General features: G+C 48.1%; 2 protein-coding genes and 1 pseudogene across 4 annotated transcripts in view; all 3 read right to left on the minus strand.

Moving 5' to 3' along the window:
* Window positions 1-5,679: 5,679 nt before the first annotated feature.
* Window positions 5,680-34,206, minus strand: LOC144099079 (metabotropic glutamate receptor 5-like). Of its 2 annotated transcripts, none has more exons than XM_077632164.1 (10): window positions 33,831-34,206; window positions 31,595-31,821; window positions 30,052-30,517; window positions 23,143-23,389; window positions 20,374-20,609; window positions 18,980-19,226; window positions 16,619-16,793; window positions 14,830-14,956; window positions 11,372-11,838; window positions 5,680-8,796 (listed from the first exon to the last, which is right to left on the minus strand). In XM_077632164.1, exons 1-10 carry the CDS (start codon window positions 33,835-33,837, stop codon window positions 8,323-8,325), a joined length of 2,673 nt encoding a protein of 890 aa, XP_077488290.1. In that variant the 5' UTR covers window positions 33,838-34,206; the 3' UTR covers window positions 5,680-8,322. The 2 variants fall into 2 exon arrangements, with proteins under 2 accessions (XP_077488290.1, XP_077488289.1); XM_077632163.1 differs by having other exon boundaries at window positions 31,595-31,824.
* A 15,239-nt stretch (window positions 34,207-49,445) lies between these two features.
* On the minus strand, window positions 49,446-55,323 carry LOC144097691 (MBT domain-containing protein 1 pseudogene; annotated as a pseudogene).
* A 2,366-nt stretch (window positions 55,324-57,689) lies between these two features.
* Window positions 57,690-71,918, minus strand: part of LOC144099083 (1-acyl-sn-glycerol-3-phosphate acyltransferase delta-like) — a 34,827-nt gene continuing 20,598 nt past the window's right edge. For both annotated transcript variants that reach the window (XM_077632169.1, XM_077632168.1), the window contains exons 4-8: window positions 71,678-71,839; window positions 67,711-67,864; window positions 65,747-65,934; window positions 64,754-64,952; window positions 57,690-60,754 (exon numbers count right to left, since the gene is read on the minus strand). In XM_077632169.1, the coding sequence (XP_077488295.1) occupies window positions 60,594-60,754; window positions 64,754-64,952; window positions 65,747-65,934; window positions 67,711-67,864; window positions 71,678-71,839 (864 nt within the window). In that variant the 3' untranslated portion in view covers window positions 57,690-60,593. The remainder of the gene's footprint in view (window positions 60,755-64,753; window positions 64,953-65,746; window positions 65,935-67,710; window positions 67,865-71,677; window positions 71,840-71,918) is intronic.

Raw genomic sequence — 71,918 nt, forward strand, 5'->3', positions numbered from 1 at the left:
AAGCGCGAACTTATTTCCAATATTGTCTTGTCATCTAGCAGCAATCTACTGATACTAACCGAAACCTGGTTGAACAGTGCCATCGCAAATAGCGAAGTACTAACTGACTTGCCAGACTTCCAAGTCTTTCGGAAAGACCGCCAGGACTCACAAGGAGGGGGAGTACTGATAGCGGTGAGCCAGCAGTTATCAATGTCGATAATTGACGACTCGTCCGACCTGGAAATCTTATGGCTCCACTGCCACGCTGTACCACACACGATTTTACTCGGTGTCTGTTATAGGGCTCCACATAACTCTCGTGATTTTTCCTGTCAGCTTAATAATTCCGTAAGTAAACTTATCACGAAGCACCCTAACGCACACATCTTCCTCTTTGGCGACTTTAATTTTCCTAATATTGATTGGCAGCACCAGCCCGCACCGACAACTAATAATGGCGAAGCAAGGGAATTTCTAGATTTCTGCTACAATTTTAACCTTACTCAAGTAATATCCAAACCTACGCGCGTAACACAAAACTGTGCGAACATTTTAGACCTATTACTGACTAATTGCCCAGATAGCGTTCAGCCCATTACGTACCTCCTTGAGATTAGTGATCACAAAACTATGCATGTCAACATCGACCTTAAAGCAATTAGGCGCCCAAAATACAATAAAACAATCCGCCTTTAAAACAAAGGTAATTATGATATAATGAATGCCGAACTGACAACGTTTTTCGTAAGTTTTTCCTCAAGTTTTCATTCACGAAGTATTCATGAGAACTCGCTAGCATTTAAGAATAAACTTGATGCCCTAGTCAATGAATTCATTCCCCAAATAACTTTCCACGCTAATCCACACAAACCATGGTTTACTAAAAGTCTTAAAAGGTTGGAAAATAAAAAGAAACGCCTGTTCCGCTCAGCAAGAGCCCATGGAGCGCAAAGCGCATGGGCGAAGTACCGCGCTGCGGAAAAATCGTATCAATCTGCTATCCATAACGCCAAGCACAACTTTTTTCATCAAGACCTTCCTAATATGCTCAGCGATAACCCCAGGAAGTTCTGGCAAGCCGTTAACCCTCATCATGAACACACGATTACCCTCAAAGACGAATCAGGCATGGCTATGACCGACTCTGAGTGCGCTACTTTATTCAACGCAGCGTTCTCATCCGTCTTTACTAATGAAACCGATACGCAACTTCATACATCTAATTTACTCTTTGAGCATGCTATGCCGGTAGTCGCATTTTCCTCACTGGGTATTGCGTCCTTAATTAGAAACATGGAAATCTCATCTTCATCTGGTGTAGACAATATTAACTCGAAACTTCTAAAGAACACTAATGATATTTGTGCCGAGTTCTTATGCTTACTTTTTACCCAGTCACTCTCAACAGGACAACTACCGGACGATTGGAAAACTGGAAAGGTCGTTCCAGTCTACAAATCAGGTAACAAAGATTCGCCGTTAAATTACCGACCCATTTCCCTTACTAGTGTGCCCTGCAAACTAATGGAACACGTCATCTATACTCATATTATAAACTTCCTCGACTCGAACAATTTTTTCCATTCGTCTCAACACGGTTTTCGGAAAGGTTTTTCTTGTGAAACGCAGCTAGCCCTATTCATTCATGATTTACATGCTAATCTCGATTCTAACCTACAGACCGACGCCATTTTCCAGGATTTTGCAAAAGCATTTGACAAGGCACCTCATAAACGCTTAATCCTAAAACTTTCCCGTTTGAACTTGCCCCCCGACATAGTAAAATGGATAGAAGAATTCCTGACTAATCGCTCACAGTTTGTCGTTGTTAACAATCAAAATTCCAATCCGCTACCAGTAACATCAGGCGTCCCTCAAGGTTCTGTACTAGGCCCGCTTCTATTCCTAATTCATATTAATGACTTACCGACCAATGTGTGCTCTAATATTCGCATGTTTGCGGACGACTGCGTCGTTTATCGCAATGTTACTAACGCCTCCGACCCAACATACCTTCAAGATGACCTAAACCGCATACAGGAATGGTGCGACCGTTGGCTAATGGAACTGAACCCTCATAAATGTAAACGTTTGTCCTTCCACCGCCGCCGTAACCCGCTTGATTTCCCATATGTAGTCGCTAACGTTCACCTGCAGTCCGTTTCATCATACAAATACCTAGGCGTCACACTGTGTAACAACTTATCATGGGCTACACACGTTACTAACGTCATTTCCTCGGCTAATAAAACTCTCGGATTCTTACGACGTCATCTTCGCCACGCCCCACAACAGGTAAAATTACTAGCATATAAAACTCTTGTCAGGTCAAAGTTAGATTACGCATCGCCAGATTGGAACCCTCATCAAGTTTACCTTATCAATGCGCTCGAGTCACTTCAAAACAGAGCAGCCAGATTCATTCATTCCTCCTATTCGTACGATATCAGTGTAACATCTTTAAAAGCGGAATCCAGTTTAGCGCCCCTTTCACTTCGTCGTCGTATTTCTAGCCTCTGCCTATACCATAAATTTTTCCATAGTTCGCTGCGCTGCGCTCCCTACATTGCCCCGCCAGCCGGCATATCCCACCACATTCGTCATCCTTTCCAGGTGTTTCGCCCCCGTGCCCGTACTGTTACCTGTGCCGCTTCTTTTTTTCACCGTGTTTCTGTAGACTGGAACGACCTCTCCAATGACATCGCTACCATCTCATGCCCATCCACATTCGCCGAAGCTGTTACCAACCATTTTTCAACATAACGCTTGTTCATTTGACTGTATGTACCCACCCCTTATGTAATACCCCCAGTGGGTCTTTAAGGTATTAAAATGAAATGAAATGAAATGAACCTGACGTCTGTGATTCTACAGCGCTTGGGCTAGTAACTAGAAATGCCAAGTTCCAGTCGTGCTGGTGTGCTGCAGTGAAACTGCAGAGGCATTTCCACGAAGGTGGGAGAGCTCAAGACCCGACTACAAATTCACAAGCTCCAGGTATGTGTCATGCTGCTACAGGAAACAAACGCCCTGCCATCGATTCCAGGCTTCAGTGCCTACATGTCTCCTTCAATGATAAACCGTCGTGTACAAACTGCTGCTCCCCCGGGTAAGGCGGCGGTGTATGTGGACTCACGTTTTCCGCATGTACGCCTTGCTATCGAAAACTGGTGCACGTCGTATCAAGAGGTAGTGGCAGTGGCTGCGAAATTTAAGAAGGGAACTGTTGTGGTCGTTTCATTTTGCGTTAGACCAGCCGGTCCTCCCGTATTAATCTTGGCTGGTTAACAAGTGTCCGTCGGCAGCATCCCGGGCGTCCGAATTTAGTCGGAGGCGATTTTAACGCCCCTCACCAGGATTGGGGGTGCCCCACTTCGAGCCCTCGTGGCAGGCGTGTGCGGGACGCCTTCACGGATGCGGAATTTGTGCTGCTCAACTATCCTGGGAAAGCAACACGGCCAGTGCGTCAAACTCGCAGTGCTTCCTATGCTCCAGACTTGACGTGGTGGTCGGGTCCGGGTACTCCCTCCTGGCACATGGAGCCAGACTGCTGGCTCCTATCATCATCACCCTATCATCATCGGCCTTCACACCTCACATTTACGACCTTTACGCTGCAGATGTTCTGTAATCAACTGGGACAGTTTTCGCTCCTGTATGGACAATCTCTCCTCATACTCTTCGCCGATCCTTGTTGAGCGCATACAAACAGCGCTCAACAGTGCTATAACTACCACCTGGACTGATGTTGGTCGACTGGCACCAGACCTCGGCCTTCTTAACTTGTGGGCGGCACGCCGTCAAGCCGAGCTGGCTGCTACGCGAGACCCTTCTTCGTCGCAGGCACGTACGCGATTGCACTATCTTACAGCTAAGGCACGCAAATATGAGCGCGACCTCTCTCGACGGCAGTGGCATGCGTGGTGCGAACAATTTTCTGCAAAATCCTCGAATGCCTCTCTCTGGCGAACATTCCGTACACTGGAACGCGGTCGCAGTTCGACTGACGCAGCAGCAACCGCATGCTTCGCGGCTAACTTGTCGCCAGATGATTTCGCCAAAGAAGCAGCGCGAAGGTTTTTCCCAAAATACGATGATGTGCCTTCTTCAGCCGCTAGTTTAAATATGGCAGGCATCCCAGCACATGTATATCAAATGCCGTCTGATGTCGACGTAGATGGAATTGCGTGTCCATTCTATGTATGCCTGAGTTGCTGTCTGCAATAGACGATGCGAAACGGAAAGCAGCGCCCGGCCCGGACAATATTCAGTACGAGGTGTACAAGAACCTGAGTAGCGCTACACTCCCTGAACTACTCGACACCATAAACAAAGTATGGTTGGATAGCGTAGTGCCCGAGAGCTGGAAATCTGTTTTCGTGATTCCTATCCCGAAACCAGGAAAGCCTCCGACGGACCATGCCAACTTGCGACCTATCTCCTTAACTCATACGCTGTGCAAGCTGGCGGAGAAAATGCTAGCCACACGATTGTCATGGTGGCTAGAGCAGCACGGTTTTTATCACGCAGCACAAATCGGCTTTCGTCCACATATTGGTACAGAGGACGGGTTGGCTGTCTTGGCATCTGCAGTTTTGTCATCTACCCGCAGCCGCAATGTGCGTACTGTTTTAGCAGTGGACGTTGAAAAGTCATATGACAACATCAGTCATGCAGCCATTCTGAACTCTATTGGCATGCTTCACCTCCCTCTGAGTGCGTAGTTTTGTCGCATCATTTTTGGAAGGCAGAAAATTTGCAATACGCCTCAGCGGTGAAGCGGCCGGATCATTTGTTCCTCTCTGCGGCGTGCCCCAGGGATCAGTATTGTCGCCGACGTTATTTAATATTGCTTTCATCCCGCTGGATTGGCGCTTACATGACATCCGTGACATAAAATTTCTTCAGTACGCTGACGACATCACGGTGTGGAGTACTCACCAAGATCTCCGTACTCAGGAGGCTGCTCTTCAATCTGCCTTGGACGTTACTTGTAATTACGCATCATACATCGGACTTAAGCTATCCGTGCATAAAACAACATACACGTCAGTCGCCAACCGCTGGGGACGCCGTAAACTTGCTGCAAGTCCAATCCGTCTTTGTCTATCAGGCACCCCACTACAGGAAAGTCCGTGTGTAAAAATACTTGGCTTAATGATTCACCAATCAGGATCAGCGACTGCATGGCTTTCTCAGGCAAAACGGCAAGCTATTCAGACTTTGGGTTTGATTAGAAGAATTGCCCCTAAAACTGGTGGCACTGGCTCGTTCGCTGCACGGCAATTGGTGGGGGCAGTTCTGCAGCCACGTATTGTTTATCAAGCCCAGTTTCATCATCTTACAATAGCCCAATGGGATCGCCTTGAAGCCGTGAACCGAGAGGCTATGAGGACCATTATGTGCCTTCCACCCATCACACCGGTCATAGCTTTACAAGAGAATGCGCAGCTCAATATCATTGATGAGCTGGTGCAGCAGCGCCGTGAAGCGCGCAGCCTAATCGCATTTCCACGCATGCACTGAGGACTAATGCAACGTCACACTCCATTCTTCAGCCGCCAACGTTAGTTCTTCCCCCATGGAAGTTTGTACAGCTCAGCGACAACAAGCCAACAGATAATCGCCGGCCAACATCTGCTAATTCGGCATCATTGCTTCGCCTGAAATTTGAGGAACAAGATGCTTGCCTGCCTGGTGGATCCATTGTTGTCTACGTAGACGCAAGCATACAAGACTGCAAAGCAACAACAGCTATCTACTGTCCGTGCAGACCTGCCCTGAATCAAACCTCTTGATTTCAACTTACGGAACCCCATTCGTCCTTTTGTGCTGAGCTCGTTGCAGTTCAAGAAGCACTCTGCTCCGTGGCCGACATAACTATGCTCCCTGCGGCCCACGTTGTCATACGCACTGACGCCCTTCAAGTTGTCCTGTTGCTACGACGTGTTAGCCGCTGTCCAACGATATGTCAGGACATCCACCGGCTCGCGGCACGCAACCCGCAGCCAGTACGTATTGAGTGGGTCCCACGGGATCTGCTGACCTATCAAAGCCAGGCAGATTTAGCGACCCGCATTGCGAATACAAACTCATTACCGCCTCGGCTTCTTCATTTGGACAATTTTACCCTCCTTTCATCAAGAAAGGAACTCCTCCGGCGCCGCACATGTGCTCTCATCCCTCCGTGTGCGGTAACCCTCCCCCGCGGTCTTACCCGTGCAGAGGAGGTTGCGCTTAGGAGGATCCGGGTCGGGGTTGCCCTCACACCAGCCGTCACTCGGAAGTGGCCTCAGTACCGATATTTTTTTCCTCGGCCAGGGTGTCCGATATGTAAACACGAGGACATTGAAGCCGACATACATCACTTACTGTGGGACTGCCCAGCTCTCGAGCCTACAAGAATCCGGCACCTGATGGTAGGAGGTCTTTCACCAAGAAACCCTGCTTCATACATTGCCTGGACGCAGGGACCGTACCATCGTTTCTACTGGACTTCATCAAATCCGCTAACCTTTTTCCATTCATTTAATCTCTGCTACATCATTCATCACACCACCCATCATTAATGCCCTGGGGCAATAAATTTCGCTTAAAAACAACGAAGAGTTCAAGACTGCAATTTTTCATATATTGTAAGCTTTCACTATAACAATCAATATACCGGAAAATCTGCCGTCAGCAGTATTGCATTTTTTTTTGCTGTTAACATTCTCGCTATCGCCAAAAAACGTTCCCTGTTGGTTTTCTATGGCAGCCTTAACTGCTCGATGCGGGCGATGGAAAATCTTTAAAATAAAGATTTTGCTGCATATCGAAACAATGGACCATTACCTTCAATATTTTCATAACAGTGCCTTATAATTTTCTAATATTCAAAATTTTTGGCCACGAATGTTTGACATGTTGTATGAAAGTACACATGAAAGAAGCCTACAGTCACTGAAAGCAAGGATAGAATAGCGGAATGTACGTTACAATGTGCTGTTGATCACAGTGGGAAATCAGTAGCGCAATAATTTTAGAAATTAACTATAATTTAAAAGAAAGTAGAAGAAAAGATAACCGCATTCCGCTAGTCGGATGCGAGCCCACAACTCCCGCATATCGCGTACTGTGCTCAACTAACTCAACTGCGGCGGCGGCTGTCCAACCTTACACTTGCGTACTTGTGCTCCATGTAGCCTAACCTTGAGAGTGTTCGCCAGAGCCACCGTCAGTCACGGTAGCGGACATTGGCTTCATTCATCTGTACATCACAACAAGCCCTTCATTTGCCTACCCTTGTGCATTGTATGAAAGTGTCATGCATTCCTTATCAACATGTTGTTTGTTTTTTCGTTGTTGCTTAGTCTCGTTTCATATTCGCAAAGCAGAATGTCGGAGGTATAGGCAAGGCTATGATTTTGCCGTACAAATATTCTTTACTTCATTAAATGACACACTTCATTTTTAACTCATCCCTCTTTTCTCATTTTTCCTAATATCCGTCAATTCCTTTCCGCTAACGCACGGTAGAAATCCGGTGCCTTCTTTTGTCTCACCTGAGCGCCTTTCCATCTCCACCTTATCTCCCTCTCTCTCGCTCTGCACCGGGCGTGGTTCAGCAGCGAACCTTTCTGCCTCCCTCCGTATAAACTTTGAGCCGTATTTATATATTTACTTTCAATTGCATTCACTGCATTCCATCACAACATACAAATGTATGCCGCTGCTAATTCTTATTCTTCCGCCCTCATTTTCCCCCATCACTTTCCTTTAAATGCGATAGCATTAGAAAGCTTATCGTGAAAAAAAATTGTCTCGTCGGTCGCATAATTCCCAGGACCGGAAATGACGTCACCAGGCTGGAAGTGACTATACGTTTCGATGTATCTTCGGGGAAACATCTATCCACCCGCTAGAGGACCCGAATAGACGTCCGGTTGTGCGCAGACAGGCGTGTTACGGTCCGCAAACACAACCATGAAAGAATGAAGAATTCGGTATAAAGGCACACTCGAAACACCAATACTCCTATACCGGACTAAAAAGAGAATAATCTGTCATTTAGCGCACAGATTACTCCATTTTTCCTCCTTTCTGTTTAGAATGCATGAACAGTTTCTAATGCTATCGCATTGCCAACGCATAAGGTAATTAGGTGCCCCTGTGATTTTTTTTTCTTTCTTCTTTCTCTCCCCTTCAAGTTTCCTCCGCTGGCCTTCTCAACTCAACAAGAACCAGCAAGTCCTGGCGTTTGTAGACATGACCTCGTTCAGTCTTCACCAAAATATGGTGTTCTCCTGGCCTTCACCCATTTTTTCATTCGTTTCCTCGCATCTGTGCAAGCGAGGCTCATCACTTGGCCTTGTCATGCGCGACGCTCTCAAGCGAACCGCGGGCGCTCTGCGATCCCCGACGCCCGCACTCCTGCACAATGGACACGGTACTGGCGGCCACGGCCTTGGCCCGGAAGCCGAACAGGGCGCAGCAGGCGTTCTTCATGGGTTCGGAGAGGACGGCGTAGATTCTGGGCAGGAAGAGGAGCGCGACCAGCACCTGCGAGGAGGCGCTGATGGCGAGGCACAGCGAGAGCTTGCGGTTGTTCTCGTTGCCCACGTAGACGGCCACGTAGGCGATCCAGATGACCACGCTCGAGTACATGGCGAAGCCGATCATCTTGGCCTCGTTGAAGCGCGCCGAAAGCTTCCTGGCGCTGAAGGCGAACAGCGTGCACAGGATGATCAGGAGGAAGTTGTAGGACCACGGCAGGAAGAAGGCGAGGTCGGTTGTGTTACACAGCAGGACCGAATGGTTCGGCTCCGGGTAGACCTGCGGCATAAGGGCAGAAGATAAGTGCACACCCTAAACAGAAAGGAGTAAAAAGCGAGTAATCTGTCCTCTAGCGAACACCCTGTTTACAAAAGGGTGTGCTCTAGAAGACAGCTTACTCCTTTGTCACTCTCATATAGGTGTATTGGTGTTTTAAGAGTGCAAAAGCAGCTGGGCTGAGGTGGTTCCGTGTTGGCGGAACAGATCGGCAAGGCAGGTTCAGAACTGCCTCCGGCACAGCTTCGAATTTGTTTGTACAGTGAAGAATAACACTTTGCGGGATGCATGAAATAACCGAATTATTGCTGCTTTGCCTCGCTACACCGCCAGCCGGTGTTCATTCGTAGGATGGAGAGCGAATGTCCCCTCAGGCCTTCAGGCTTTCTTGTTTTAACTGCTTCGCTAAATTAAACGCAGCAGGAAACTCGTCACAAAGAAAGGGACGTTGTCTGCATGTTCCAGAAGGACAAAAAGCTGCGACGTTTTCAAGAAGTCTCTTTTTGGTGATCTCCTGAGGATACTGTGCATTCTTTAGTGGATAAAATTTATCTCTCGTGCGGTGGCTTTTATATAAATATTTGCATTCCTCCTTGTGCTCCGCTGCGTACGACATTAGCGCCCGTTTTACAAGAGCGAGTGCCCATCGCTTAATCTTGTGCGACCTGCATGCCAAGTGAAAGCGAGGAGCTGGATATCTGTTGCTGTGCAAGCCTTCGTCGCAACTTCAGCAGACGCGGTTGTTGTGACGCGCATCTTTTTTTTTTCAATCTTTCATATGAGATCTCCTTCAAATCTCCTCCGTCTGCTCGTGGCATTAATTGTGGCTCAGCTGGAACCAGTCGACAGACCTGCGCACTTTCCGCTTCATTCATCCATCAGTGCCAACAACAAGTGAAACCAGCAGCGTCGTCTGCTCGCGCCGGTGCAAATTCAGTGTGCGCTTTATTTTGTCGAGTTTTCTCGCAGTGCGAACATACCTTAGCGTGGGTTTATAAAAATAAAGAAAAACAATAGTGCCCTAACGAAACAAAAGAGAGAAAGACAAAATTCTGCGGATAAAGAGAGCTGAACATTTAGCAGTTAAATGCATACCTGTATTAAAAGCCGGACTGAAAATGAGCGGAAAATGCCATGACGAATGTCACAACCTGTCACAACGAATGTCACAACGGAGAGTGTGGAATAGCTATGGGTATTCAAAAGCGAAGCATCATCTAATATTTGTGGCACCCTTCCCTCTGCTGTATTTCACTTTCTTCTGTCCCTTCCTGTGTTCATTTACCCATACCAGCGAAGCAAACATAGAAGGTATTTGCGTTACGTCACGGACTCCATTTTGTGGTACAGAGTGCAGCTTCAGTAGTGCAAGCAGAGAGCAGATTGACGATAAGCCGATGATACGTGGCTGCGACCTTTCCCGTGCTTCATGCGTGCCAAAATGGCAACTAAGGGACGTCAGTGCCAACTTCCTGTGCCCTTTCTGCCGGAAAAGTTGCGTTTGACATCACCGCAATTAGACGTCCTGTCACCAAAGATATCGCACTGCTGGGGAAAAAAAGAGGAAATTGATTACAAAAAAGCCGCTGCGCACCTTAAGAAAGTCTAGACAGACAGGGAATCTATCAGTTTCGCAGCCTTAGTAGCCCCTTTATGCGAAATTCCGTCGGTGACCGTCGTTCTTGCTGAGGCCGAGAGAAGGTCTTAAAAAGATGTAGTCGTAACTAGGCGTCGTCTAGCCACCCAAGCGGCAGTGCAACAACGACCTGCACAACAGATGCCAACATACACCTTCCTTTGATAAATATGGTTTAAAATATTGTTTCTCCAAATGTATTAGCAGCTCATGCATAGTTTATTGTGCAGAAATAAAAAAAATTATAGGGGACACTTAAGCTTCCCCTGAAGGGTGTGACGCGATATGGTAGTGGATTAATTCCCTTCCCATATATGCAGAACATCATTCTCTACATTCATATATCCATGGGAGCCCTCATATACTCATCCTGGTGTAGTGGTGCAGCGGTAAAGCAATGCGCCACTGGGCTGCGATGGCAGGTGCTCCCAGCGGTGGGCCTTGTGCGGCCCAGGTTGCTTTTCTACCACCTGCCACGATGGGCAGTTTTCGCACTGTCCGAGAGACACGTTGTGATGACGTCGAAGGTCAGGTGACCAAGGTGGCACACTTACTTCCTAGGTTGTTCTCTGAGCACCACCTGCCAGAGTCACATTGGCGATTTTTCGCTCACAACGCCGTCGCCGAATTTTCTGGACAACGCGACCTTTAACGCTATCATTAAAAATATATTCACATTTTAAGGCGACAGCTTTTAATGGCTCATACTCGCGGTGTCCACATCATCACATCAGTGACACACATCAGTGACACAAGCAGCAACACCGCGCTAAAGGCTCTCTTCTCACCTCACTTAAGGTCAACAAAGTTCCCCTGGATTTTTACACCCTGTGTCCCAGGTGATACGACGGGTGTTACAGGGTTAAGGGTCCACAGCAGAACGAGGACTGCGTATCGACGGCTTCGAAGGTTGGAGCAAGCCGAGCAGCGTTTCCGGCTCACCTGAATGGTTCCTGGTCTCTGGAATACGAGCATGGCGGCCGTGATGACGAACTGCACGGCGGCCAGGCCTCCCGTGATGGCGAGCTGCGTCGAGGGGCTCACGGGGCTCGCCATGCGAGGAAAGACTGACGTCTCGCTATCCTTCCGGATGCGGCACAGTCCGTAGGTCTTGGCCAAGATGGCGGCGTACACCGTAGCCACGCCCAGGACGGGGCAGACCCGCTCGAGGAGGCAGGACGCCACCGAGGGCTTGGAGACGACGGCGAAGGTGCCCGCCTCGCTGGCCAGGACTCCCACGAGCAACACGAACGAGAGTGAGGAGGCCTTGAGCTCTGGCACGCGGACGTGCCTCACGAAGATGGCAGTCGTGCAGAGGGTGCTCGTCACGGACAGGGCGGACATGACCATGGCCACGATGGAGCCAGCCTCGGACCACTGCGTGTACTTCTGGGGGATCGGGTCGCAGCCTGCAAGCGTGCGGAGAACGCGAACACACGGCATGTCAGCCTCGTATGAGTAAGCTGGTGTTGGCAGGGTTCAAAGCCAGCGTTTAGAACGTTCTGTCTTAGCTTGGTTTTAAGGCGATAGCCTTAAATGGCTCATACTCGCGGTGACTGTCCGTCCGTTACATCGCCACCTAGGTCACGTGACTTTGTGATGACTTTGTGATCTTAAGATCACGTGACTTTAAGATCGCCGACAGACCTATAATTTGGGTAAAAATTGCAAACGGCTATCGTCTCCCCGCAGTTAACAGATATCTAGGTGCCTCCAACGAATTTTCGATCTGATCGGCATAAAGAAGCCATTTCTTATCTTCGGCAAACAATTAGAGGACCATTCTTTTCAATTCCCCGTCCGTAGGTTTCATGCAGTTGGTTTAAAATGAATTCCGGTGAATAACGTTGTAGAATGAGCAGCGCATGAAGACAGCAATGTAAAAATGATGCATGACATATTGTGCGAGATATAAGGACACTTTTAAGCGCACTATGAGCCGCCGCGGTGGCTGAGTGGTTATGGCGCTCGGCTGCTGGCCCGAAAGACGCGGGTTCGATCCCGGCCGCGGCGGTCGAATTTCGATGGAGGCGAAATTCTAGAGGCCCGTGTGCTGTGCGATGTCAGTGCACGTTAAAGAGCCCCAGGTGGTCGAAATTTCCGGAGCCCTTCACTACGGCGTCTCTCATAGTCTGAGTCGCTTTGGGACGTTAAACCCCCTAAAACGAAACGAAACGCACTATGAAACACCTTCTGAAGAGAACAAATCAACTCACTCATACACTGCGTTGTGTTTCCATGAACAACTGAGCCAAAAATACACTTCTACACGCAGCAAAGAACCAACAATCGCGCGCGAAATTTGGCGAGTCCTTTCGGGCGACTTTATCATGTCGCACCCTCCTCCGTCGCACGCCCCTGCGTAATTCTGTTTAGAGATGGCCATTGGTTAGATTCAGGCGTCACGCAGCTACCATGGCCGCGGCCAGAAAGCAGCGTCGCTCCGGCGGTTCAGGAAGTTCCACCATACAGAGGAGTTGCCGCGCAAGGCGCGCGCACCTTTCAGCGTGCAAAAAGTGACGAGTGGGGAGGGAAAGGCGCGAAAACGCTGAAATTCAAATTTTGACTACAGCTAACACAGCTTCAACAAAACGCATTAAAAACATTCTTACTGGGGGACCTTCGTGAAGCGGCTCCCTTTCACGTCCCAGAAATGCCGCACCTTTTTGAGAGCCCCTCTCAGAACCCCTTTAAGGATAAACTGTCGCTCTAGTGAAGGATTAATAAGAACGTCTCTGTCGCTCACGTAAAAGGCATCAGTAAAGCACTATTTACAAGAGATCGTTTTAATTATAACTATGGCTTCGTTCTATTTGTAGCACTTCGCGATGCGAGTGTACTATAGCAGCAGTTATACTGCTCAATACATAAAGTTTCATACACCGCTTATTTCGATATCCCTCGTGGCTACGTCAATTATGTTGTTCGTTTCATTTTACGTTCCGTTAATATTTATGCTCTTTCATGTTCTGAACATGTGCACATGAAAGGTGCACCTGAACGCAGACTCTCAAACTTTCTATTATGCTTTGTAGTACTGACAAATTTGAGAATGTCGAGCTGATGGAATTTTTTTTTTAAAGCGAAATTTATTGCCCCAGGGCATCAATGATGAGTGAAGGTGTGATTAATGATGTAGTAGAGTAAATGAATGGAAAAAGGTTGGTTGATTTGATGAAGTCCAGTAGAGAACGATGGTACGGTCCCTGCGTCCAGGCAATGTATGAAGCAGGGTTGCTTGGTGAAAGACCTGCTACCATCAGGTGCCGGATCCTTGTAGGCTTGAGAGTTGGGAAGTCCCACAGTAAGTGATTTATGTCGGCCTCAATGTCCTCGTGTTTACAATATCGGACACCCTGGCCGAGAAAACAATTCTCGGTACTAAGGTGACTTCCGATTGATGGAAGTGGCCTCTGATGGAAGTTTGCAGTGTAGTACCATTTTAGTGCGAAATCACTACTTCGCGAGGTCTAATCGGCTCACCGAGTTTGTGTGAAGCTTGACCTTGAGGGTGACCTTGGCCAAACCTAGCATAGCAATAGCACATGCAGAAATGAAATAAATATTGCCGCGACTGGGTTTCGAACCCGCGGCGGCGCGTATACATGTCAGCTTCGCCGGCCACTGCACGAGAGCAATATATGCTATCGCCGCAGCCGATCACGCCTCGAGGCCAACTGAAACACACTCTCGAGCTGCGCATTGCACATCGTCGCCTTCATCAACTTCCATCTTCGGAGCGAAGAGATGAGTGTAGCTTAGCCTCGACCAGAGCTTAACCTGAGTCTAATTTCGTCGCCAGTCGTGCCGACCACCCAGCAAAGCAAAACCATGAGCCAACCAGGCTAAACGCATGCTTTCGGACGTCTACTCGGTTTAGCTACCTTAAAACACTGCCACGTTTTTGAGAAATTGGCGGTGGTTTAGCTCTGGTTGAACCTGGAGTGACGCGATAGCTACATCTGGCCGAGTGGAACTTGGTCACGTGACCAACCACGTGATCAGGCACGGCGCCGCGCCGCCGGCAGCTGCTCCGCACCACGTGACCAACCATGTGACAGCGTGGCAGCAGGGCGGCGCCGCCACGCTGAAGGCTCGAAATGCTACCGTAATGTAGCTATCGCTACAATAATGGGCTTCGTTCGGTAAGAATCGTAGGAGGTGCATTTGAGGGCTATACAAGGCAAGCCTGTTCGAGCCAGCAGAAGCTCAGCCTGCTCGCGTAGCAAATGCGAAGCAGTGTTTCAGCGTACATATCTACGCTCGCCAGCAGCTGCTGGAGTACTTTTATTTATCTTAGCTGATACTGTCGAAACAGGGTGCGCATTATGTTCATTCGACTGGGTGGTGACCAGCAAGAACTGTACATGCAGATTTGTGTGCGCATGTACTCGACCCACCGTCCAAGCTTTCGTTGGGCCACGTCCCTTGCCCGCACTGGGCGCAGAGGTACTCATCAGCCACGTACTGGTTTTCGGCGCACTGGACACACTTCCAACAGCACACGTTCATCAAAGACTGGTGCACCTGCGAGCGCGAAGTGCGCGGTAAGCTGGTGATTCAAGTGGCAATGGCAGTACAAAGGTCGCCCAAGCAACCGCAGTCTTGCGCCCTCCGCACCTCGCGACTTTTACGTACTTTACACGCCTCTCTTCCGCAACACCTGATTTCTCTCCACATCATCATCATCATCATCAGCCTGACTACGCCCACTGCAGGACAAAGGCCTCTCCCATACCTCTCCAATTAACCCTATCCTCTGCCCTCTCCTGTTTCATTAAAGTTCTCCTCTCCTGTCCTCTGCCAGCTGCGGCCACCCAACCCCCGCAAACTCCTTAATCTCAACCGCCCACCTAACTTTCTGCCACCCACTGCTACGCTTCCATTCCTTTGGAATCCAGTTTGTTACCCTTAAGGACCATCGGTTACCTTGCCTTCGCATTACATGCCCTGCCCAAGCCCATTTCTTGCTCTTGATTTCGACGAGGATGTCATCAACTAGCCATTAACATACTCTAAAAAAATCGTCATTTTCTACCACTTCCACTTACCTCTTCTAAACCTAGACGCTCTTCATCCCCTGCGTGGTAAGATTACCTCCATACATACGCATCTGGCCAGCAAGAGTTATAGTTAACCTCAAACCAGCACTTTTACTACCATTTTTCCTCCGTTTCTTTTCTTTATACTGGGATCTTTGGATCTCCTATTCTGAAAGCGCCAACCAGAAGTTGATGTTTCTAAATGTTCCACAACTTCTTGACAAGGGCACTATCCAGATCTCGCGTAACATAGTAGGGATGCATTTAATAAAGATACTTTCCGTTTCATTGGAAGCAAGGGTGAGGCGAACAGAGAAGCGCTGATGTAAGAACATGCAAGATGTAGATGATGTGGAGGGAGGAGGGAGCATACAATGAGTCCGGTCTGTGTTTGGGTTTTAGGTGGAAAATATTCTATTTCATGAATGTGTTCGCGAACATTCAGCGTGCAGGGAGGCCTCAGTTCAGCTAGTTGTACCCCTTGCTATGTTTTGTTTTTTTTGGTACGACGAGGTTGCGGGAGCGGTTCAGGCTGTTACATATCCCTTTCGCTACGCCTGCTGCACATAGGCACCGCAAAACCGGTAATAAAATGTCGCCTTGGCTTGCTGCCCCATGAGGCTTCATCATACACTTTCAGCCCGGCAAGTCTACACGCTCCTCATGCACAGCTTTTGTCAGGTTCCTGCATGAAAACAGCTTGCATGATTTCTTTAATTAATATGCAGCGATCCAAATTATACCTTTATGGCAAGTGAGTGAAAAAAAATATGCACACCCGGGAATTCGCTTCTAAGCAGCATAGCTCTCTGCTCCAGTACTTCCGGTTGTCGTAAGCTTCCAAGAGCTGAGTTAGGACGAGGGTTGTTCACATCTTCAAAAGATATGGAGAGTAGGCGAGGCAAATGGAGCCAAGCTGAGTATCCCAGAAGCACATCCCGTGAGCTATATACATACTTTTTTTACAAATGCTGCATACACTGGACGAGGAGAGTTGATGCCATTTGCTCTTATACAGCTCATGCTGCTCTGAGTGACTAGTAATCAGGTATGGTGATGCCGCAAAGTACACACGCCAAGGCCACAGCCGCGAAGGTAAAAAAAAAGGTGCACGGCACGTCGCTCACAAGCGGAGAGAAAGTGATACCTTGACATGTCCGGCGGAACACGGCCTCCCGCAATCGGAGGATGGCACCTCGGTGCTGCCCTGCGCGTCCCACTCGGGCGACTTGAGTATCGTGAGCTGGCTGTTGGACCAGGTCGCCACGGGCACGATTTCGAGGCCACTGATTTCGGACTTGACGAAGTTCATCACGTCGTACCTTCGGCAGCGGAGAGGTTAGACATGCGGTTGGAATCACGAGGTAAAATGGAAATAGCTGAAGCAGCAACGAGAGAGTCTTAATCTGGTGTGCGTTGGTGAAACCACGTCGGTAGCACTCCTGTTACTGGGACGTTAGCCCATTATCCTAACCTTTGTTAACTTTTGTTAGCCCACTGCATCATTTCATATGTAACATCATTACTCGCCGACGAACCTTAGTACGCATTTAATGGCTGCATTTTATCTTCTCCACTTTTTATTTGTTTCATTTTACCTTTTCCACACCACTCTCCTTCCGCCTTTATTCCCAAATGTCCTTCCCCACGCAGAGTAGCATGCCAGCGATTTTTAAACGCCGGCTAAATTCTCTGATTTTTTTTCATTAAAGGGCTTCTCTCTCTCTCTCACACAGGGACGTTTTAAATGACATTTTAGCTCAACAGAAGCTTACTTGAAAGGCAGTTGAGCGCCTTGCAACCCGCACCAACCCCACATCCCCAACGACACGGCACCGCCTACTGCCGTTGAGCCTTCAACGGCACTTAAACGGATCCCACTTCAACGGATCAGCCTTCAAGATGGCAGTCGATGGCCTGTCGTTGTGTCAAGCTGTGTCAGCACAGTCGGCGACATTTGCCGCTGCTATATGTTTTCAAATCGCATGATCGATTACTGTCCTGGCATAGTAGAGATGGAAGTCAACAGCTTTCACTAAATGAATGTGTGTAAACATGCAGACACATGCGAACCGGCATCAAAAAAGCTGCGTCCAAGCACAATAAAATTTTTAGATATGCTATTCAAAAACGATGGCTGAAACCGAACTTACGTCTAACCGATTGTCCTGGCTCAGTGCGGTGTTCAGTTGAATTCAGTTCATGCATATGAGTTGAGGAGAAATTCAGTAAAATATACCAGCTGTTGTGTCACTCAAAGAGAATCGAAGAATGTTTCTCTCGCATCAGCCGCTGGCATGCTCAGGCTCAAATTTCGCACGAAGGTGGCATTCGGCGGTAATATTTGTTTTACTGGCCCAATCCATTGAGAAATAATCGGAGGTCTGCACTGTATACAGCGAAGGCTGACCAAAAAGTCCGCATAAAACGAGTCATTTAAATATGGTGGCTAATAGGGCCAAATTGCAAATAACGAAATACAAGCGTGATTTTATTTACATTAACCCGCGGTTGGCGTAAGAACGAGAGCGAAGTTTGAAACTGAGAACAGCGGGAATTGCCGATTGAAAGCAGCTGACTGGCCTTCAGTTTAAACTTTAACGGCAGCCAAATTCAACGTTAGCGAAGGACGTCGCGTTATACAAAGAACAAATAGGTGAACACAACGAGAATATAAGGAAAAACCGCACCATTTTACCTCAGCCCCACCCGTATCTCAACACGGAACACACGCACAACCTCCGCAAATTTCAAACTCTTTCTCTCTCGCCCTCTACTTTCTCTCCTCACCCCAGTAACTCTCTGCAGCTTCACATGTACAGTCTTTGTCAAAAATACACAGGCCAAGAGGTTTGCTTCCAAGCCGTGTAGCAGGGTTCTTTAGCACATTTGGCAATCCTATGCTTGAGAGGGTTGAGGACTTAAAGTTCCTCCCGCCTACGTAAGATTATGCTCCCTGAGTATGCAAGAGGGCCGAGCTGCAAAGCTCAGAAGCAAACCCCTTGGGCTGTATACCTTTGACAAAGACCGTACATCAATAGAGTGAGGAGGGCATTAGTTTGAACTTCGGAAGGCATTAAATATCCCATGGTGGTCGAAATTATCCCGGGGCCCTTCAGCACGGCGCCTCTGTCAATGTGTCGCGCTCTCCTTTATTTAACTCCCTGCTTCTTCTATTCCCTCACGGCGCGGTTGAGGTCTGCGCAGAGAAGTCATTTACCGCGCCTTTCCTTTCCTCGAAAACCATGCTTTTGATGGTCCTAAGGTGGTTTTTTTTATGGTCCTGCTGGTCCTTTACGCCTCTTTAAAAGTGCGCCAGTCGCATCCCCTTGACATTGTGTTAGATAAGTATGACTTGTGGACAATATGGCGGTATTCATGAATAGGTGCCTCCACGTACTTGACTATTCGTTGACGCTTGTACGATGGTGCATGTGCTTAAAGCCCTTAAAGAACGAGACATCTGTGGGCGCCATAATTTAGTTCGTGAATTATTCCGCGTACTTACCATGGGGTCACGCTGCGTTCCTTCCCGAGTTCAGGTATGCTTCGCCGGTACACTGCTGACGCATTAATGAGGTACTCGAGAAACTGGTCTCCCGTGACGTGGATGCGACGATAGCATTTCCTGTCGCCTCTACCTTGGCAGTAGTCCCGCAGCATGTCGTGCAGTGCTCGTGCCACCATGTAGATCGCGCTTTGGACTCCTTCGATCAGGGGATCTTGTTCGTAACCATCGCTCAGCGACTCGTCCCCTGCGAGAGAGACTATCTCCAGGTCTGCGCCACTGACACAGAGAACCAACTTGGAAGGCGACAGACGATATGCGAAACACGCAGTGCCATCTCTTGGCGCTCCGAGAACTAGGCCCGCCGTGATGACTCGGTCGAGAAAACGAAACGTCTGCCAGGCGTTGTGAAAACAGGGCTGTGCTTAGAGTGTAAGGTGAGATGCTGACACCAGGGTGCGCTAAAGTTTTTTGTAAGCAGCTTGCTCTGGACCAACGCATGTGTGCACGCAGCATAAGCTACCCTACCAGACGGATTTTGTTCCACTTGAAAGTAAAGTAGAGATCATAATGCGCAGCGGTTGTATCAATGCCTAAATGCGTGCATTAAAATGAAAAAGACAGTGTTCAATTTTCCGACACATGTCCCAGTGCCGATGCTTGCCATCTTCAGCGCCAAACTGCAAGTGAAGCTGGAGACGCGGTAGAGGCCTGCTGGGGCATCTAAACGACAAGAAAGAACCTATATTTAGTTAGAGAAGAACAGTGCAAGCAGCGCAGCGGCTGAAGCTTGGCTTTTGAAATTGTAATCGCGAGATTTATGACAGCTTCACCGGAATCAAGAAAGCATGCATAGCAGAACATGCCCAGCTTGACCGAGGCAAGATGGCAACCGGAAGCTCCGGGCGCGGTGTTACCAGATCTCCAAGCACTTTCGCATATCGTCTGTTGTAATCAACAAGAGAAGACAGCAACGTCGGGAGTTACGCTTTTTTTTTTACTGCAAGACACTGGCGAAGAAATTATCAACGTCCACATGATTAATATGAGACTAATAAATAACGTTTGCACCTTAACATCACTGCTGTCATCAATGCTTTAAGACTCCAGTTGCTTTGCGTACTTTGCACTAACATCGGAAACAGTACCATTGCGATGTTTAATTCAGAGCAAATTTTATTTGTTCACTTGTAGTCACAGCAAACAGCTGAAAATTCACAGCGTAGAATTGTCCTAGAAGAGTGAACAGAGTATGACTTGCTGACAACATTGCTTTTTCTCCAAAATATAATAACGCAGTTTGGTTGTTTCGCATAAACTGACTGGCAATTCTTTGAACGTTTACATTGGAGGATAACGTTCAACAATACTTTATGAGAAAAGTTGTTTCTTACCTGTGCAATTCTCCACTGACTTGCTCACAGCATCATTCTGACTGCCAAGTGAGCACTGAAACCTTGACTCCCAGAAGGGGCGGAACCAGGGGTTCCTAATGTTCGTGGTAGGGTTGAGGCTTGTGTAATACGCTTCGAACTCCTTATCCGGTTCGACGTGGATGCGGAAGGTCAGACTTCCGGCAGCTTGTTCTTCGAGGCCTTGAAGAAGGTTCTTGTTTGCCATCCATGCATCGCTGATAAATAGAAAGAGCGCACACAGTTAGGTGCTTTGACAATGGAACTGATGGAGATTACAAATTCTTAATTTAGTTTTCTTGGAACGTGTGATTCACAGCCGTCTTTTTTTCAGCAGAAAACTAACATTGTTGATACATTGGGGATTTTTCTGCAGCTGGTTTTCTTGCCCTGCATTCTCCCTAAAGACTCAGCACCTGACGACCGATGGAATTATTGTGCTGCTGCGCGCCACTTTACAGCGTCGGTGAAAAACAAAGAAAAGAAAAAAATTGGAGGAGACGCTTAAGCTCCGCCCTAAGGATATGACGCGATAGCGTTAATGAGTTAATGCCCATTGTATGCGGAATTAGTCATTCTCAACTTTACATTCATGGATCACGGGGAGTCATCATACCACTCCGGAGCAGTGGTGCCGCGGTTAAGGGATGCGCCACGGCTCTGCGATGGCAGGTGCTGCCACCGGTGGAACTTTTGAGATTCAAGTTGCTCTTCCCGAGCAACCTCTCGCGATCAACCATAAATTTAACTGCAGGGTGGTTAGTTAGCTCACAAAGCGGCGGGTAGGTTGTGACGACCCCATGAGGTAACGTGACCTAGCTTGTCCACCTAGGTTGCTTCTCCGGGGATGGCTGCCTGAGCCACCCTACGCCACCCTATTTATCGCTCACAACGCCGACACCAGATTTTACTGCGTAACGGCATTATGGCACATTTGGTTTGGCTTTATAGCGCTCAGTCTATAAGGGACACCGTAGTGGAGGGCTCCGGATAATTTGGACCACCTGGGGTTCTTAACGGGTACTAACAGTACACAGTACAGGGAATTTTCATATTTTTCCTCCATCGAAGTGCTACCGTAGTGGTCGGGTTCGAACCCACAACTTGCATGCACTGTGTGATGTAAGTGCACGGTAATTAACTACGGGTAATGGCAGTTATACGGAGCCCTCCACTAAAAAGTCACTCAAAGGCTGAATCGCTTTGGAAGCTTCATTCTATAATGTTAAACGAAATGTTCCATAATCATATTTGTCTCCCATTCAAACCTGTGCACATTTTTCAATAGGAGGGGGGGGGGGGGGGCTTTAACGCTATCGTGTTAATACGGAACCAACAGGCATCTCATCCGACAATCACTCTAAACCACTTGAATTTACCCCCGATGATTACTCTCATGTCTTTACCCTAAGCCACGTAACAGAATTTTTCTGGAAGGTGGTGGTGGGTGGAGCTGGTTCGAGCAGCTCCCTGGCTAGGGGTGTGGGGTGGGTTAGGGAGGTGACTGGACGGTGGCACTTGTAGTGAGCAACTGGATTTCCCACTGCTTCTTTGAATTCAATATCCCCATCGCTTTTTCGTTCCTCTGCACCGTGGGGATCCATTGGGTGGAGGCCTTGTGGAGGGTGCAGGTAAGTGGAGGCTGGTGGTGGGCGGTGGTGTAGGGTGGAGGCTCTTCACTGACTGACTGACTGACTGACTGACTGACTGACTGACTGACTGACTGACTGACTGACTGACTGACTGACTGACTGACTGACTGACTGACTGACTGACTGACTGACTGACTGACTGACTGACTGCCATGTGATGCTCCCTCAGGTAGTCTTTTCTCTCCATATACTTCTCAATAAACAAAGGCCACGCTTCCTCTTCCCTTTCCTGCGACGCACGCTGAGCACCTCTTGAAGTGTTTCGCGCCTGCGCTTCCCATTCACGACAGAACGCGAGCAACGTGCAAAGCATCCGCCAGGCGGTGTGCTTCGAAGGCATTTCGCTGCGCATGCCATGGGTGGTATTGAAAATGGCTTTCGCTGGTGTTGCCTTTGAAGTTTTCTTTCTGCTGTCGGCACTGTCAATCTGCTGAAGCGAATTTTTGAGCATCAGCAACATGCAATACAATTCCCGCGATGACTTTTCAACCGTTATTGGCCATCACGATGAGCTCACGAGCGCTTTTGCGAAGTACTTGCCCGCGAAGGAAATGAAATAAAGACGGGAAAGAACCGAATGGGGTGCTTCAGTCGTGATCGTGCTTGGAAAATTCGGCAGCTCTCTAGACTACCCGGGGAGCACTTGTAAATTGGCCTTAGTTTCCAGATACACTGGAAATCGAAGTTTTGTCTGAAGCATGACAGTGGCATTATTTAAGCTCCTGTCTACCACCCGTCCAAACTTTCAGTCGATGATGGGCTACACATAAACCATCGTAAACGAAGGCATCCGAGCTTGCCTCCCAATGTCTTCCCTACACTCTCAACATTAATACGCCTATATGAGAGTAAAAAAAAGAGAGTAAGCTGTCCTCTAGTGCCCCCCCTCTCTCTCTCTCTCTTTATAAAACGGCGTGCGGTAGAGAACAGATTACTCCTTTTTTTACGGCAGCTTTTGCCCTTGGTGTTAAATTAGCCTGTCATTTTGCTCGAGACTAACAGACCAAGCGCAATATTATGAGAGGTTTACTGGTGTAAAATCAGTAACGGCCGCAGTTCCTTTGTAGGCTGCCGTCAGTCTGAGAAGTGACTCCGTTACCTCACGACGAGCGTGAAGCGTCCGGTGCTGTTGCTGTCGCGAATGGCGGTGAAGAGGCCCGCGACGGTGACGGAGGTGCAGAAGCACACCACCACCCTTCCGCTCTCGACCTTGCGCAGGTTGTCGACGGCCTCGCGGTACTCCTGGTCGGACGCACCTGCGCTCAGGGCCAGGAACTGCGCGATGCACACGCCCTGGATCTTCGACACCGCCATGAACTTGGTGAGAGCGGCTTCGTTCGAAGCGTCTGCGTGCGGGTGATACAACTAGGTTGAACTTCTCTTTGTCTGCGCGGGAATAATAAGTAGGGGCTTATTTCACTATCTGAATATCTGAAAAAGGAAAACGCATTATGCAAATTGGCAATAAAAGCTGCTTTGAAAGGAAGGCATGCGTCGACATGAGAAAGAACCTGTGCACGAAGCACATGTATTGGAACGGCCGGGCAACGGGGTTAACGCGGCCGTGTTAAAATTTGTTTTATGATTACTAGCTGCTGAAACTGTTTGTTTGTTTGTTTGTTTGTTTGTTTGTTTGTTTTTGTTTGTTTGTTTGTTTGTTTGTTTGTTTGTTAATAATAATAATAACTGGTTTTGGGGAAAGGAAATGGCGCAGTATCTGTCTCATATATCGGCGGACACCTGAACCGCGCCGTAAGGGAAGGGATAAAGGAGGGAGTGAAAGAAAGGAAGAGAGAGGTGCTGTAGTGGAGGGCTCCGGAATAATTTCGACCACCTGGGGATCTTTAACGTGCACACTGACATCGCACAGCACACGGGCGCCTCAGCGTTTTTCCTCCATAAATTTGTTTGGTTTAATGGCACAGATGCACCTAAGGCCATCATGCGCCAAGCAGAGCTTCTGAAACAGGTGAAAAATTTTTGGACAGGGCCAAGTTCTAACCTAGAAGCTTACCCCGTCGCAAGACTGCAGCTGGCGGTGTAGCCAGCGGTTCGAAGCGCAGAGACGAAGCTGTGCCACGGCAGCCCTATGGGAAGTTGACATAGCACTGTCATAGTTCCCTGCCGGGATTTGGCCAGCGAAGTTTGATTTTTAACATAATTTACATTTATTTTATTTATTTAGAATACATGCAGGCTCTTCAAATGGGCCCAAGCGGGAGATGCATAAAACAAACTCGTTCAGAAAAAGCAATGCACGAAAAGAGGCGAAGATAAATTAATTTTCACTAGTTTGAAGAACGGTATGGAATTGAACAGAACAGAAAAAGGCAAGACAGGACAAAGGAGAAAAGAACAGAGCACAGCAGAAAAGAACAGAGCACAGCAGAGCAGCAGAGCAGCAGAACAGTACAGCACAGTACGGAACTGAACAGAAAAGAATAGAACAGAGCAGAACAGAGCAGAACAGAGCAGTACAGAGCAGAACATAGCAGAACAGTGTAGAACAGAGCAGAGCAGAGCAAATCAGAGCAGTGCCGTGTAGTGCAGTGCAGAACAGAGCAGAGCAGAGCAGGGGCAGAACATAATAGGAACATAGATACGAAATGGGGCTCGCTGCACCTTGGTTTTAATAACGGTGCAGGAATTCTGGCCATGAGTTTCATTTTCTGGGTTACAACAGCCATCACGATAAACTGTGGGAATCACGTGATATGAAAAGACGGTTGTTTCAAGGTTAGTACAGCATATATTTGCCACCCATATGAGCGGTGGGCTACTAAAAGTGGTACCATAATGGCTCCATTCAAGGTCAGCAAAAATATAGAGAGATTGTGCACGGAAGTGCGACCTCCACTTTATCTCCAGAGTCGGTGCATTTACTCGAGTACTGTCGCTGTAAACAACGGCTGAAGCGTCGTGTTTCACATAGTGGGCATGTTGTTCCCACTGAAGACGCGTACAGTCGTGAGCGATATCATCATCATCATCATCATCATCATCAGCCTGACTACACTCACTGCAGGGCAAAGGCCTCTCCAGTGTCTCTCCAATTAACCCGGTCCTTTGCAGCTGCGCCCCCCCCCCCTTATGCCTGCGAACTTCTTAATCTCATCCGCCCACCTAACCTTCTGCCGCCCCTGCTACGCTTGGCTTCTCTTGGAATCCACTCCGTTACCCTTAAGGACCATCGGTTACCTTGCCTTCGCATCACATGCCCTGCCCAAGCCCATTTCTCCCTCTTGATTTCGACTAGGACGTCATTAACCCGCTTTTGTTCCCTCACCCACTCCGCCCGATTCCGGTCTCTCTACGTTACACCTATCATTTTTTTTCCATGGCACGCTGCGTTGTCCTTAAGTTGAACCCTTTTCGTTAGGCTCCACGTTTCTGCCCCGTAGGTGAGTACCGGTAGGACACAGCTGTTGTACACTTTTCTCTTGAGGGATATTGCTAGCCTGCTATTCATGATCTGAGAGAACCTGCCATATGCGCTCCACCCCATTCTTATCCTTCTAATTATTTCTCTCTCATGATCCGGATCAGCTGTCACTACCTGCCTTAAGTAGACGTATTCTTTTACCACTTCCAGCACCTCGCTTCCAATTGTGAACTGCTGTTCCCTTGATAGGCTGTTGAGCATTGCTTTGGTTTTCTGCATGTTAATTTTTAGATCCACCATTTTGCTCTGCCTGTCTAAATCATCGATCATGCTTTGCAATTGATCTCGTGAGTGACTCAGCAAGGCAATGTGATCAGCGAATCGCAGATTATTTAAGTATTCTCCATTAACTGTTATCCCCAACTGTTCCCAATTCAGGCCTCTGAATACCTCCTGTAAATAGGCGGTGAATAGCATTGGAGAGATCGCATCTCCTTGCGTGACGCCCTTCCTTATTGGAATTTTATTGCTGACTTTATGGGGGACTATGGTAGCTGTGCAGTTGCTATAGATATATTCCAGTATTTTCACATAAGGCTCTTCTACACCCCTACTCCGCAATGCCTGTATGACAGCTGAGATTTCCACAGAGTCGAATGCGTTCACGTAATCAATGAAGGCTATATACATGGGTTGGCTATATTCAGCGCGTTTCTCTATCACCTGATTGATAGTGTGAATATGATATATTGTTCAATATCCTTTATGAAAGCCTGCCTGATCATTTGTTCGATTAAAGTCTAAGGTTGCCCTGATTTTATTAGAGATTACCTTAGTAAATAGCTTGTAGGCAACGGACAGTAAGCTGGTCGGTCTGTAATTTTTCAAGTCCTTGGTGTCTCCTTTCTTATGAATGAAGATAATGTTTGCGTCTTCCAAGCTTCTGGTACGGCCGAGGTCATAAGGCATTGCGTGTACAGGGCGGCTAGTTTTTCTAGCACGATTTCCCCTCCGTCCTTCAACAGATCTGCTGTTACCTGATCTTCACCAGCTGTTTTCCCTCTTTGCAATGCTCCGAAGGGTTTCTTTACTTCCTCTTTCGTTACTGGCGGGATGACGCATTGCTGTGCGCTACTGTCTCTCACATTAACGTTCTGATTACATTGGCTACTGTACAGATTTGTGTAGAACTCTTCGGCTACTTTCACTATCTTATCCCTATTGCTAATGACATTGCCCTCCTTGTCTCTTAACGCGTACATCTGATTTTTACCAATGCCTAGTTTCCTCTTCACCGCTTTCAGGCTACCTCCGTTCTTTAGAGCATGCTCGATTCTCTCCATATTAAACTTCCTTATGTCGGCTACCTTGCGCTTATTTATTAACCTTGATAGCTCTGTTAGTTCTATTCTGTCCGTAGGGTTAGACACTCTCATGCTTTGGCGTTTCTTAATCAGATCTTTTGTCTCCTGAGATAGCTTGCCTATATCCTGGCGAACCGTCCTACCGCCTACTTCTACTGCGCACTCCGTAATGATAGCTGTCAGATTATCGTTCATTGTATGGACATCAAGTTCGTCTTCCTCAGTGAAGGCTGAATATCTGTTCTGCAGCGATATCCTGAATTCCTCCATTTTCCCTCTTATCGCTAACTCGTTAATGAACTTCTTCACTAGCTTCTTCCGTTACCTCCTCAAGTCTAAGCTAATTCGAGACCTTACCATTCTGTGGTCGCTACAGCGCACCTTTCCGAGGATGTCCACATCCTGAACGATGCCAGGTTGAGCGCATAGTATGAAGCCGATTTCATTTTTAGTTTCATCATTGGGGCTCTTCCAGGTCCACTTCCTGTTATTCTGGTTGTAGAAGAACGTATTCATGATGCGTAAGTTATTTCTATCTGCGAATTCTACTAACAACTCTCCCCTGCTATTCCTAGACACTATCCCATAGTCGCCTACCACTTGTTCGCCAGCCTGCTTCTTTCCCACCTTCGCATTGAAGTCGCCCATCAGTGCAGTGTACTGTGATTTTACATTTTTCACTGCCGATTCCACGTCTTCATAGAAAGTTTCAACGGTCTGGTCATCATGGCTGGATGTAGGCGCTTAGGCCTGCACCATGCACCTTCAGCTTGTACCTCCTACTGAGCCTAATTACGATAGCTGCCACTCTCGCGTTACTACTATAGAACTCCTCTACGTTGCCAGCTATATCCTGATTAATGAGGAATCACACACCTAGTTCTCCCCTATCCGCTAATCCGCGATAGCAAAGTGTGTGCCCGTGCTTTAGTGCTGCATAAGCCTCACCTGTCCGCCTAACTTTACTGAGCCCTATGACTTCCCATTTAAGGCCAGCTAGTTCCTCGAACAGCACTGCTAGGCTAGCCACACTTGATAAGGTTCTAGCGTTGAACGTTGCTAGGTTCAGATTCCAGTGGCGGCCTGTCCAGAGCCAGAAATTCTTAGCACCCTCGGCTACGTCACAGGTCTGACCGCCGCCTTGGCCAGTTGCTCCGCAGCCACTGGGGACTGAGGGCCGAGGGTTAATTGGTTTGATCATAGAAGGTTGTGGCCAAGTACTACGCCAGGGTGGCCAAATCCTGCTCTGGTGAGGAAGTGCGTTTGTCGGTTCTGGTCACCGAGCTCAGGCCGCTCCCCAGGCCTGGTTGTGCAATTCCATCGACACGCGGAGTTTTTTTAATCCGGTGGAGAATTGCGCGGCACCAGGATTCGAACCCCGGTCCTCTTGTACGCGAGGTGGATGCTCTACCTCTACGCTATCATTATATGAGAGATCAAACTTCTTGCACAAAACAGCGAATTCTCTGGTTGTTCCTTTAATAAACGTGAGACTGACTTTTGAATATTATACGTCCAGAGGAAAACTAGTTAGGAAAGAGAAAAACTGCTTGCCATGCATAATTATGGATTCGTGGAAAAAATAAAGCGTACTCAGGACAACGGACAAGGAAGACCAAACACAAGCGCTATCTCGCAACTGGACGTTTATTCAAAAAACGAAGAAAAGGGTATAAAAACCACAAACAAAACAAAAGCCTTCACGCAGGCGCATCAGGATGAGTGTTCATGCAGGCGCGTCAAGATAAGAAAACTCCTTTTCGTGCAGAATCACTATGGGGTCGGCAACTCACAAAGTTCATTCTTAAGGATGTGATAGGCCTCTGAAACCTCTCTAGTTAGCTGATTAGGGTGTCGAAACAAGATTTTGTTTTGATCAAGCAAAGGCTTGCAACCACTGCATTTCGAACAGCGCTTAGCAAGATTGGATGAAGGCGGTTTTTTGAAGGACAAAAAAACTCTTGAATGCTGCATGAACACTTATCTTGATGCGCCTGCGCGAGGGATTTTGTTTTGTTTGTGGTTTTTCTCTTTTTTTGTTTTTTGAATAAACGCCCCGTTGTGAGTAAGCGCTTGTGTTGTTTGGTGTTACTTGTCCGTTGTCCTGAGTGCGCTTTATTTTTTCTATATTGCTATACCAACTAGCTCAAATGTCGATTCAACTTAAATATGGATTAATCAATCAAATTTGTTCTCTGCACAAGGCTATACCCACGATACTGTCATACATTTTGGTTTTTTCTGTCAACTTCGCATATTAGATTAAAAGCTGGAGTTTCATGGTCCATGAAAAAGTTTTAAAAAGACCCTGAAATGATTCCGATGGGCATCATTTTGTGCAACAGATCTGTAGAGGTGGCCTTTGTGAGTAATCGAGTAAAATTTGAAAGCTCTGCGTGGACCTTAGAATTTAGAATTTTTTCAAATCGCTGCTCTCAGTAGCTCGAAACCAATTAGAGCGACATCTCACCGTGAGGCGTCCCCTACCCTGATGACATCACTGGACGAGCAAAAGGCTCGCACCCGTAACAATGCACCCGTATGTTGTCGCCAGCACATAAAACGTGCAACAAAAATGTAAACCTGGGTACCCTTCTGACACAGAATGTGCTGGCTACAATCAAAGCAGTAATATGGCAGCGTCCATCCAGAGTGATATAGTCACCGCGCCTTTCCTTTCTTCATGACGTCATTAACCCAACCTAACTCAGCCCTGGTAGAGAGAGTGCAGGCAGGTGGCTTCTTGCCACACACGAAGTGACCAAGGGAGGGGAAAGCCTCAGGGTGCTTTGCCTCTTGAGTGTCATGGTACAACCAAGGATTAGGCGCTGAGATGAATCGTCAGTTTTGTAGCGATAGCTACATTACGGTAGGTAGCATTTCGAGCCTTCAGCGTGGCGGCGCCGCCACGCTGTCACGTGGTTGGTCACGTGGTGAGGAGCAGCTGCCGGCGGCGCGGCGCTGTGGCTGGTCACGTGATGCGGAGCAGCTGCTGCTGCCGGCGGCGCGGTGCGCCGGCGAAACCGAGCTTCAGCAGCTGCGCGCATGCGCCGTGTCAAAAGGACGAACATGAAGAAGAAACGCCCAGAGAAACGGTGCGGCGAAAGACTGACTGCAATTCAACTGAGCAAGTTCCACTCGGCCAGCTGAAGCTCTTGCGTCACTCCAGGTTTAACTGCAGAGTTAAACAACCACCAATTTTTTTGTCCTTTTCCCGTTAATGTTCCAGTCAAAGTTAACGCAGTAACCCGGGCACTCTTACCGCTAGTGAAGACGGTGGAGACGTAAGTCCAGTTGAAGTAAGTAACGAGGTCGGCCATTGCGCGGGCCATCACCGGTTCGCTCCAGGGGGCCACGCTCACGAAGTAGCCGAGCAAGGAGCTGAGCTCGGGCTCCTGGCCGGCGAATGCGTAGCTGACCAGGGGGATCCTGAAGAGGCTGAGCAGGCTGTGCACATCGTCGGCGCCACCTTCGAGGAGCGAGCCCACAACGGCCACCAGGTTCTTGTCTGGACCTCGGTCCTCGCACTGCGCCCCGTCGCCCGCGTCCGGCGGTCGACGGTACGGGTGCGAGACTTCCTGATACTCGATCTTGGACCACGCTGAGCGTCCGATAAGCTGCGAGACCTGCTCTAGCGAGATGGCTGCGTACCAACAGTTGTCTCGGATCTGGATGCCCAGTGTCGTGTTTGGAAGCAGGTCGCGGCGCGAGTTGATGTCGTCCACGGCCTGGCCGTGCAGAGCGGGCGAGTAGGTCGAAAAAATAGTCAGACTATAGAGCAGTGCCGCTAAATTTGTTGAGCGCACACTGCTCAAGTAACTGCGGAGTTTACTGCATGAGAGCGCCCATACCAAAAAAATTGTGGACAAGCCCATTTATCAACAGGAAATAGTTTATGAACGTAATTTGTTCGTATATCGCAAGATTTTGCTACAACTAACCAATACATCCGCAGATCTCCCCTCGGAAGACTTGCAGTTTTGTTACTATTAACGTTTTTGCTACCGTTAAAAACTATTCCCATTGGTTTTCTATGGCAGTGTTGATTTACTCGATGTTAGCGACGGAAAGACTTTAAAAGAAAGATTTTGCTGCACATCGAAAGAACGGACCATTACCTTCAATATTCGCATAAAAGTACCTTAATTACAATGTTACAATATTCAGAATTGTCTGTGTATTCTGGACTTGTGTATGCATATTCCCGGCCTTTTCACAATATACGGCGGCACGAATATGTTCTCTCAGTGTTAGTTTCATTGACTTCCTGTTAAGCAGAGCCACCTAGTTTCAAATAATAGAATTTTTTGCAGAACGAATAAGAGCACAATTAATGTCGTTCATTGGTTTGGTTTGGTTTTGGGGGAAAGGAAATTACCCGCCGCGGTGGCTCAATGGTTAGGGCGCTCGGCTACTGATCCGGAGTTCCCTGGCTCGAACCCGACCGCGGCGGCTGCGTTTTTATGGAGGCTGAACGCTAAGGCGCCCGTGTGCTGTGCGATGACAGTGCACGTTAAAGATCCCCAGATGGTCAAAAATAATTCCGGAGCCCACCACTACGGCACCTCTTCCTTTCTTCTTTCACTCCCTCCTTTATCCGTTCCCTTACGGCGCGGTTCAGGTGCCCGCCGATATATGTGACAGATACTGTAGTCAGATACTGTAGATCAGTAGTCGAGCGCCCTAACCACTGAGCCACCGCGGCGGTTGCTCTTAATGTGCCGTAAGCATATTTGGTCGTATTTTTATATGATGGCAATCACGATGCCAATGATTGCGACATCAACGACGTAGAAGACTCTGACCTGCAAGGCGGCCTCCATTCTCTGGATGCCTGGGCGCTCCCAGAAGGCACCGCAGTTCCTCGACATGTGCTGCTTGGTGTACGGCGGCTGGTGTATGGGAAACAGGGCGCCGATGAGGAAGTCCTCGCCCTCGGCCGCCTTGTAGTAGTAGCGCGCCGAGCGGCACCCCGTCGCAATCATCAGCGTGACGAGGGAAGTCACCAACAACATGCTTCCTACGACGCGTTCTTCTGAAACGGACAGGAGGGCGCCCACACCAACCCCCAGACCTCTTGTGAACTCCTTCCCCATGAGGGTGCCCGCTACAGCAGGATCATGAGACAACAAAGAGCGCGCTCACGAAAGTAACTCCGCCTCTTCTGGACCGCTTCTAAGTTTCCTACATTGATATGCACGCGGGCTGGAGTGGTTACGAAGTTAATAATTTTTGTTTGCTTACTTGTTTGTTCCTCAAAGGCCCGCAAGAGGGCATTACATGAGGGGTGGGCTAACGCAAGTATTAAGTAAACAGTTCCTCGATTGGTGCCTTGAAGCGGTCAGGGGCGTTATGCAGTACAGCTTCCGTTGGTAAGTTGTCCCACTCTCTGGCAGTCTGGCTGAACAATGACTTGAGATAGGCAGAGGTGGATGTACGGATTTCGGGTGGTTAATACGGCGTGAATGATGGTGGGCTGGGGCGAATGCCGGAAGTCCTCAGCGGTGAATAGTAGGATTTATGATAAAGGCAAAGTCTAGTAATCTTTCGGCGCGATTCAAGGCAAGGGAGGTTAGCTTGAGATTTTACTGATGTAACGCCAGTGTGGTAAGAATAATTTGAACATACGAAACGCAACGCACGATTCTGGATGTATTCCAGGGCTTTGTTAAGTCTGACTTGATAGAGGTCCCATATGGCAGTTGTATATGTCAAATGTGAGCATAACTACGACAATTACCGTCTCAGGTCGTGCCGTCCTGGTCGCGTGAACCGCGTGCAAAAACGGCTTTTGTGAGCAGCAGGCCGTGTTTGTTTTCTTTTTTATTCAGAAAATCTAATTTTGAATACCTTATAGATTACACGTGAAGTTGAACCACTTTATGTTATAGTTCTGAGCAACCACCTGAAAATAAAAATGTAAAGCTGTCCCACACCCTTCAGGCGGTCAAAAATGTGATGACGTCAATTTAGCAAATAAGAAAATAATGCGATTTTTTTCATGTGCAGACACCACTCGTAGCCGTGTGCGGATACCGCGTTCATATTTGAAAATATATACATGCTCTTTTTTTTCACTCTCACGAGAAACTTCACGATGACAGAAAGTCGTTGGCCCAATTCGTGCTCACCCTAGCGGGAATTTCCGGTCTCTACGATAACATTTGCATCACGTGTGCAGATATCCTTGTGATATGAAATATTAGTGTTACACTAGTACATTTTTCATCGAATAATCCTTTTTTTTTTCCTCGGCGAATTCAAGCATTCAAATACCTGGGATGCTAGAATAGAGAGATAGAACGGAAAACTGGGTGAGTTTGTGAACGTTTAGCATAATAGAGCACCACTTCGTGCGTCTCTTTCCTTTCTCGTGCTGTACCTTTTGCGCTGTTCATTACGCTAAAAGAGAGGCACTGACATTTACGTCACTGCTACGACAACAACGTCTTCGCTACAGCTTGTACGGAGTGGTAAGACGGTAGTTCTTTAGTAAAACTGCCTTTATTTAAGCACGAACCACCACCAGTGATTCTGCACCAGTGTATATGTTCACAGATAACTTGTACAGAGGTCAAAACACAGAGCGACCGAACTGTGTGTTCCGCAGCTCCCAGAGCCGCTGCGACCAGGAAGGCGAAAAATGACGATGAAATCCCAGGCTGCTTACATCCATCCAGACCATTTTTAACCAAATATTATCACTAGATATCGAGTGTTCAGCCCGAAACGCGCCCAGAACATGTTCTAAACAAGCGTTTTGCCCCCTATGCAAGGCTTGACTGTTTCTGAAGGCGTATTTATTTGTTTACTCACACCAGACGACAGCCACAGCGCTCATAATTGCTCAAAGCCAAACACAACCGGGTAAACACACTGATCGGCATTGTCAACAAATCAATAATCAACATACAACCCAAGAGGCGGACGGACAGTCATATACATTTCGAACGCAAATCATTTAGCTGTGTTAACAATATTTCCCGTCCTTGAGATGGCGGGTGTGTTTGTATAAGAAATGAAACAAGCTTGGGTACTTACGCAACATTCTTGGAGTGCCGATTTTCGGTTGTCCCCCTTACCGATTTTCCGATGTCCAGCCATCGACTCAGTACTCTACACTGTTTGACTCAAGCCCCTCCTATTGCAGTCGTTGCTACTTCTAGCACGTCACAGACAACAGCGCCGTAATGCGACGACTACGCTAAAGCCGCGCTGGGGATTACGCCGGGTAGTGGTTGCCGGACCTCAGTTTCGCACCGATTTCACAGTATCATTGGTATCATCATACGGCGGGTTCCGCTGTTGACGCGTACGGCTGCCTGAACTACGCAGAGGTGCGTAGCGGTTGGATCACTTTCGCAACCACCGTTCTGCAAAGAATAGCTTGGCTGCGACGAACACCCATCCCGGTAGCGAATGCAGCTTCACACGGGAAGCGGCTGCGCTCACTGGGCCTTGGCGCTGTTTTCGCGGTCGCTGGAATGTTCCCGCGATACGCGTGGCTGCTGGGAATCGTATGCATCCGATGCAAATCCACCCAAGGGCGTTTACTGCCGTGCGCATTGCTGACGCGTACCCAACTCCTTTCGAAGGAAAGGAAGGAAAATATGCTCAATTCGAAGGATATTTTTGAATGCCCTCTTTCCTGAGAGCATATCACTTTTCGATGTAGTACACATTCTTCTGCTGCCCGCTCGTAGCTCAGAGGCTCAATTTATTTGTGCCAACCAAGTACGAATCGAAGCGGTGGCCTTCTGGTACCTTGCATTCTGGGGGTGCTTGGTTCGAACCCCAGTGCAATCGAGTACCCACCGGTTTTTTAATGCTTACAACCCCCCCCCCCCCCACCCACCCACTCCTTCCGGCATGGTGCTCGGCTTTCCGGGGGTGAAATGCTTGGGAAAAGGGTCTTTATCAAAACTTGTGACAAGAGAGGCTCAATTTATTTATTTGTGCGAGCCAAGTCCTGCGCACGGTTTGTTGTGTCTAAAAGCACAGGAAAAATCAGATATACGAGTACATACAGACGTCCACACACCCATCTATAGTGCACTCGAACGGCCCACCGGGGAGTACACTTGTGTCATTTGTGAGTGGCCTGGAGTTCGAAACAAGACCTTATGGTGCACGCACGTTACCGTGAACCATGTTTAACTATTCATGTGTTTAAAAGCTACCTTTGGCCCGACAGGCAGCAACGACAGTCATAAACGCACAACACAACGCGCCGTTCAAGCACTTTGGACAAGTGTGTGGACAATGTATACATCCTAAAACTTTTGCAATGCGATCAGAAAAGCTAGTTGGGCTTTGAATGCTGCTTGAAACTCTCCAGTGTTTTATTAGATGCGTTCACTTCGGCACTGAAGCTATCTTAGTATTGTTGACTTTCACGGACCCGACGTCTCGTTCCTAAGGAGCGGCTTTGATGCTTGGCTGGCCATTAATGTCAAGCATTATTACTGAAAGAATGCTGCCGGCAGCGATGGTTTCGCTAAAATACACGTGGTTCACCCGTTGCATCGAAAGAATCGGGGCATTACGAACAATTCTTGGTTTAGTTGTAACGCCCGCCGAACGGCGAACAATCCACCAACCAGCCATATCATGTGTCAGTGCGAAAACCCGATGTTTTGCTCTACTTCCCAGGCAACGCAAAGACGTCCTGATTATGACCTCAGGATGTCCGCGTCAGGATGTTCAGACGTTTTCAGGTTGTTCCTAACTGGTCCTCAAACAGTCCAACTGGGATCCATTTGTCCATCCGTTGCGTATACTCAGGAAGTCTTGAGGATCACGTTTGGGGATGTTTTCAGTACAACATCAGGATTTGTATCGACTTTTTTTTCGTATCAAGACCATGGACGAGGGTGGCGCTGGTGAACACTCTCAAGCTTAGCTTCCACTACACTTAAATACCCCCGAAAGCAGCAGATCGGACAGCCGTCGCCATAGCTCAGTTGGTAGAGCACAGGACGCGAAATTCGGAAGTGTGGGTTCAGATCCCGCCGGCGGCATGGGGTTGTTTTTTCTTCTGCTTTTATTAGTGTCCCATTGATTAAAAACTGCAAATTAAAAAAAAGACATCCCCTACGCTCCTTGGTTTCGGTGGCTGTTGGCTTCCGTCATTTACGCCACGACGAGCACCTCTTTTTTCTTCACTTGGTATAACTGGAGCAAATAGACCGCGCGGCTTCGAGAGCGTAGTAGAGGTTATATCTCCCGAAAATAAATTACAGCATGCGACGAGCGATGTCAAAATATACTCCGGGACAGCTTTATGTGTCTATGCAGTGGAAGCTACGAGGTCGAGGCGCAAGGCTTTCACAAGCGCGTTCTTATCACGCGCTCACGCGGGAGCGCGCTCGTAGCTTCCACTGCATAACCACAGAAAGCTGTCCCCGAGTACAGATCCTTACAAAACCTAATGTTAGTGCATGAATATACGCCAGTGGTGTGGAGCCCTCATCAGAATTATTTAAGGAAACAAATAGAAATAATTCAAAGATATGCAGCACGCTTTTTCTACCACCGTTTTCGAAGGGCATACAGACTCAATCAAGCATATTTTTTTTTATTTACCAGAAAAATTTGGATGTTCACCCCGGGCTAAAGCTGTGAACATACCTTGGCAAAGGTCCAGTGGACCACTTTATAACTGTAGCAGACGCAAGAAAAGCATGTTAGAACATTCGCAAAAAACATAACATCATAAATACTGATTACCATTGCTCCATCATTCATCAGGGTAGAACTATAGATAAAGTTGCGCTTTTCCTGTTTTTCTTTGTACGGAAAGAAATATGAGAGAAATATAATACAGTCGCTTCACCGCTACAGTGAAGAGAAAGAAACAACACAGAGACAGTAAACACCAAGGTATCAATATTTACACTATAAAAAATAAACAAATTAAGACAGCTACAATTAGAAATTTCATCTCAAACATAATCTGCATTATGCAACTCAGTTGCGAGAATACTACGTTCCTGTAGCCTGTACCTGTTAAAAACGCGAATGCGAAAAGATCGACTGGAACTACTACTCAAGATAATGCAAGGGAAAATAAATATCAGGGAAGAACCATGACTACAAGAACCTGAAAAACAAAATGCTAAAACAAATCATTATAATATTGCTACGGGCGCTAGGACGTGTCTAGAACGATGACGATGCTGTGGTACGCGCTTGTGTTCGGTTCTGCTGCCCCAGGTCATCGATCCTCTGTCTAGCAGATTACCTCTGCTGCATATAGTCATCACTTAACATTTGGTGGAGGTTGCCAAATCACATCCCGGACCCCAAGCTGGACCTCCGCAGTGGCCGCCACCTCGCCAGCATACCAAGAGCTTCCCTGCGCACAACAAAGCCAAAGACAAAGAACACACCACAAAGTATGTTTAACCAACTAGCCCATCAGTTCGTACTGAGCAAATTTGTTACCAGTTCTGCGGGTACTTTCTCCCTCAACGATGCATGTCGTGTTGTCTCCTTCGTGGCGGTGGCCTCGTGCAAGGCAAGGTAAACGGCGCTTTGTGGTGTGTTCTTCTTCTTCTCCTTCTTCGTCCTCTTAAGACATGGCACATACCCACATAGGGGGATTGGCCAAGGTGTAGTGGCATAAACAAGGAAATTTCCATAGGAGATTAAGGCAAATTTTTAGCACCAAGCGTGAATTTTGAAAATGTATAAATAAAAACGACAGAAGAACATTTAAAGTAAAATAACAGACAGCATAGAATTTTAAAAGAATTAGCAAATCAACCTCCCAGTTTCAATTATGTAATCATTGAGAATCCCGCATATTGAACCCACGCAATGCAAATCCTTTGGCGCTCGCACCGAACGATAATAACACTGGCAGAGATAACGGGAGCCTTAACCTGGAGAGAGGGACCTCCAGGTAAATCTTTCTCTGAAGTGCGAACTTTGGATAGTAGAGGAGAAAATGGTCTACAGATTCAACTTCCCCGCATGCGTCAGATAAATTTGTCAGTGTCAACCCACACCTGCATAGATATAAATTCAAACTGGGAATCCTGCACCGCAACCGCGTCATTGATACCTCACACAGCCTGTTTTTACACGAACGGACGTTTCAATTATATGCTAAGTGCTGATAATCAGTGGTATTTAGTAAAAGATCACGTAGCCTGGCTGATATGTGTTGGAACCGCTGAAACCTGGAAATCGCCAGGAGGCTGAAATTCGGGACGGGATGTGCCACTGACCAGTCAAGAGCCGACCTTACTAAGTAATCAGCCACCTCATTTGAATGAATACCTGCATGGCCAGGGACCCAGACAAAACGGACCTCCTTTAAAGTGCATGGGACAAAAAATCGCAGAAAACGGCTCAGAAAATCTTTTTGTGAAGTTTCAAGGCAGTCTAAAATTGACAATCAGCGAGAATAATAATGTAAGACATATGACATGGAATTTTGTGCAGGGCCATTCCAAGAGCCAAAAATTCCGCAAAGAATACAGGAACATAATCAGGGATGCGGGCAGAATAACTCCAGGCCAAATCCTGCGAACAGATGCCAACTGCAGCTTTTTGGCAGCTGACGGAGGCATCGGTAGAAAGCACCGTATGATAGGGGTATTCCTCTATGTGATCAGAGAGAAGACCGTTTAAAATGTTTGCGGGCATGAGCTTCGAATGAGATGGGAAGATGTGGTCAAAATGGAATTCCACTGCTGCCAGTGTGTCAACAACCCACTGCAAAAAACTGATATCAACACCCGTTGGTGTTAAAAGGCTCTGCGTTAGCATAATTTGAGGCATTTGATACCGTGGCCAATGATTAGAAAAGAATAAGGCCGGCTGAGACACAAAAATAGGAGTACTGACATCAGTCACCGGGTCCAACGACCTGAGGAAAGTCTGCACAGTGAGTATTTGAAAGCGGGAACTTAAAAAAGGGATACGGGCTTCCAGATAAAGCAGGGCGTTTGAAAGTGATTTTGGGAGACCAAGGCAGAGGCGGAAAGCGCACCTTTCCAGTAAGATTAAGGGTTGAATCTTGTAGTTTGCACTACCAGAGAACAGAATACAACCAAATTCAAGTACAGGTCTTACATAGGCTTTGTGAGAGAGCAACAATAATGTGTCGCGGCGCATCCCAAACTTTTTATTGGCGATTCTCGTCAGCCGGCCTAGAGCGCGTTCTACTTTAGACACATTGTTCTTTATATGAAGGCTCCACTCTAATGCTGGGTGATAAGTAACACCTAGATATTTAACGGATTCCACTTGTGGAATCTGGTTAGAGAGATGGACTAATGAAATGTGCAAAGGCGTGACTGGAGGAAATACCAAAACGTCGCATTTGTCAACATTCAGGGATAAATTAATACCGTGCAACCATACTCCAATAGCATCCAAATATCCCTGCAGAGTCTGATAAAGGGAATGGATATCCCTGGCCGAGGCGAAAAAGCTATGTCATCTGCATACACAAAAACTGTTATATCAGGACGAATGGGGATGCCACTGACCGAAATATTAAAAAGCAGCAGGGATAGCACCGATCCTTGCGGCACACCTCTTGACTGATAACATGTATCAGAACATAGGGTTCCCTCTGTGCAGTAAAAGTATCTGTCCTTCAGAAATTCAGACATCCACGCATATATGTAGGTTGGAGGATGGAACTGAGCAAGTCTGTTAAGTAGTATAGTATGTTCTACACTGTCAAATGCCTTTGCTACATCAAGAGTCACCAAAGCTGAAACTTCCCTTCTGCGTAGCGAAAGCCGGATTCTGCTCTCTAGATCAACATACGCGGACCATATAGAGCATCCGCGAGGAAAGCCAATCTGGGCTGAGCTGAGACCGTTGACGTCATGAACATGTTTTGTGAGGCGATTGTGCACTATTCTTTCTATTTGAATAAATTTGAAGTTAGCGCAAGTGGCCGAATATTATCTAAGACGTATCCTTTTCTTGCACCCTTCATGAATAAAATAATTTTCGCTGTCTTCCAAATCCTTGGAATCCATGCATTTTCCAACGAAGCATTGACGATATCTAAGAGGTCGCTTGTAAAATCCCGGGCTAAAATTTTAATCATACCAGCAGTGACACCATCTTGTCTAGGAGCTGCAGGATGCAACATTGCCAGGACTGAGAGGAGCTCTGATGCGTCAACCTCGGTATAATCCGAAGAGGGTGAGATTGTGCACAAAGGGACGTTTCTCTGCGTCTGGAAACGTAACGCCAATCCCTGAGGAATACGCGCCAGGGTTTCCTGAGCCTTTTGTGGTGATAACACTGTTGAACTAGTGACGAGAGAGACTGCAGAACTCTTGTTATGTGCCATAAATCTATACAGGGCCTTCCGATTACGAGGATTTGAAAGATATGTGTTTAAATTTTGGTTATACTCCTCCTTGGCTTTTGCAATTGTTCTTTTGAAAGATGCAGAGAAGAATTTGTACTTTAACCAATTATCTGGACTCTGGTTGCAGGATAACCTCTTCCAGGCCGCTTTTCTGCGACGATAGGCCTTCTCACATTCTTTTGTCCACCAAGGAGACGGCTGTTTATTAGAGGCTGCTGCGGGCACAGTGAATATTGAGTGGTCTACTGCATTTTGCAAAAACGAAACCGTCATCCCGGCTTGTACTAACTAGAGAGGGAATTGAGGCTGACATCATATTTTTATAAATATTGTGATTGACAAATTCATGGGCTACACAACTAGTTTTGAGCGGAGATAACCGGATAGTGAAAGTTATAGGAAAGCGGTCACTAGATGTACCCGAATCCTCTGTCGGCCAATCAGTCACCTCTAGCCTACCTGCTGATAATGTTAAGTCAATGGCTCAGCGAGCAACCCCTCGCATAAAGGTTATTTCTCTGAAATTGCAGCAGCGTACAGCATTTGCAGACAGCCACGACCAGAGAAGCTGGCCGCAGGAATCACTACGACTTCCTCAGTCACTATGGTGAGAGTTAAAATCCCCTGCGATGAGTGCACTGCTTGTGCCAGTCACCAAGCTGTCTAAACACTCTGTCCTGCGTACACCTAAAGTAAAATAGATATTAGCAATTGTAATATCGGCACAATGCGGAAATGAAATTTTTATCGCTAAAAGCTCACAGCCAGGGAGAAGAATTTTCTTAGAGATAGATACCTGATGGCATAAATGTTTAGAAAGAATGGTTACCAATCCACCTCACCTGCCATCATTTCGATCTGACGTGAAAACTCGAAAGTTTCTCATCGAAAATGATTTATAAGGTGATAACCACGTTTCTTGTAAAAGCACAATATCAGGTTTATGTTTGTGAATAAGTATTTCAAGATCTGGAAGAGAAGACAATACGGAGCGGCAATTTCATTGCAACACTTTGATACCTGCCATGATTACTGACCAATTGAAGAGGCAGAAACCTCCTCTTTAAGGGTATCAACATGGGGAAGACGTTTGGGTGGTCCTTTTTTAGCTTTCATCTGTGGAGAACTAGGATTAGATGGTGACGAGGAAGCACGGCGCTTCTGCGTAGGGCCCGACATTTCGACATCTGTTGTGCAGATGTCAATGCGACATGCACTGTAGGAACAGAGATGTTAGGTGGGACCTGGGGAGCATCAGGAGGTGATGTTGAGCGGCTAGCACTAGCTGCACAAGCTGAAACAGATGCAGACGTTGCTGCCAGAGTGGATGTTGATGGTGACACAGATTAAGCTGCAACAAACTGACCCAATGCCTCAGAAAAAGTGTTTAGCATTCGCTCAACCGCGTTATTAAGGGCTTTTTCTACTGTGGTCACAATTGAGGCAGTCAAGTTGGACTCAATATTCCCAATAGAATCGCGCACACGACTAGCATATGAGTCGATTTCCTGTTAAGAACAGCGTAAGCACCTGCTCTTGAGCACCGCTTCTCTGATAATTTCCTACAAGCTACGCTCTTCACTACGTTTTGCGCAGTCGGCAACATCAGCTGAGTGGATGTTGCTGCAGAGGCAACAATGAGGCTGCTCTGAGGTGCAGTCATCAGCAGAATGACCTTCTCCACATAAACGGCAGCGGTTCTCCAACTTTCATGCTTTGCCGCTATGCTCGAACCACCAGCAGTTGGTGCATTGAAAACGGCGGGGTTCTAGAGTGCCCACATGGTATACAATCGGCCAAATTTTTAATTCAGCAGGGCAGGAAGAGCCAGCAAAAGTTGATATTGCAGACTCAGTAGCAACACGCGAGCCGTTTACCTCTCTACTAGAGCGGTAGACTGGAAGGACCCCAACTCCTGCATCCTGAAATTCTTCTAATTTTTTGCGGGGACGATGCTGGGTCGACACCACGTACAATACCGTTGACACGTGCGAGCTGTTCGGGAATGAATGCTTTAACCGGCAGTGAGCTGAAAATTTTGCACTGAAGCAAGTCACAAGCGATGTCTGAGGACTTGCACACAATGCCTCTACGGCCAAATGGACGCCCTTCAGAGATCTGCAAGTAGTGGGCTGTCAATGATCTTAGCCCCTGTTGAATTAGTTTGGGGGTTTTCATTTTGATCGCACCCTCACCGATTGGGACGAGAGCCACGGGAATTGCATCAACGCCATTTTTTTTGGCAGGCTTTGGACTGGCAAGCTGGCAAACCAAGCTGCCAACCCTCCACCTGGGGAGGTCAACGACATCTCTCAACAAAACGCACCCTCAGGTTCACGTGAACTGAGTCTTAACCTACGCCTTGGCCAAACCACCCAACGTAGTACGGGCTCACCAATGATGAACAAGCCGGAACCACCAGGAGAAGCAGAGAACAGCAGCAGCCAGCAAAGACACGTCAGCGAACACCCACAGCCAGTGATGCTGTTGTCATCTCGCCGTTATCTGTCTGTCTTCGTCTTTGTTGTGCACCGGGAATCTTTTGGTATGTGTGACCAACCAGTCCACCAGTTCGTCTCGCCACCATCACTACCGAATCCACTCCATTTCCGCCAGTAACGCCAGCCATCGTCCTGGCCCACCACCGCGAACCATGCATATACTGCGGGACATATTTGACGTGGACGACTGACTCGCCCATTATGAACGCGCACGCATACCAGGTGGGATGCGACGCTGATGCTCGCAAATGTGATATTTTATCTGGCCGGCATCGCGCGAGTGTGGTTCGAAACACACAAAGATGACGACCTCGTGAGACGTCTGTAAGCAGAAACTGTTATTGTTTTTTAATCTTTTTTTTAATCCAAACTCTCATTTTTTTTCAGCCTATCCCCTTCTTGAGGTAGAGTTCACCGGTGTTGCTTTCCTGCGTGCTTTTCTTTTGCCTTTACTGAGTAAAGGTTGTGGGGTTTTAATTGGGGAGCTAAATACGTTTTCCCGCATTTAACCGTGGCTGACATAGTTCAAAGTCGCCCGGACCCCACCCTGTGATCGCGTACAGTACCGAGCGAACGCCGACCACGGCGGGCCTTGCTCTGCGGGAACAAAGGAACGACACACTGGCTGACACAAACAGGCATTTATTGCTACAACAATAACGCCAGCTTGCAACAAGATACGCTAATGAATCTAGGTCGTCCGACTCACCAGTAAGGTTACGAGTGAATTTTCGCCCGCGCAAGGGCAAGGGATACTCTGTGGCCGGACGGGACGAGATACGGGAGCGAGTCTCCCCGCCACTTCCTCGCCCCGCTGGCGAAGAGCGGAGCCACGAGCGACACGTCCGCTCGCGCCGACGATCCCAGCCGAAGAGAGAGATGCTGTAAGCTTCGTCCCACGCGCGCGCGCGCGGTCTCTGTGGCACCCTCCCTTGTTAGTTACGGTAGCTAACCAGGGAATGCGCCCATCCCTTGAGGCGATGCTGTCGCAGCAGTGTGCATCGCGGGAAAGCCTACAAAGGGAATGCAGGACAGGTCCCCACAAGGTGAATAGCAACCTCTGCCTCTCGATTCTTGGCTGATCCCCCAGTGTGGGTATGTGCCATCTTTTGAAAAGCTAACTCCACGACCTGTTCGGTAAACCTATCGGGCGTCAACTCGCCGCCAATAAGGCTTTTGATCCTGTCGCGCATCCAGATGTCTTCAGAGCCATACATCGCCTACATTTAGGACGTCCTGGCCTTGTGCCGTAAAGTTGACAAAGACGTCTCCGAGGCAGATCGAGTCGGCCACATACTGAAAGGTATTGCCGACAATGCCTTTAACATGCTGCTATGCAAAGAGACTGGTCTACGGTGGTTTCTGTTCTTGAGGTGTGCCGGCGCTTTGAGCGAGCCAAATACAGATGCATTTCCCACCGCTTTTAGCGGCTGTAGAACACCGCTGCCAGCTCATGCGATGATCTGCCTGCACTGCGGCAGCCTTCCGACCCGGCTAACTTGACCCGCATCGTGCGCCGCGAACTGGAGGCGATGACGCCCGCTGTTTCCACCTTGCAACTTCCGGTCAACACCCTGACCACCCAGACCCTCATCCAGGCCGTCGTTCGCGAGCATGGCCGTGCCTTCTGCTCGCGTCGTGGACAATTTAATTCCAGCCCGGGTCCTCCAGTGATCGCAGCTGCCACTTCTGATACCGGTACCGCAACCCTGACGAATGGCGTGCCCCTGTAGATCGGCCATCTGTTTTACATGCTCTTGAGTCGGACATATATCCCGCCACTGCCGCAGCCATTGGTCCCCGCCACCCAGTCCTTTCTCCTTCGTCGACCGCCGCAGCGACTACGCTCCGCGGCGTTACCTCGTCGCGGTCCACTCTGTGCCGAGCCCGCTCCGCCAGCTCGTGGGTCCAGCCGATCACCATCACCGCAAGGTCGCCGCTCTCGTTCCCCTCTCACTCGCCGAAACTATTCTCCGTCCATCTCCCGCTACTTCTTGGAAAACTAGCGGAGGTGACGTTGCATCATTGACCCAGCCAGCAAATCCTCTCTTGTCCCCCGCTCCCCAACATGATCTCCTGCTCTCGTTCCCCTCTCACTCGCCGAAACTATTCTCCGTCCATCTCCCGCTACTTCTTGGAAAACTAGCGGAGGTGACGTTGCATCATTGACCCAGCCAGCAAATCCTCTCTTGTCCCCCGCTCCCCAACATGATCTCCCGCTCTCGTTCCCCTCTCACTCGCCGAAACTATTCTCCGTCCATCTCCCGCTACTTCTTGGAAAACTAGCGGAGGTGACGTTGCATCATTGACCCAGCCAGCAAATCCTCTCTTGTCCCCCGCTCCCCAACATGATCTCCTGCTCTCGTTCCCCTCTCACTCGCCGAAACTATTCTCCGTCCATCTCCCGCTACTTCTTGGAAAACTAGCGGAGGTGACGTTGCATCATTGACCCAGCCAGCAAATCCTCTCTTGTCCCCCGCTCCCCAACATGATCTCCCGCTCTCGTTCCCCTCTCACTCGCCGAAGCTATTCTCCGTCCATCTCCCGCTACTTCTTGGAAAACTAGCGGAGGTGACGTTGCATCATTGAACCAGCCAGCAAATCCTCTCTTGTCCCCCGCTCCCCAACATGATCTCCTGCTCTCGTTCCCCTCTCACTCGCCGAAACTATTCTCCGTCCATCTCCCGCTACTTCTTGGAAAACTAGCGGAGGTGACGTTGCATCATTGACCCAGCCAGCAAATCCTCTCTTGTCCCCCGCTCCCCAACATGATCTCCCGCTCTCGTTCCCCTCTCACTCGCCGAAACTATTCTCCGTCCATCTCCCGCTACTTCTTGGAAAACTAGCGGAGGTGACGTTGCATCATTGACCCAGCCAGCAAATCCTCTCTTGTCCCCCGCTCCCCAACATGATCTCCCGCTCTCGTTCCCCTCTCACTCGCCGAAACTATTCTCCGTCCATCTCCCGCTACTTCTTGGAAAACTAGCGGAGGTGACGTTGCATCATTGACCCAGCCAGCAAATCCTCTCTTGTCCCCCGCTCCCCAACATGATCTCCCGCTCTCGTTCCCCTCTCATTCGCCGAAACTATTCTCCGTCCATCTCCCGCTACTTCTTGGAAAACTAGCGGAGGTGACGTTGCATCATTGACCCAGCCAGCAAATCCTCTCTTGTCCCCCGCTCCCCAACATGATCTCCCGCTCTCGTTCCCCTCTCACTCGCCGAAACTATTCTCCGTCCATCTCCCGCTACTTCTTGGAAAACTAGCGGAGGTGACGTTGCATCATTGACCCAGCCAGCAAATCCTCTCTTGTCCCCCGCTCCCCAACATGATCTCCCGCTCTCGTTCCCCTCTCACTCGCCGAAACTATTCTCCGTCCATCTCCCGCTACTTCTTGGAAAACTAGCGGAGGTGACGTTGCATCATTGACCCAGCCAGCAAATCCTCTCTTGTCCCCCGCTCCCCAACATGATCTCCCGCTCTCGTTCCCCTCTCACTCGCCGAAACTATTCTCCGTCCATCTCCCGCTACTTCTTGGAAAACTAGCGGAGGTGACGTTGCATCATTGACCCAGCCAGCAAATCCTCTCTTGTCCCCCGCTCCCCAACATGATCTCCCGCTCTCGTTCCCCTCTCACTCGCCGAAACTATTCTCCGTCCATCTCCCGCTACTTCTTGGAAAACTAGCGGAGGTGACGTTGCATCATTGACCCAGCCAGCAAATCCTCTCTTGTCCCCCGCTCCCCAACATGATCTCCCGCTCTCGTTCCCCTCTCACTCGCCGAAACTATTCTCCGTCCATCTCCCGCTACTTCTTGGAAAACTAGCGGAGGTGACGTGCATCATTGACCCAGCCAGCAAATCCTCTCTTGTCCCCCGCTCCCCAACATGATCTCCCGCTCTCGTTCCCCTCTCACTCGCCGAAACTATTCTCCGTCCATCTCCCGCTACTTCTTGGAAAACTAGCGGAGGTGACGTTGCATCATTGACCCAGCCAGCAAATCCTCTCTTGTCCCCCGCTCCCCAACATGATCTCCCGCTCTCGTTCCCCTCTCACTCGCCGAAACTATTCTCCGTCCATCTCCCGCTACTTCTTGGAAAACTAGCGGAGGTGACGTTGCATCATTGACCCAGCCAGCAAATCCTCTCTTGTCCCCCGCTCCCCAACGTAATCTCTTAAATGTTCGTGGGTGGTGGAAGGGGGACGAAGTGTCTAGAACTACGACGATGCTGTAGTACGCGCGTGTTCGGCTCTGCTGCCCCAGGCCATCGATCCTCTCTCTAGCAGATTACCTCTCCTGCATATAGTTATCGCGTAACAATATTATCCAGCCTTAAAAACTCACTGCGATACCTGCCGACACTCCTTCCCAGAGGTAATTGGATTGTACAAAACATTGTCATTGTGGGTTGTGGAACAAAGTGATGCGTGTGAATTTGGTGACAGGGAATCTGAGTGAGGTGTCGAATATGTGCTCTCAGGGCATCAACTGCAATGTGGGTAGTGATAGGACGCCCCTGGGCGATTGGTGCGGTTGCAGCCGTATAGGAACATTTTGGCAATCTTAAGCACGTCAGGGAAGCTTGAGCTTGAATGCTTTGCAAAGCATGCATGTTTGTTTTCCTAACGTTTCCAAGTACGGAGAGACTGTTCTGGCGGAATCCCATGAATAATGCGCTGTGCGGCTGGATCATCAACCACACTGACGCTCCCCACGACTTTCCTCCGAGAAAGCAGAGAATGTGAACAATCACTGTCGCCTCTTTTTAATCTACGAGATATACGGGCTCAAAAATAGATTTCGATCCACGATTACTCCAAGAAAGCAATAGCATCTTTCGTGGGGGGGGGGGGGGGGGGGGCTGCTTTAACACTTATACCAGGTGTCCCAGCTAACATCTGCCAAAAATTAAAAATATACTGAGGCACAGTAGGAGGAGGGAACTTCATGTTTTTGACTGCTGTGCGTCACAAGGCCAAGCCAATTTCACCAAGTGTTGCTGCCAGCAAAGGTGCATCAAGTGCACCTTTGCTGGCCTCTTTTCACTTGTGTAGTATGTGCCTACTTGCATGCAATGAGCAAGTTGCCTGTTGTGCTGCTGCCAGGAACGTGTACGAGCTGGGCATAGGCCAGGCTACGGCTCTGAGCCTCGGGCCCGGGCCGGCGGTGCTTTATTCAGTCCTAGCAGCGACAGTATTTTGATCGGAGCGAAGTGAAAAAATGCTCATGCACTTCAGACTCCGCAGCACATTCAAGAACCCGATGCAGTCAAAACTAGTCATTTGTCAAGATTCACTTGATGAATACCTCAGATGCAATGTGGTAGCCTGGTCTACGTTATGGTCCACGGCTCTGCCAAAAAGCACAGCGTCCGTTTCATGGAAGCCCCGAATATGGTGGTGGTTTGTCGCGTTCGCCCAACACCAAGGAACGCGAAGCTATGCTGGCCTGCGATGTATCACAGTGCAGAGCTACCATTCCTGGGCTTATGATGAGACGGTGGCACTATGTTAAATTCGAAGCACTAGTTTACCGACCTAGCAGCCAGCAGGCCAAGTTGGCTCTGCAAGCTGAAGGTTCAATACCTTCCTTGGCTTTTTCCTAGGGCGGTGGTTAGGACAGATCTTACCACACACCTCTGCCCTGACTTCGCACTCCATTTTACCCTCTCCACATGACTTCCGAGGAGCCGGCGCAGCCTCACAAGTATGTTGCTTGGCTAACTGTGTTCCCGGGCCCCCCAGAAGCCTTGGCGCGTAGTCTGATATGTCAGTGGCGGAACCGATTCACGTCCAAATTAATGGGCGATGTTTTAATTGATGGGATGTTTTACATACGACTCCAACGGAGCATGAACAGACCAGGAAATCAAACTAGTGAAGTACGAATTAACGAGATTTCATTAATTTACCCCAATTGCTTCCCGTTTTCAACTGTTGAGACCTGATCACTCACTGGACTTCGCCACTAGGGGGCCTAAATATCCAGACCTAGGGGCATATCCACGAGACAGTTCGCTTTGGAACCAGTTCGCTTCTCCATGGTTCACTAGGCCTGAGTGGCCTCTTCGCCGCAGCGAAATTACAAAACTGGCTGGCGGGAAACTACAAAACTAACTGCGGCGGCAGGACGATGCAGGCGAAAGAGAGGGAGGGGCGGGGGGAGGGGGGTGCGTCACGTCTACTTGTATTTGGAGTCAACTTTTTTTTTGCTAGCAGAGGCTACAGGTTGGAGGTAGACTTCTTCACGGCAGTATATATGGTAATCACAATCTACACGGCAGTATATATGGCAATCACAAAGTTAAGCCAAAAGCCTTACATTCCCCATTGAACGAAAACCTATCTGTGTGTGTGATAACACTCGATGGTACCCATAAAAGACGCGTCCTCATGCAGATGGTCGGCGCATCTAAATGCAACCTGATTGTGATGGAGTATTTGGGCCCAGGATCGGTGTCGTGCTCGGAGACCAGGCGAAAAATCTTACGCTCGCCTGTCAGTTCACGTCGCCAGATCCGCATTTGCTGTTCTGGACGCCGCGGAGTCATGGCTGTAGGCGCGGTGCTGGGTCGTAGAGGACAGCCCTACATGCTCCTACGTGTTGCGGCGACGGTTCCACAAGACCCGAACCTCGAGTAACACAGACGTGGAGCTCCCCACGGACACGCTCTCCTTTACTTCTTTAACCACTTCCACCTCTTCTACCACCCCCTAAAACCACTATCAACATGGCACTACCCCCACCCTTTCTGAGACAGTTACCAGGTAACTGTTCAACATCCTAGCACTGTAAGAGCACTTGCATCAAATGATGATGAAACAAAAGTCATCAACTTCGGCGTTGACTTCGTCAGCACCATGGAGATCATCGCCAAGAGATCCACCCTTCACCGCTTCCCCACTTTTGCGGCTGCTAGGCATGAAGCGCATCTTATTTTTTCTACGGGGACCCTTGTAGCTCTGGTACTTCTTTTTCAAGAAGCTGGCGTCAGGCTGCCTTGGTGGCTCCAGGGGGTACTGCATCATCTGGCACCAGCCGACTGGGAAGAGGTCTGAGCTCTCGCAGTTACACCACTGGTCGTAGCTGCCCTCCCAGCCATCAAGTGGACCCGCAACAACCAGCCCACCAGTTTGGTCACAGGACCCACACAGATGAGGTGCGGCTCCATCAGGTCCACAACCTCCGCGTGAATGCCCTCCTGGAGGCCATGCTTGGGATGTCCCTTTTGAAAAGGGACACAGGTGCTGCAACAGACTTGTTTAGCTGAAGGCATTCAAACCACCGAAACTCTCCTTTGTGACCTCTTGGTGGAGTCAGCTCAATGACGTTGAGCTCGCAGAAGCCCCCTGGGAAAAAGCAAGGTGAAGAGGCATGGCAGCGGAACCAATATGAGCCATTGGCTGCCATCATGCTGTCGGTGCCAATCATGAGATAGTTGTTTCGCAAAACTTTGGTCACTGTGGCAACACAGATAGTAGACAGGTTGAGGGGCTCAATGGCCTCCAGATACAAGTCTTCTTTGAACTTAGCTCACATTGTGGTGTGTGCGCAGGTGGAAATATATCCCACGATGCTTCATTGGGCTCACATTTTCTCAAAAGTGCCTTTTCAAGCAATTACTTTGCATACTCAGGAGCTGCTCTGAGGTCATGGCCTATGACCTGAGCCCAACCGATGGAGTGGATGAGGGGTGACCGCTCGTGGAACCAGAAACCGTCATCCTCGAGGCCTTCAAACGAGATGTGGATACAGCCACCCACGCCATGCGTCACATGTGCCACCCGCACAGAGGATATGCGCTTTTTGTCCACCACCTCCAGTCGCAGACTGATTGGAAACTGGCCACGAATGCATCCACGCACCTTGGCATGAAAGTCTGTTGGGAGCATGCAGGCACCCGTCAAACGCTTGACCAGAAACTGCTTCCAGTCTCCATGCTTGTACTCCAATTGTTTTGGGTGGTACAAGAGGCTTCCCCTGTGACGCACACCAGCCCACTGGGTGCACGGCATCCACACACAGGTTCACCTAGAAGTCTCTGCATTCATCCATTCCAAACCCCTCGTACCAAAGCTTAGCCATGTAGCCTGCCATCTTGACCATAGTAGCAATCCAGTAAAAGCTAGTGAAGATATCTTTGAAGCTTTCTCAGTCTAAGGTCTCCACCTCCAACTTCATGTCGACAATTACATTGTCCCAACAATCAGCAAAGGCAACAAATTGGAAGCAAGAACAGGGGCTGCCACGAAGTCGCTCCTTGTCATGTACAACTTCCAGTAAAAGGAGGTAACTAATTCATATTTTGGCTTATTAGAGTGTGGAGCATTTCACTGTGAATGTGGCAGAGGACGCTTGGTCAGATTTTGTGTCACTGATGCCTTTCCACCACCAGACCGAACGAGTCCCCGAGAGCAGAGGACACTGCAGTAATGTTTCATCTTAGAATAGAAGGCATGTTTTACACCAACTGTCCCACATCGCTTTCAGAGAGCCATGCCATCCTTGCGAATGGGAGGCAGAGCAGCTTTTGCCTCGTTGTGGGTGCTCAAAGGAGCCTCGCTCTAACTGTCCGATGAAGAGCTGCTGCCTTCGCTCAAGCACGTCATCATCATCAAACAAGGTGAGCAGTTTATGAAGATTTAGATGGCTTGCAAAGCTAGGCGTAGCGGAGGCCTCGGTAGCCGCAGTCACAGCAGCCCTAGCTCCTTCCTGCAGCCTAAGCTTTAGCTCCAAGACTCCTTTCTCCTTTTCAGCAGCTTCCTTCCTCTTTTTGGCAGCTTCCTTCTCCCTCTCGGCAGCTAAGCGATTCGCTTCTCTTTTGGCTGCGCGTTCATCCTCGGCCCGTTCACCCTGAATCTATGTGCGAAGTTCTGCGCCAGAAAGTTCCAACTGGGTCCCGACTACAGCCAGCTTCTAGACCTCCATGAGCACCCCTCACGGCGGCACGAACTTGCTCCAATATTGTGCAACGCGAAAAGATATCCAATCAGCCCTGACAGGCTCACCGTATTGTGATGGAGTATTTGCCTAGGATCCGTGTCGCGCTCAGGGGCCAGGCAAAAAGGCTAACACTCGCCTGTCAGTTCGCGTCACCGGATCCGGTGCTGTTCTGGATGCCGCGGAGTCACGGCAGTAGGTGCGGTGCTGCGTAGAAGAGGTCCACCCTACGTGCTCCTGCATGTTGCGGCGACGTAGCCACAAGACCCAAACCTCGAGTAGCACAGACGCAGAGCTCCCACGGACACGCTCTCCTTTACTTCCTTCACCACTTCTACCACCCTCTAAAAACCCTATCAACATCATGACACTGATGCAGCAGCTGGTGGGGGAGGAGTGGGCCGTGGTAGGGCGGCAACTGCGTTCACGCAGTTCGTGCAGCGTCGCGCCGATGGCTTGGAGGTAAAATTGCAAGCAGTGTGACACCTCTACAATTAACTGGATGCCCTACTCCAATTGTAGTCAACGCAGTACTGTGTGTCTGTGTATAAATAGTTTGTGTATATTACCTCTCCCCCTATCCTCTCTTCCTGTCCCCTCACCTCTTTCATTTCATTTCTCCATTCTGCCTGCTATCCTTTATTTCCGCTGCCCCAGCTCAGGTGCTTCAGTATCGATGGCAATGTCGGGGCTAGCAAAAATCTTATACTTCCTTTTTATTATTATTTTAATAAACCACTACTCCTACTACTACTACTACTACTACTACTACTACTACTACTACTACTACTACTACTCCTCTGGTCACACCACACCGCAGTGGCACTGTGGCAGCACTTCAAACAGCCATGTAGAGGTAGGTCGTTGCCGGCTGCATGGCAGTGAGATTCCCTCTGCCACATCAGTTCACCACAATTACAGTCGACGACCGAAAATTCGGGCGCCTGATTTTTCGGACGTGCTTGACTATCCAGACCTTTTTGCAGCACCGTGACATGGCCATAGAGCCAATGTACAAGAGCGCCTGAAATTTTGGATGCACCGCAACTGACTGCTCGATTTTCCGGAACTCGTTCACACTTGCCGCCAATACCCAAGCCACCATATATGTGTGTAGTGGAACCTCATTAATTCAAACTGCAGGAGATATCGAACACTTGATCAAAGAAAACAAAATTCAAGCTTAAACGGAGCCTCTTAAATTGTGATGCTGAAATTCTGCACGAGTCGGTACATTGTGCCTGCGTGACTTCGAATTCATACTGTTCTTGAACGACATCATCTGCCGCACGAACTTGAACGGTAGTCAGAGTTCGCGGAACTCATCTGTGCCAAGTTTTTCATCACGAATACAGGAACAGGTTGCAGCGAAGCTCGTGGGAGACATACAGCTTCACAGAGACGGCGAGTGTGGAAAGAAACAGAGGTGCATTTCAAAGAGACGTGAGCGTACCCGCGGTAAAACCCACCGCAACCCTTTCTTTTCAGTTGTAAAACCATAAGCAACTGGCGTTTCAATGACAGGCAAGATGCCTCATTATACACAAGCCACCGCAGAGTGTATATCGCCGGATACAATGCCGATTTCGGCTTTAGTTGCTAGGCCTAATTACGAAGACCAACGCCGACGGAGCGTTTGGTTCGGCTGTTTATCGGTTCTTATCGTTTCACCATCTTCGCGTTCTCGTCCCAGGCCCTTCATACTGCGGGCGCAGCACAGTTCCCGCAGTGGCGTGTTCACTTTCCAGTCTAGACTATATCGCAACCCATGCATTCACTGACGACATGCCGAGGGCAGCAATAGCCAGGCCAAGCTCATGAAAGCGGTCGCCACGTGTCATGCACAGACGGCGCGTGGCAAAATTCAGTCATGAGGTGTTTGAGAATGCGCACAAACCTATATTGCGGGCAAGAGTTTGCCTTCTCACAAATAAGCGGTCTTAAGAGGAGACGCTCCTCGGAAATTTTTTTTTTTTAATATTGATGAAAATTGCATCAGTTATAGAGATTGATCTCCTCTTTCCAAATCTGTTTTTATTTCCAAGATAGCTTGATGCTTTCATGTTCCAAGTACCAAGCACATGTGAAAAACTGTGCTTGCTAAAGGCGCGCTCACATTAGCGGGAAAACGCGCAATGCAGGACGTTTTCCGTGTGCCGCTTCCCGCAAAAGCCGGTTTTTCTCCCGCGGACAGCCTGCTGTGCCGTCCCGCAGAGCGATGGGTTCGGTACCTATTTTTCCCGTGCCGCTGGCGAGAACAGCCAATGGGCGCCGACCGTGAACCGTGACGTCTGTCCCAGTTCAGTGACCCCGTCGGCGGAGGCGGAGGCTGCGCGCCTCCGGCCGGCCGGGCACTCGGCGGCTGCTTTGCCGACGACGACGACGACGCGAGAAAAGGGTGCGCTTTCCAGTCTTCTCTAGTGTCACGTGACTATCCCCTTCTCTTTCTGCTCGTTCGGGTCCTCCCTCAGCGCCTCCTCTCTCCACATTCCAAGACAACCGCAGCGAGAAAACGCGCGCAATGTGAGCGTCATTCTGAGGAGCTGCGAGGCAGCGTCGACGATGACGCTGTGCCGCTGCGGGAAGCTTCCCGCTAGTGTGAGCGCGCCTTAAGACACCTGCTGGACATGCCAGTGAGCACGAGAAAGCAGTGTAAAATAGTTTTTCTTGTTCCTAATACTCCACTAAGTGCAAATAAGCAAGGAAATGGTGCACCTGTGTCATGCACCATTTTACCGGAATTTAAGCTCATGCTTCCTTTTCAGAAGCCAGCGCATAAATATTTTGGGACCTTTTGTACTTATAAACATTACCAATTGTATTGAAACCTAGAGTACTTGCATTCTACATACCTTAAAGATTATGCATGCCAAATTTGGTCTTGATCCGAGTACGACAAGTACATAAAAGGTTGCATCCAATAGCCATTTTTGGCCCAAAATAAGAAGTTGAGAAAAACGCAATTGAAAGTTGCAAATGTTGTTTACCACTGTTCTACTAACTATATATGCATGAAAATTGGAGACAATACAGGCCAGAGCATTCTCCTAGAGCATACAACTTTAGAATAGGCCTGCACCATATGTTGGTCCCCCAGAGCTTTTCTTGGCAGCATCTTGAGGACGAGTCTTCTTGGCTAGACTGCAGCGATGAGCCCTTGCCTCAGCTGTCTGCTTTGTGGACATTCTTGAAATTCTGCACTTGTCACAATTCTTGCCCAGAGTGAGGAGTTCTCTTGAAGGAAGAACACCCAGTTCCTCCAGCACATTCTCAAAGGCCTTGTGTTCTTGATTAAACCATTAGACAGCAAGTGATGTTGCTATCTCCACAACTGTGCGTGAGGCGAACCTTGTCTCGGGGCACAACAGCCAAATCTTACTGTTGAGTGATTCGGCTACATTTTGAGTTTTCCCCTTCACACAACGAGAGAGCAGTTGTTCATCTGTAAGCCTCTTGTATGTGGGCAGCATTGCCTTGCCCTGGCTGGCTGTTGGTGAGAATTGGGGTGTGTGCTGGGGCTGCCTGACCCAATGCTTCTGCCCGCTTGAACTTGCACCATGAGTCCTCTCCATCCGGGCAAAATTTGTGGCTCTTGGCTGCATCCGTCGAGCATGAGTGGAAGAAGGATGCCCAAACTGCACGATACATGCCTTGCACACTTCCTCTGTTGGCAGTGATGGCTACTTGAAAGTAGGTTTGCAGCTTCTGGATAACTGCATCTGTGAGCTTCTGGCCTCTTGGCATTTTGAGCTTTCGTAGTACAGTCCCAAGTCGCTTGGAAACGTGGTTAGTGCAGTCCTCTTTTGTGATGGGCACACCATTATACACACTTGGCGTTGACACAGCTGTATAGGCCTTGCTGTCTCCGTCACTTAGGAAGGTTGTGAGTTTTCAGGGGAGTGCTGTAGGAGTCTGTCCTATTCCATATCCTCAGAGCAGCATTTGTTTTCATGGCGTGTGCTGAGCAATCAACATTTTTTTCACACGCTGGCATGTGGAAGGCTTGCCATATTTCCTCCTCCCCTTTATCTTCAAATTCCTTGTGGGTATTGCAGCTCTGACAGTAACTAGATAAAACTTCGAAATCTAGGCAAAGCCCCGTTTCTACAGAAATGGCTGTGCCTACACCATTATGGCTCTTATGGCCTCTCTTTTGCCAAGTGCCATCAAACATGACAGCTAAATTGGCAGATCCAACTTTCTGGGCAGTCACATTGCGAGCTAACTCAAAGTTCTCGACCACTGCCTTCATAGCCGCGAGGTGCACCTTCTTCTGATGCATCGGTTTCGGTAATCCAAGAATTGCGCAAAATCGGACGAGTTGGTTGTGTCCTGCTCCAACAGCACGCGCCGCAACCACGGCCTTGACGTTCACGGCGAAGCTCTCCCTAGCGCTGGCAGATGGACGCGCTTCACCATTGTAGTCGCCCGCCGGAGTTGCACGCCGCGAAGAATACATCGACGAAACAACGGATGTGGGACATATTTCATTGTTGCAACGCAACTCCAGAAACGACGCAAGGCCTTTCCACTTCCCAGCCAGCTCGTCGTTCGTAAGCTCGCATCGTCCGCACTCCGGACATGCTGCGCCGCTCACAAGGTCATCCACGGTGCCAATCTCGCAGATAAAAGCACTTGCTGACTCTTCACCACCCCTAACTTCAATTCTTTCCACTTCCCAGCCAGCTCGTCGTTCGTAAGCTCGCATCGTCCGCACTCCGGGCATGCTGCGCCGCTCACAAGGTCATCCACGGTGCCAATCTCGCAGATAAAAGCACTTGCTGACTCTTCACCACCCCTAACTTCAATTTCGAAGAATCCTGTCTTGTTTTCCGATGTGCTAACGAAACTGTCAACGCTTCCGATGAAGTTCGAACATCCAGCCGACTCTGAAGCGTCAGAAGCGTCCCCTCGGCTAAGGTTAGGCTTAGCTCCCGCGGGCATCTTCGTCGCACGTCGGTTCACTTTCCTGCGAGTTCCCTTGAATTTATGCTTCGTCCGAAACTTGATACGTTTCTTCTCGGCATCCATACTGACGAAAAGCAGAAATATTTGCAATAGCTTGCGGAGCATGTTGCGAGAGGTGCGTGTCGCAGAAGAGCAGACGCCGTAATGCCGCTTCACGAGCTAGGAGCCAATGGCGTGGCCACGATCAAACCACGTGATGTGGAAGCGCACGGCTTTGGCGGTGGAAAATGCTGTTTTTATTATTATTTCATGACAGTTTGCGCAGCAACAAAGCCCGCCTCCGGGAGAAAAAGCATAGGCCTAGCTCCTCACGCAAGCCCAGCGCAGTACGATTCCACGATTTGACACCTCACACGTTTCAAAATGGGTGATTTTGGCCATTTTTCGACCCGCGTCTCCCCTTAAGTCTCTGCCAAATCTTTTGCTGTGCTCGGCAAATTCAAGAACCTGGTTAATTCTTATCGCGGTCCCAGTCATTTCGAATTAACAAAGTTTTACTGTATGCTACTCTTTGGTGCAGCCACCTCCAACTGCCCACTGTCACTCACTCACCCAGCAGAGGCATGCCATTTTGTATCACCCACCAGCACTCTCTCAGACAGCGTTTGCTTTAGTCCAAAATGTGTGTTTGTGTACAGTGTGTAGTACACTGTACGCAAGCCCATTTTAATGCAAAAGCATTCGAAGCCAAAATGCTAGTCTGCCATAAGATTCGCCTGTTGACTGGAGGGAAATGACATCACCAGAAGCGAGCATTCCCAGTGGCTGGACGAAAGTGGCACCACTTCCAATAATGGTGTCAACAGCTGCTAAGGCTTTTGCACTGCCAACACATAATGGAATTAGGTGTCCCTATAAATTTTTACTAGAACTGAGCAAAATATTTGCACCATCCTGAACTTCGGATCAGTAGTGACTATATGGACTCAAGATTGCAGTGTATCTTTCCTATCTTTTCCATTAAAACCAATTAAATCTCATTACTTGTGAATGATTTCATGCATCAGAATCAGTAAGCTATGAAAAGAGTGAACACACCTCATTTTGTAACATGCTGACAAGGCAACTCTGAAATTAGTAAAATTGCATTGCAAAAAAGCAATATCTCATGGTTAGCTCACCAAAAGAAAAACAGTCAGAAATGTGTGTGATAAGTTAAGCATATATTATTCAAACCGCACGTTGAACACCGCCAATACAGTCATTTTTTTTGTGCCAGACAAGAAACAGAAACACGCACATGAACATTTGAACCAGAGTGAGCAGAACACAAACTACACAGCCGTACCCCAGTAACCTTTCTACTAATACAAGTGAAAAGCCAGACGCTCAGCCTAAAATTATGAAAATTTTAACAGCTTTGAAGGTGTACACATAAAAATGTAGTTGCAATACAGTGCATTTTAAGGCTAAGCAGCGCAAAGAGCTTTTTGGCTTTAGAAGGAACTGCAAAGTATATAAAGTATGGGAGAATTGATTCCCAATTTATGAACCATCAAGAAAAAGGAGAATGCACGCTTCTCCTCACCTTGTGTCCATTTACTGAGTCCTGACATATAACATTGACGAGGAAGCAGCAACTCTGCATTTACCAACGAGATCAGGGTAATAACGATTCTGAAACCAATACCCTTCCATTTAATTTCCTGCCCTTCGTCAAATTGTGAAGAAGCGCCATGCTTGGCATTTGCTCTTCATATTATTGGCTCAAGTCCAGTGCTAGCAAAACGTGGCATCGCATCTGGCAGTGATGAAAGGCTTGAAATACAAAAATGGAATGGAATCGGAACAGGAGCATTATATTACACTGGCCCAGTTGTCCTCAAACAAACCAGAACAGAATTACATATAAGAGACCTATGCAGCTGGGCATTATTGCACTTAATATAATGAAATGAAGTGTGACATGACCTACAAAACAGCCCAATTTAGTCACACATGTGAAACTAGAAAGTAGCATTTGTCAGATGCAGAAAAGAGTTGTTTTTAACAACTACAAGCGTGTAAGTCTGAAAAACATGTGCATCCTTAACCTTATACAATACATACACTTTCAAAATTTCCCATGCAAGTGCTGTTATCCGGAATGAACAGATAAAGCTACTGAGGGAAATTAAATATAGAGACGTGTAGCGTCAAATAAACATAAAATATGCATATATTCTATACAACATGAATCTTTCGAAAACAGCACCACTGAAAGATCTATCTAAAATCATATTGAAAGCACTACTTCTACTGTCATGACTTGTGCTATTACATCAATACTAACAGAAGACCACAGTGTAAGTCAAACATGCAAAAACCCCAAGTGTTAGCCGAGAACGCTTTTCGAAGTACAACAGATCTGCATCTGAAAAATTTCAGCAGTTCAAGACTGGCTGAACAATTCCAACTTCATATAAACCATGCTGCTCCAACAAACTTGACAACTAAATTGCACAAAGCTGCTTAATTTTGACCCACAATATAAGTAAACAAGGAGGTAGAAACTTTAAGCTATCCACCCCCAACCCCTCGGCTACAATGATTTTTTGCTTTGAATTTGGAAGCAGCATCACAGCTGTTCTACACACCGGTTCATTGCACCACTTGGCTACACAAGCGTGAAAATACAAGGTGATATATTTTTCCTTTGTACTACTACAATGACTTATGACTATACGGACAGGCCACAGCATATACATATGTACACATACACAGTGTATATATGACCGAATACTTCTAATTAATTGGCATATAACTTGCCTGCTCAAAAGTACATCAATGACATTAGTTGTCTCAATGCAGACAAAGGCAGAAATGAGGCTACCTGCCGAAGCTAGACGACATGGGTAATTTTCATACAAAACAGCAAAGTGAAGTAAGCGCAAACTAAGAAAAGCAAGTGAAATCAGAGCAGAGGTCGCCTCGGGCAAAAGGATCACTTAAGTTAGATATCAACACACATGAGCATCTAGCAGTGAAATGCAGGCCTTACACTGGAAAGCCTAGTTTTTTCCTTTTTACATACAACAATGCTAAAACCACAACACTTGCAGCAGCAGGCAAAACATGTGATTTTTCAACCACAGGCTTGCATCAGGTTCTTTGATCACACAACATGAAAAAAAAAAAAATTAATGCAGTAATGCCATTAATAAACCAGTGGTTCTGTGTAAGGGAAAGAACTATTCCAAGGATAAAAGAATTACTTTAAACAAACAACCGGCATATCACAGCTAATAGGCAATCCAGGAAGGGTCACTGAAATCTCTTCGTTATCAACAGAGCATAGCAGCCGACAAAAAGAATGTGCTACACAACATGGGAAAAAAATTTAAAGGATAAGGAAGGTTAATGTGTGCAGTTAGGTGGCAGAAAAAAGAGAAAAAAAGACAAGTTTTAATAAACAAACAAAGAAAACAGTTCACTAGAAGTGAATAACAAAACGGGAGTAGCTCTTGAATCAGTATTCACAATAAGAGTGACCATACACACATGCTCCTATGCAATTTAGCTCAAGGAAGGTTGGCTGATTTCTGCAGACAGTGCAACTTGTAATCACATGAGACTACTTGGAAAAAAGGTGGAGTGGGGGGGGGGGGGGGGGGGGGGGGGGGGGGGAGCTGGTGCCTGCCACAGAAACACGCAGAAATTAGTCGCCGCTAGCATTCAACAATAAGCTCTCCATGCATCCAGATGTTAAGAACAGCTAGGCCCTGTAGAAAATGGGTGGTGCTATTCCACCTAAATGCATACCGATGTTACGAACACAGCACGCATGGGATCATGGGATGCCTTGAGGAAAGAATGGGGTATCAGTCACTAAAATATGCAGCGTTGCGCAATCTAAATTGCATGTGACAGCTCTAGTATCAGTGCAACTCCCATAGAATGTGCTCGACACAAGAAGGACAGAGAGAAAGGCATTGAAAACTAAGGAACAGTGGCACAGAGGAAAGTCCTCTGCACTACAGCAGGTCACTGCAGTGTGTGAATACATGGTGCATGAGTGACACATGCTTCACGAGAGAGAGAGACACAGTCTTTGATGAAAAGTCACCTCAGGATGAACTTCTGATGACAGGTTCCTTTCTCAAGACGGCAACACCATTTTCACGTGGCTTGTCGCCGTCACTGTGCGAGGAAGCACGATCTGTGGTCCCATATTTGGAGCTCTTCTTTATTTCCGACAAGCCAACCATCCAGTGAAGAACGGAGAACACTGCAAAAACGAGACCAGACAGCAGAACAATGACTCTGGTGAACGTAAGCACAGACAAAACACATCTGCATCATTCTAAAACACTGCAAATAAACTGTGGCACTAGACTTTGATCTCCACAAAGACTGTTCCTGGAAGCGACAGCAACGGGCCGATGTTGTGCAAGTATTTCTGGGAATGAGACTTTGCGAGGAATGAACCCTGGTCCAGCTTCTCAATGACCAATGCTCATGCCACTAGTGATGAGCGCTCAATTTTACGCCTCAAGCATGTCGCAGAATGCTCGCTGTGTGGTCCCGGACACTGCAGACTGAGTACAGTATTCTGTTGTGGGAGAGGCACACTACAGTGAAAGCTCGTTAATTTGACCCCCGTTAATTCGGACAATCGGATAATTCGACCTGCACGCATGGTCCCTACAATTATATATAGGAGTCTATGGGGCAAAACTCTCGTTCATTCGGACAAATTTTACCGCCCATCAGTTAATTCGACCTAGTTCCACGGCCCGCCAAGAGCGGCGCTACTGTAAAGTTGGAAAAAAAGAATGTAACGTAGGCCATCCGTACGGTCATCGTCATCAGCAGTGCGAGAGAGGGCGAGGGAAGCAAGGTTAGCAGTGGCCGAAGCGCCCGGTGTCTTTCTTTGTGCTTCGTTGCCTCTTGCAGTCGTGCTCAGTCGTCGTGTTAATCCTATCTTCAGCAAGTCTCGTTTTGGTGTGTGTCGTCGTTGCCCCGTGTTTCTTGCTGCTACGATCGCGGTTATTGAACCCTAACACGCCTTTTCTGGATATTGAGTGCTTTGCCAGCGTGTTTACTGTGCTGTGTTTACTGTGCGCCGTGCCTGCGCGCCTCGCCATCGCATCCTGCTCCGATGGCGACACCGGCAAAGCGGCCGAAGTACAACCAGGCGAAGGACCTAGCCACGAAAGTGGAAATATTGAAGGTGCTGAAGGAAGGTGTTTCACGCTCTGACGTGATGGTCAAGTATGATGTTAAAAGAACCACCTTGGCCACTTACGTGAAGAATGAAAACAGCATTACGGAGGCGTTTGACAGTGAAGCCTACGGTGACAAAAGGAAACGACTGCGGACTGCGGCCCACCCGGAACTCGAAGAAGCCGTAATACGATGGATTAGAAACGCACGTGAGGCCTACCTCCCTGTGAGTGGGCCATTAATTTGTGCCCAGGCTGAAAGGTTCGCCACAAAAATGAACCTTGAAGAGTTCAAAGCTTCTGAAGGTTGGCTTGCTCGCTTCAGAAGCCGTCACAATCTGACTTTTAAGAGTGTGTGTGGCGAAAGAGCATCCGTGGACGAAGACAGGATCGAGGAGTGGCGGATCACCGGGCTTCGTGAACACCTAGCTGCGTACGACGCTCCGAATATATTTAACGCCGACGAAACAGCGCTTTTCTTTAAAGCACTCCCGGATAAGACGATCACCTTTAAAGGTGACCCCTGCACAGCAGGGAAAAGAAGCAAAGAAAGGGTCACTGTGCTACTTGCCGCCAACATGACGGGAACAGAGCGTCTGCCTCTCCTAGTGATCGGAAAGGCTCAGAAGCCGAGGTGCTTCAAGAACGCGCGGTGCCTTCCGGTTGAATACCAAGCCAACAGGAAGGCTTGGATGACGTCCAGCATATTTCAGTCCTGGCTTCATCAAATGGATCGGCGTTTTCGAGCTGAGAAACGGAAGGTCCTCATGGTTGTGGACAATTGCAGTGCTCACTGCAAGGTGTCGGGCCTGGAATGGATTAAGCTTGTGTTCCTCCCGCCGAATACAACCGCAGCCCTTCAGCCCATGGACCAGGGCATAATCCAGCATATAAAATGCAAGTACAGGAAGCATGTATTGCAGCGCATGCTTCTCTGTATGAAAGCTGGGAAGAAGTACGACCTTACGCTCCTCAGCGCTTTGAACATTCTGGCGCACGAATGGGCCAACACGCCTACAGCAGTTATTGCGAACTGCTTTCGGCACAGCGGTTTTGTGCAACCGAACTGCGGTGTGGGGGAACTGCCGACAGAAGCAGCTGACGCAACCACAGAAGACGACAGCTGTTTCGACAGCGTTTCGCCTCCTGCCGTGCGGCTCGCGGATTACGTGTCCATCGATGTTGTGTCGCCATTGCCGGTCAGCTGACCGAGGACGAAATCATCCAAGAAGTGACAGGCGCCAACAACGACGATTCGTCGGAAAATGACGATTGTGAGCACCTGCCCCAAACGCCGAAGCGCACGGTGAAAGAAGCCGCAGAAGCCTTGTCCGTGCTGGAAGACTTCTGTGAACAAATTCCGGATGGTTCGCGTGCCGCGGAGCATCTGGCAGCTGTTAGAGCTATTGTAGCCGCTCAAATTCACCCGAAAAAGCAGACGACGATAACAAACTTTTTTGCCAAATAAAGGTATGTCATGCTGGGGCAAATTTCATGTTTTTTGTGGTTCATTCGATATTTCGACATTCGGTTAATTCGACAATTTTTCGCAGTCCCGTCAGTGTCGAATTAACGAGCTTTTACTGTACTTCCAAAATTATCTCTCGTTCACTTGAATTCATCAAACCAGTGCATGAACTACCGTGATATAACGGTGATTGTGTAAGAGCTGCGGCTAGCAGTGCTGGCCACAAAGGTGCATCGTTTCGCTTACAATGAAAATATATTCCGAGCATATGATACTTATCCCAACAGGCCTTTTTGTTTTGAGTATGCGAGCTTTTCGTTTCAAAAATTTATATTACTGGAAAATATCCAGGCTTTCTGCACCAACAGAAAACAAGTGCTGAAGGTGCGACGGCACCTTGCATTGCAACTAAATGCTACAACCACTTCTGCTTCTTCAGTTAATCGGTGAGCCCTCATGGACATCGGTCCTGGCAAAGATCAAAGTCTGAGCATGGGCCATGTTTTCAAGTCACTTTAAGCGATTTTCATGTTCATGAAATCAATTTTCGCCATCCGACGTTTGTAGAAAATGGAGAAGAGCAGCACGCATACAAGCTACAATGCCAGCACCTCGTGCCAGATGGTGCTCATGGTCTTGCAGCCAGGCTGGCCTGGTAACCTTGCTGTCTTAACTAAACAAGCACCTCTTCAGACCGCATTTCAGTACTTTCAATTTTCTCTGAAACTGTAAAGCATCTCCAAAGGGAGGTCACCAGGAAAAGAGTTTACAATAATTGCTACGCCAAAAGGTGACCCTTTCTTATCCCCCACAAGTCCATCAAGAAAGTCTCCCAGGATTATAAACATGCTCAGCTCATATAAAAGGCAGTGGAGACTCTTCTCTTGCCTCAATATCTTCTATAATGGCCCAAATTAAGCCCATACACTAAGCCAGAAGTAAATATTGGTTGGTCAGGAGTGAATATCGGTTGGGTTGGGTTAGGTTTAACGTCCCAAACCTGCACATTGGCTACGCAAGAAATAGTAATGCAGGGCCCCACATAAACTTTGACCACCTGAAGTGCTTTAGCGTGCAATGACATCACACAGAAAACTTGTGTTTTTGCATTTTGCCTCCATATATATGCGGACGCCACGCCTGGGATAAAATCCGAAGTCCTTGGGCTCAGACGCCGAATGCCAGAGCCACAAATGCGCCGCGGTGGCCCAGTGGTTAAGGCGCTCAACTACTGAGCCGGAGTACCCAGGTTCGAACCCAACCGCGGCCGCTGCGTTTCAACGGAGGCGAAACACAAAAGCCGCCTGTATACTGTGTGATGTTAATGCGCGCTAAAGATCTCCAGGTAATGGAAATTATTCCGGACCCACTACAGCACCTTCTTCCCCGTCTTGTTTCACTCCCTCCTTTATCCCTTCCCTTCGGGTATCCATCGAGATAAGTGAGACAGTTACTGCATCATTTCCTTTCCTCAGAAACCAATTTTGAAATTCCTAGGCCACTGTGGCACATAGAAATCGATGTCAAATGCCTCAAAAGTTGAAGTGGGATGAAGTACAATGAAAGAAAAGGTGGGAGTGACACGGCAACTCACAAAGGGCGAAGAATGTGGAGAAAGCAACGACAGTGAATGTGCTGCCACTGGTGAGGACTGCATAGAAGGCGTAGAGGCAGGGCACCGCAACAATTGCACTCCAGATGCACAGAACCACGAGTGGCCAGATCCGCACGGGCAGTTCCCTCGAGGTGCCAGGGAACTTGCCAGTCTTGAGGTAGTCGTCCATCTCCTTGTCCTGCATCGCACAGAGGTGTCAAGAGCAAGACAACACCCTCCCTTAAAACCAACAAAGGAGTAAGCCAGGCTAGTTGGTACATTCTTTGCATGGAAACAGCGCAGCAGGCAGGACCAAGAAAGGAAGACAAAAACACGGGCTCCCTTAAAAGCCAACTCCGAAGGCTTTTTGATCATTTTGAGTTGATAATCATATCACATTCCTTAGAGACCCAATCTCGGGTACAAAAAACTTTTTGAAACACAAAGTAGCAGTATTTAAAAACAGCAAAACAGAGAAAGCCGAAACTGAAACTGGGTATCGATCAAACGATGACATCACAACAGACCGTCCTATGATGTCATGGGTAGTTTTACAAAAACGTGTCGCGTGTGCGTTGACTGACCAAACTGGCAACTGTAAGCGAGAGCTTGGGTCATTATTTGTCTGAAATGGCCAAAAGCCAGCTCCAAATTTTGTCTGAAATGGCCGAAAGTCAGCTCCAAATTTTGTCTTTCAGCAAAAGCACAGCGAATATCGAAGGTTGTGCATCCAGTGATGTCGCACACACAAGGTTGCAGTGTAAAGTTGTAGCACTAACTTTTCTGGGCCTTCATATCATACCCCTATTAGGGACACTCGGGTTCAAAATTAAAATGCATCGCCCTCTTACTATTAACCTGCACTCTTGAAAACTTTTTGCCTTCTTATGCATATGCCCACCTAACTGGATTGCTTGTGTGTTCTAAGATGACAAGCACGCCTAAAAAAATATGCATTATGTTACCTGTAAACAGGAGTTACAGCTGACCTACCTTTTCAACATAAAGGTCGTAGAGGAACTTGGTGCATTCTTCGTCGGAGTCGATCGGAACATTGTCGAGGGGTACTCTTCGGAAATAGAGATCACCCAAAAACGGTCGGCCGTTGAGGACATTTTTGATTGTTGGCAGGTTGGGCGAGTTCTTGAAACCGAGCTGCACGTCATAAACGGCCGAAGAACCTGCAGGAATGATAAAAAAGAAAGTCGACAACCAGAGCCTAAGGTCAGGTTCTGCGAAAATGTCGAAATCCTGGGTTTCTATGCCCTAACAAAACGTGCATGTGCTGTACAATATATGGGCAGCAATGGCAATGCACCAGTCATAGACTGCTAAACACAGCAGCTGCTAAGCACCCGTTCCTTGGCCTTGGTACTACTTGTGTTGCCTATATAAAGATGAGGAGGAAAAGTACCGTATTTACACGCATAATTTGCGAACCCATAACTTATCACCCGGGTTTACAAAAAAAAAAACTTTTTACTCGCATATTTTACGCACCGCGCTGCGCTAGACCAGCATCATGCACGCGGGCTCTACCCTATGGCTCTACCCAGTAGCATTCGGCTATTCCGCGTTTGTTCGGAAGGGTTTTTGAATCTTTCGTGCACTGGGCGTTCATGGTGGTGCCAGAGGCCGCTGTTACAATCGTGGCGGCACCAGCGGCATCGCCACTCAGAACGGCCCGCAGCGCTTCCGGGGAGGATCGGCAGCTGATAGAAGAGCCAACACCACTGTTTGTTTGGCTGATGCATGTGACCCGACTGCCGGCTACGCTTTTCTTCCTGGCTCTGATGGCTTGTGTTTGGTTGTTCGGTCGTGTCTTGCGATGGGATATCACGACTATACGGCAAGTTTCAAACTGCTCGTCAGCGCCTTATCACGGCGTGGAGCAGCGAAGCCAGCGAGAATAACCGCATGCGCACAAGTTTGCCCATAGACGACAATCGTCGGAAAACTTGTGCGCACGTGGCTATTCTCGCTGGCTTCTCAGCTTCGCGCCGTGATAAGGCACTGACAAGCAGTTTGGTCGATGCTCGCGCAGTACTGTTAAAGAATTGTGTGGAGTGATAATTGATTTATTGATTCGCGGTTGCTTTCCCGGACGAAGTTGCGAAAGCAAACTTACGGAATCCTGAACTACAGAACGATTGGCTGGGCCGCAAGCGATGGCGCTGTTTTAACGTCTTATTCAGCTTCGTGCATGCACCTTCATGCCATCCCGCAGGGGGGGGGGGGCGGCAGCCTTTCATTTAGAGTGAACTTTTTTTCAGGGGGGCAGCCAGTGTGGAGTGCGGGTACGGGTGCTGACGTATACGCAGCAACATACACTATACCTATATAGCGCGTTATGAGCTTTGTCGAGTTCTTTAAGTCGCGTTCGCGAAATCCCCGCGTAATTTGCGCACCCCCTTCTTGGAGCCCTAATTTCTGAATAAAAAGTGCGCAAATTATGCGCGTAAATACGGTATGAGGAGGGGGTGTGGAGAGAGAGAAAGCACTTTGAAGAAGCAGCAGCATTAGTAGAAGGAGGAGGAGGGTGGGTCCGAGCAGGCAAAAAAAAAAAGATCCGGGGGGCGCAACAGGCATTCTCGCCGCTCAAGCATCATGTGAACTTGTGAGGCCGCAAAGATGAAAGAGGAGCAGGTCAGAATAGGGAAAAAGAGGGTCGTTGGGGATGCAGCTGATGCCAGGATGACGCAACACATGCAACTGCTGCACAGGTCAAACAATGAGAAAGGATAATCGTAGAGAATTTTATTTGTTGCTAAACACATTCAAGGATCCAGGAGATTTGATGACACTAAGCGTCGTAATTCTGGGTATGTAGATGGCACAGTCAACAGCAGAACTTTTGCAATACACTCTCCAGTTAACAACATCAAATAACATAGCTCAAAATTTCAAAAAGCAGCTGCCAAGAGATCAACCACAAAAAAAAGGGCACCCTAACAAACCTCGCTCCTTGAAGTGGCGGGTGCAGTACACAAAGCCCTTGGGCCTTGGAAGGAGGTGGTGCTTCAATTTGGGCAAGTTCCTCTTGGCTGCAAACTCCAGGCTCAGCTCGTGCTTGGCCTTGTTGAAACGAGTCCCTTCCGAGAACATAAGCAGCTAGGGAACACGGAGAGAAAAAAGGACAGAAAAATTAGCCCCACAACAGCCTTTCATTGTTCACACACTATCTCAGCGCTACATTATATCTGCGCTAGTATACCTGCACGACTCACACCATGTAACCCACTTGGGCATGCAGAAAATATTGACTCACTAAATTTGGTTTTATGAGGTCTAATGTCCCAAAGCGACTAAGGCTATGAGGGACGCCGCAGTGATAGGCTGTAGGTAATTTCGACCACCTGGGATTCTTTACTGCACACTGACACTGCACAGTACAGCCGGACAAATCTTTAGCTGGCGTGCGCGACGGCCACTTTTTCTGTGCTCCTGCAGCTCATGGTGGAGCAAACTTTCGAAAATATCAAATCTAAGCACAGGCTCACTAAGCCCGTGCCTAATACCGAGCTTTCTGCAAGCTTGCTTCGTCACAAAGCGGAGGAGCGCAGAAAAAGCGGCCGTCGCGCACGCCAGCTAAAGATTTGGCCAGCTGTACATGGGCTTCTCGCTACCGATAAGCGACCACCACATCAGGGACCAAACCTGGTAACAGTGCATGTGAGCACTGTTACCTAAAAACTAAAAATGAACGCTTGGGGCTTTTCTTCCATTTCCATCACTTAAAGACTGATGTGACAAATCAGCCAGTTAAACTGCATGCATATTAACATGGCACAGCGCATTTCATGCCAGCAAATCTCAGTGTACTGATCAGTCACAAAAGTGCCAACTTTTATTGAGATGATCAAGGAACTGCAAGAAATAAAAATTCTTCTCAAAAGCCTTAACCCCTTGGCAAACTTAGAGCAAATTTTGCAATTTCCGTCTCATGATGAGTCCAGCTAGATGTGTGTTTCTTGGCACTCTGTGTTCGCAAGCACGCTTCATCCAAGGAAATTTTTTTGCTTTGCCGAGAGACGGTAGCCGGGTACTAAACGACCAATTTGGTACCATGTTCGAGAATATATATATATATATAGCGAAAGCTCGTTAATTCGAACCTCGATAATTCGAATTTTCTGATAATTCGAACTACACTATTTGGTCCGGCCAAGCTCCATAGACATCTGTGTATAAAAAATCCCATTAATTCGAAAGCGAGTCGGTTCCGCTACGGATAATTCGAACTACGCGCCGCCCCATCTGAGCGGCTTGGCACACAGCACGTGGCCAAAAAAAAAGCACGTCCGCATAGTTAGAGGCTGCACACGTCCTAAACGGGGACAGAAGATGGAACCAGATAAAACCGTGGAAGAGTTGGTAAAGCATAAATGGCACCATCACCGACGCGGCGGCCGGCGGCGCTGGAGGGTACGGGCTGGCGGCCACGGTGGCGGCTGCATACCCTCATTTCCGCGCAGCCTCCGAAACTCGCAACTAAATACTACTGAGTCCTATTAATTCAGAAATACGGATAAGTACTGTCGGCGTGGTCCCAGCCAACGCACATGAAAGGCTATAACTTCGTACGGGCGCTACAAATTACGTGCGAAAAACTTATTTTTTTCTTTGCGAGTGTCGTCCATCCTTCCACCCAACAGTCGCCAATGGAAGCACGCGGTCAGCCGCGATCATGACGCCGACTTTTTGCATCGCCCCGCTACAGTGTTCTAGAAACTTCTAGAATACTAGCCCGGCGGTCAGCCGTTGGCCGGAAGCGGCCAACGTGGGCTGTCAACGTGGACCAATCAGGGCGCGACAGCGTCTGACTTCCGCCCGCTTCTACAACATGGCCACGCAGGCCGAAGTGGCCTCTCGCTTCACCACGAACTCGTCGTTGCCGCTACACTGTGCCTCATTTTCACAGCAAACAAAAGTCGCACAAAGCTTTCGCTTTGTCTGAAGATGCCTGCAGCACAAAATTTTAGCAATGAAACGCGCCAGATTTTCAGAATGCTTCTGGATTTTGAAAGATGCTAGGCTTAGCCACTACGCGTCGGTTGACGTCAGGAAGCACAAGAGGTTCAAACAGGTTAACTATTGTGGTTCAGAAAGTGGTCACAAAGAATAATTCGTCCGCTTTGTCGTCGTTGAATAAATAATAGCTTAATTGTAAATGTGCAGCTGTTCTTTTCAGCATTTTACTAAGCATATAGAATCACGCCATTTTTTAAATCATCCCGGCAGCGGTCTGGCGGCAGCCGCCCGTTTTCGGCGTTCCGCCGCGTCGCTCAAAATCTGTAGCGCAAGTTCTCTCCATGTGAGTCCCCTAAATACGGTAAATATACTGTAATGCAAATGGTTCTTGTAAGTTTTTTCGAGGCCAATCAATAATTCGAACATCGAATAATTCAAACTTTTTTTCCCGGTCCCGTGAAGTTCGAATTAATGAGCTTTTACTGTATACGACTATTAGAGGGTAATTTAAATTGCCCAGGACAGAAAACTATAATACCAAAAAAGGCAGAGAGGTAGACAAAAACTTATTAAAGAGATGCTGAGGTCGAGCTGAAATTGGCCGAAGCTAATAGATTACCGCAGACTAATCACAAAGATACTACCCTCACCAAAAACGTAAATTTTATGAGCTAGAAATGACCAAAACAACGAAACACAGGTATCACCAGCACCGGCCATTTACGCAAGCAAACTGCGGTGACACTAAGGCAGTTTTGTGAGCATGGATCACTGAGGCCAGGCTACATCGTCATCTACACGATCACAGAGTCCATTTTGGTGCAAACATCACAAGTTTAAATCGAGAGACGGGCAAATTTTCGATCCCGTTTTCTTTCCAGTAAGTGCATCTTTTACTGCCAAACAGACATCAACGTAGCTGCACAATCAGTTTTCATGAAAAACAAAATTGGACAGAGCTGTGGTCGGTGTCTTCTTAAAACATCATAGGCATCAGTACGGTAATACCGCAGATGAAATCTACTGTCAGAGCGTCTTAAAAAACACTGCACAGCTGAAACAGTACCATCATTACAGTGCACATATTTTATTGCAGAATAACTACTATACATATATATAAAGCCACTACTGTTAGAAATAACTGCTCACCAACTAGCTTAGTAAAAACCAATATTTAAATGAATAAGGCAGTAAAGTGGCGCTCTTAAAAGCTACCTACAACTTTCCCCACACGAAATAAAGCCCATTTTTTGCTACAGCACAAATTACGCACCAATCAAGTCCGGCAACTGAAATTTTACATGCCAAATCAACAATGCTGAGTTAAAATTTTTGATCTGCGCTTAGCATTCTCAACGAATATCTGCCAAAGTAATTTCTCTGGTCAAAATTGAGAGTGGCTAAAGTCGCTAACTTGAACAATTGCCCATCAAGCACCACACTAAAAAGAAAAAAATTCTTCGGCTCCCCTCAATCTGCATGCCCTTGGAAGATAATGACTGTCAAACAAATCACATAACCACCATTATACAAATCTGCACCTAAACTGCATTGACTAGTGGGTGGCTCTAGACAAATCTGGACACTTTACCCGTTACAGTTCGCTCCCTAGATATGCAAAAAGAAACCAAGCTCACAAACTTTGTAACCTTACATAAACAAGTTCAAAGAAAGAAGTAACTGCTATGAAAACTCCAGAACATAACAATAGACGTGTATTTGCATAGTGCATGCTCATTTGCACACTAGCTACTTATGGGAACTGTGATTTCTAGCGTGACATGCAACCTTTCTTACCAAAAAATCTGGTAGTTGATAGGTGTACCTCACTAATTCCAGAATCAACCCAATGACATCACTGCTCTGCTTACGTACTACTGGTTAAAAATGCAGCCTATGTTGTTTTCTCCCAACCTGCTCTGTTCCCCTTCAATCAACAATGCCATCACTCACCAGGATCTTGTCCTTATAGTCGAGAAGCAGGTCCAACTTGCTGCCAATGGTCTTAGAGTCCTTCTCCCAGCTTCTTTCCAGAAAGATGATTTCTGAGAGAGCCCAGTTCCAGCCAATGACGGGAACATACATTAATGACTTTTTGGCAAATGTTTTTGCATTCTGCAAAGAAAATGTGGAAGCAATCGCCTGTGATGTCTTGTAATATCAGGAACAAGCACTGTCAGTGGTGGCCTAGTGT

The sequence above is a fragment of the Amblyomma americanum genome, chromosome 7 (assembly GCF_052857255.1).
Source record: "Amblyomma americanum isolate KBUSLIRL-KWMA chromosome 7, ASM5285725v1, whole genome shotgun sequence".
Classification (NCBI taxonomy): Eukaryota; Metazoa; Arthropoda; class Arachnida; order Ixodida; family Ixodidae; genus Amblyomma; species Amblyomma americanum.

Coding starts and splice junctions, on each gene's coding strand:
- LOC144099079 (XM_077632163.1), bottom strand. Junction 20,610..23,142: donor CGCTTCACGCTCGTCGTGAG/GTAACGGAGTCA, acceptor TCTATTTATCAG/CGATGCATGGATGGCAAACA. Junction 19,227..20,373: donor GTCAGTGGAGAATTGCACAG/GTAAGAAACAAC, acceptor TCTCTCTCGCAG/GGGACGAGTCGCTGAGCGAT.